Below are 71,597 nucleotides of genomic sequence, written 5' to 3' on the forward strand. Positions count from 1 at the left end.
CAATCTTTAATAAAGTAGTTTTACTTCAGTAAAATTTTTAAGTACAAACTCTCAATCGTTGTAGAATAGTTAATAAAATTGTAATTTATTTTGGTTTCTAATTATAGGATTTTAATTTTGATAGGTTTTTTAATTAGACATTTTATATAATATTCAATAGATAATCTTAACTAATGTATAATTTTAAATTATCTTAATTTAACTTCAATTGAACTTTTAGTTAATTAGATAATTACTAGTATATTTGTTATTCGGCAATTCTAATTTTGTTATGATTTTTAGTTAAATAATCGGTAGAATATTTGTAAAACTCGGGCTTAGAAATTTGGTCCGGAATAATTTTACAATTAATAAAATAATATATTAAAATAATTTAACATTTAAATTCTGTGAAATTTTTGAGAAAAATAGATTTAGGGATGAAAATTAAAATAATTTAAGAAAAATGAGAAAACTGTGAATAAAGGAGGTGCTTTTGAAAGAAAAATTCAAAACATGGGGTAAAATCATAAAAAGAAAAAATTTGATCACGTGAGACAGCCCTATTAGCAGCGACGACGAGTCAGAATTCTGGAACCTAAGCAACCTATCAGTAGAGATTCGAATTCTGGATTTATGCCCTCTTCTTTATCTTTCTTAAAGCTGGTAGAGTGGAATCAACCAATTGGGCTTCCTTTATTTTCTGAATCAGTTCGGGTTAAACAACTAGATTGGCAAAAAATGTGGCCCTTTTCAAATCCTGAAGTTGTATATGTTGCGTAGCCCTTATTACCCTGCATTCATAAATCATTATATGAGCCAACATACATGTACTTTTCTTACTGAGTGCGTTAGCTACGACATTGCCTTTACATGGGTGATACAATATCTTACAATCGTAGTCCTTGAAGAGTTCTATCCAATGTCTCTGACGCATGTTGAGATTCTTCTGGGTATATATATGCTTCAATCTCTTATGATCTGTATAAATCTCAAAAGTCTCTCCATACAAGTAGTGACACTAGGTCTTCAATGCATGGATAATAGCGGCAAGTTTCAAGTTGTAGTTGGGGTAATTTTTTTCATAATTTTTTAACTGTCTGGGCTCATAGACTATGACATTTCCATGCTATATCATAACACAGTCTAACCCTAAGTAGGAAGCGTCACTATACACTGTATATCCACCTATTCCACTCGGCAGAACTAAAACTGGCACGATAATTAATCTTTTTTAAATTCTGTAAAACTCCTTTCACAGTAATCATTTCACTCAAACTTGATGTTCTTCTTTGTAAACCGAGTCAAAGGGGTGAGTAGACTTGAAAACCCTTCCACAAACCTGCGGTAATAACCTGTCATCCCCAAAAAGTTATGAACCTCCTTAACTAAAGTTTTCTCCCAACTCATTACTGCCTCAGTCTTTTCAGGATTCACTGACACTCCCTCTTTTGATATTATGTTCCCTAGAAAGGTAGTCTGCTCAAGTCAAAACTCACACTTACTTAGTTTTGCATATAGTTTCTTTTTCCTAAGAATCTGTAAAACTTGAGTCAGATGCTGAGCATGTTCCTCTCTACTCTTTGAATAAATCAGGATATCATCAATAAACACTATGACGAACTGATCTAAAAACTGTCTACAAACTCTGTTCATCAAGTCTATAAAAATAACTGGTGTATTGGTTAACCTAAATGGCATGACTAGAAACTCATAGTGCCCGTAGCCAGTTCTGAAGTTTGTCTTGAGGATATCTTCTGCCCTAATTTTTACCTGATGATAATCTGAATGTAAGTCAATCTTGAAGAAAATCGAGCACAATGTAACTGATCGAAAAGATCATCGATCCTGTGAATGCGATACTTGTTTTTGATTGTGACCATATTAAACTCCTTGTAGTCAATACACAACCTTAGGAACTCAACCTATTTTCTTGTGAACCTCCAACACCCCAAGGATATATGTTGTGTCGGATGAAATTGTTATCCTATAATTTCTTGATTTATTTGCTCAGTTCTTCTATCTCAACACGACTCATACAATAAGAGGTAATTGAAATAGGATAGGTGTCCGGCTGAAAATTTATAGTAAATTCAACTTCATTATCCACCAGCAGTCCGAGAAGTTCATCAAGAAATTTGTTCAGGAATTTTTAGACCACATCAATTTCTTAAATGCAAATTTCTTTTTTAAGCTTGCCTAATGTAGAAAATAACAATTGAGTTAAAACATCACATAAATAATATAGTTACCATGCATGAATAATATCTAAAACTTTTATTAATTTGTGAAGGACTCTTCGTAAGAAAGATTGAGTACAAGTTTCTTATGAAAAAAATCTACGGTGGTATGATGCGTTACTAATCAATTTATCCCCAAAATTACATCAAAATCCTCCATATCTAGTGGTGTCAGGTATGCACTCATTTTCTTATCTGCTATTTTTACGATACAAAGTTTGTATATAACATTTTCTAATAGTATTCCATTATTAGGAGTAGACACAAACAGCATAGAATTTAGATTTTTAGGTAACACATTCAAATTTTTTATAAAAGTATGTGAAACAAAAAAATGTGAAGCACAAGTATCAATTAAAATATGTGCAATGTGATTACAGATAGTGTACTACCCTATATCATGTTCGAATTAGTTTCAACATCCTATTGAGTGAGGGTGTAGGCTCTCCCCTGGATCGGAGACCTGACCTGATTCTGATTTTGCGAGCACTCTCTCGCGTAGTACTTGGCACTTCCACATATGCGGCAGGTATTGTTGAGGCGATAATAGAGTCGGTCTCCATAATCATTGCCACAGTGTTGGCAAATCCTATCGCGTCCTGTTGCCGGGACAAAAAAATGAGCTTGAGTCGCAGATCTAGGTCTCTTGTTCTGCTTAATCGGTGTAATAGGTGTTGGCCTGCGGTGTGGAACCGAGGGTCTGGAATTGTCCACTGCTGAAGGAAATATGCAAAGGTTCCTCTCTATTAGTTGTGCCTTAGTCAAAATTGTTGAGTAGGTGCTGAGCTCGAATACATATAGTTGTTGTTTGATCTCATGACGGATGCCACAATCAAACTTCTTTACCTTTCTATATTCGTCCATCATACTCTCAAGAGAATATTAGTCGTTGTTGGTTGATCTCCATTGTTATTTCGTTAATATTAAATTATCTTAGGCTAAATTTTCAGACCCGAGTGTTATACTCGTGATTATTGCTTTGGTGTGTATGTGTGATGTGAGTAGAAACGTGATTCTTAGTGACAAAAATTAAGAAGAAAAGGAATAGGGTACAAACTCTTTAATAGATGTTCGACCACAATACTTATGCCTACCTCTTATTTCTCAAGATAACCAATTGAGATTTCACTATTTTCTCAAAAGTATTGCATCAACCTAGTTAATCATGGTTTTTAACTCATCAACCACTTGTGTTCTGTTGAACACTATAATCTGTTTATTAAGGTGTCAAGTTCACTTATTTCTCGTGTTTGTCCAAACATTATAATATTTTTATCAAAATGTTAAGTTCATCTATTACTCATGTTGTCTCTGAACATTACACATCCTCTATCAGAATGTTAAGCTCACTTATTACTCGTGTTCAACTATAAAATATAGTTTGACCTTAAAATATATTATTTTTGTTCTAAAACACGGACATTATAATATTTAAATGATAGTCAACTTTAAAAAATTTATTTTTCTGAACACTATTTTTCTAACATCACACTGTTTTGATTAATAATTTTAAAATATATTTTTTCCTAAAACTTGTAATGTTAAAAAAATATTAGGACTTGAAAATTAGTGTGATTCATATTGTAATATAAAGAAAACATACGACCAATCATAAATAATGTTAAAAATATATTTTTCTATGTGTTTTGGGTGGTGTTCTATTAGATCACTTCTCAACTTATATTAGTCACTTTATGTGATATTTTTTAAATACGTGAAGATAATTAATCAAATCACATAAGTTGATATATAAATAAATATTTTAATAAAATTATTTATTTTTAAAATTGATCCAACGCATAAATTTTATTTTAAAAATTAATTTTTCACAAAAGTAATCTCTTTAAAAATTTTATAATTCATCGTTAGCCTATTTCATAAGAAGCAATTTTAAGTTGCAAAACCCTATTAATGAATCATCTCTAACATTACCAATGGTTCACAGAGATGTAACTCTGTCACTTACAAATATTGGTATTATATATATATATATATATATATGAGATGTTATCTAATGTGAGGTTTATATAATTGGAAATAGATAAAATCTTTATAATTTGCACTGTCGTTGCAACCAATTATGCTTGTTTTATAATTCGGTCTTGGGCATTAATGTTGTGCGTGATAGGATTTTTGTATTAGTGGCTTTTGACATAAGACATACTTTTGATATTGAAGGACAAAAATTAATAATTATAAATAATTTATTCAATCCACCATTTTGTACTTTAATTGGATCACGAATCTTAAATAAATTGTAAGCTGACGGAAGTCCCTACTTCCAATACGTATTAATGGTACTTTACAGAGTAATTAATTAATTTTTTAAAGAAAAAAAAAAAAAAGGACGAAAGCAAGGGTTAAACTTTAATTAAACAAATTAAAAGTTTTAAGTTTATTGAATACTCTTGTTTGTAATCTTTTTATAAATAGTTATCTTTTTCCATCAATCGGGCAACACACCACTTCCCCATGCACGTCAGATATTCTTGGTCAAAAAAGAAACGCACCAACCAGCTGCTACATGGCATCACTGTATATTATTGCCATAATCTCTGTATTTGACGTAAATTATTATTATTGAATTGAATTGTATGGTCACCCAAAAGTAAAGGAGGTTCCACAAAATATGATATTCCTATGTATACATACATTTGCATTAAATTAAATTGAATTTGACCCAGTGGAATAAAAGCCGAGTACACCCAAATAAAGCACAGAGATCTTGAGCAATAATAAGAAAAATGGATATATATATATATATATATATAAATGCGAAGAATCATGAGAAAAAATAAAAATAAAAAAAAGAGGGAAAAGAGAAAAAAAAAAAAAAAAAAAAGATTGACATCGCCAGTAATCTTGCTGCTGCGTGCATCGTCTGAAATAAAATGTGGATACTGAAAAATCACATCTTAAGATTTTCCAAATTAACGGCCCAGATTACATCTTCAACTCCCTCGCTTCGCCTATATAAGGAACCCTAGAGAGGACCACAAGTCACAACCCAGACGTACGTTTAAATTATCATATTGCATACGAAGATGTTGATTGATACAAAATTATTTTATGTTTGCTTTTTCTTATACGTTTTTATAATTTTAATCTTTTTGACTGTGCAGTATTTGTATATACATACACATATATAGAGCGGGGCCCAATGGAGCTCTCTGAACTCCAGTCTTGAAAGGAGGTGATGGGGGAGACCATGGCTGCTAGTTCATGAATATCCATGGCTGCGCAGGATAAGCGATGTTGGCGGTGCGCAGGCTAAGGGTTTGCATGAGCCAGGAGACATGGTTCCTTTGATCTTTTTGGTATTGGAGTGAAGGGAGCTCTATGGCTTTCTTTTATATATCTACCATCTACCATCTACGTCCACACACACACATATATATATATATATATATATATAATACTCGCTCGTGTATGTTTGTATTTATGCATGCGTGAGTCCGTATATGTGTGTGTATATATATGTACATGTATGTATATATATGTACATATATCAAGTAATTTTGTATCTAGCTAATTGATGCCTTTTTTTTTGTTTGCAGAGGCAGTATTTTATATTGGTTTTTGGGCGCTCTCCTTTCCATGGCTACAAGTGTAGAATTAAATATTAGTTCATGATGCTTACTTATTTAATTTTTGTAATGTAAATTTATTGAGGAAATGGTAAAAACAGTAATAGCTAGTGTTATTTTCTTGTATTATATCTAAGATTGTTGATGGTTCACTGCATTTTTTAATATAAAACTAAACAAAGAGTTAAAAAAGATAGGCGGTTGGCATTGTGGATTGGGCCTGAATATGGGTGTTCATATGGGCCACTTATGCATTAAGACTAGAACAAATATATACATTCAAACATTTTAAATTAGGTAAAATCAAATTTATAAAGATTTTGATCATAATTTCATTCAATTTTATAAATTAGTTCAATCTAATTTTTTTTAAGTTTATACCAAGTTATGAACGCAAAACCTAATCAATTCAACTTAAGAGACAAAGACGAGTCTAAACTAAGATTTATTCTGTTAATTTTTTTCTTCACTTGGTTCAGTGGGCATACTAATTATTTTAAAAAATTCTTAATTTTATATTTTTTCTGATAAATTTATAATAATACATATGCATTAATCATATTAAAATAAAAATAATCTCTAAATGAAAAAATAAATAAATAATTTTGCAAATAAAATCAAATTGTCAAATTAGATGTTGTGGATAAAATATTTGAGTCTCTATTTTTAAATTAAATATATACTTAATTAATTTAAATAAAATTGATAACAGTGTATGTGCATACAAATGTATATTTATTTATGCATGACTTATAATATGTTATGTTAATTAATTTTAAATTAATTGAAGGAAAAAAAAAAAAAAAAACTTTTATTTAGGCTAACTAGTTAGAATATTTTGATTTACTAAATTTAAAAAGATCACCATCATTAATAGAAAATCATGAAAATAATTATATATATTAAACTACGATTTTGAAAACTTAATAATTTTCTTAAAAAGAAAAATCTGACCGTTTCGGTTGACCATCTTCTTTATTCAAAATCCGCCAACTTCAAAAGAATAAAAGAAAATCCGATATCATTAATTTCTTTAGTTTTTCCTTCATCTAAGGAATTCGCTTTTCTTATATATAAAAAAGTGAAATAAAGGAAAGTGCTTGTGCCCGCCATTGTCGGTTTCTGTTTCCAAAAACCAGCCCCTGATTTCCACTTTTGTCAGAATACCATCGCCTCTTTCTCTGCTAATCTTGTCTCGTTTGATGATAGAAAATCTTTCTTCACAGATTTGCTTTCACTGTTCCCCGTTAATGGTGTTCAGAAAAAAAAAATCAAATCTATATTATTTTCAAATATATGACAAGGGTAAATATAGCTCTCCTAGGGTTTACACTTTTCTTGCACCCTTCTATATAAACCACATTATGACCTCACTTTACTCTTCGCAGTCACAGCTTCAGTCTTTTCCCTTTGAAGGGAACCTTAAATTTAATGGCGTTACACCGCACATGCATATATATGTATTTCTGGTATATGTATCGGTACGTAGTGGGGAAAAGGAAATGATGAAGTGGAGCTCCTTTTGATCCAAAGCAAGGAAAAAAAAAAAAAACAAGGATGAACCCATCTGCTGATTCATGGATACCTTTGTGTTGTGCAGGATGGTTGGGCACGGCTCAAGGGTTTTGCATGACTCAGGAGATGTGCTTGCCTTGTCTTTTTCTTGTTTGGAGTGAAGGGAGCTCCCTTAATTTCTATACCTTTTTTTTTAAAAAAAAAATAATAATAATTCAGACGGCTGAAGACGGGAGCTCCCTTTGATCCAATACTTGGAAGGAGGGAGGTTGTAGTACATCTGATGGCTCATGGATACCTCTGAGTTGCGCAGATTGAATTTACTTTGGAGGAGCGTGCAGCTTAAGGGTTTGCATGATTCGAGAGATGTGCTTGCCTTCTCTTTTCCTTTCTTGGATTGAAGGGAGCTCCACATTAGTTACTCGAGTAAATCTTTATCTATAGAATGCTGGCGTATTAATGTCTATTTATCACTTGTAGATGAATATGTTGATTTCTGTTTTAAAAATATATGTGCACACACTCTTATCTAGGGTTACGCCTCTTTTCCCGTAAATCTGTAATGGTGTATTTTGCCAGGTTTTGGATAACTGCAGGGTCTCTTTTGCAGGACCCCATCATCTAGGGTTCTTGGAATTGCTAATTGTGTTGGCCTTCGGTGTCTTCTTAGTTGAGAACAAGTCGGTTGGAAGCCATGATCAAAAGGGGGCCTATGTATGAGAAATTATTCTTTATTTGTATTGGTTTTTAGGGTTTCGAAAGTCGGGACATGTTTTTCCCAGAGCATGTCGAGGTTCAGATTTAAATTGTATATATTTAAGAATCCGGATTGCCCAAAAATGAGCACAGACTAATTGTAGGAAGAACAATTATCATAAAGCAAGTAGAAATTATTCAAAGATTTTCTGCATGTCTTTCCCCCTTGTGAGAACCCTAACTAAGCTGACATTAAACGTCTTACAGATGGGCTTGGAGTTTTTGAAGGACCGTTAATAATATGGGGTCTTCCGAATAGGGAGAGGTGTTGATTTGGACAACCACCCATCTACACGTCGCGTTGAGAAAGAGCCCTTACTTCATTTTGAAAAATAAATTTGTTTTTATGTATGTAAAAGTATTTTCTTTTTAATTAGTGAAAAAAGTCAAATTGGGTGTTTTGTTTGTTCTAAATTAATTTAATACAAATTAATCACGATTAGAACTTTATTTGAACAAAACAAATTGCTCCAGCCTGCCGGCAACACGGTTCGGTCTCCCGTTTTTGACCCTGCCTTTGTGTTCGGCAAATTTGAAATTAATGGTGACTGCTTGCTGTGTTTGCATTAATCATGTCCATGTCCAAGAATAAGCATTACATTTTTTTTAAAAAAAAAAAAAAATTTACATAAAAATTCACATCTAAGACATGTGAAACTCAAACTATATTGGATGTTAATACGCTGAGTTTGGAATAAATACTTTCTCAAACTTGACATAAAAAAAATTTAAGTTATTTGAATTAAGGTGGATTACTCATATTAGCTCAAATTTAACTTAATATAATTTTTTTTTTTATTAAAGTAAGAGTTCGGTTTTGAATTAGTAAAAAAAAAAAGACAAATTTGGATTTGACCTTAATTAAATACCAATTAAATTTTGTATAAATAGTTATATATCATATTAATAAATATAATTATATTTATATCAAAATACACCATTACTATACTTATGAATATGTTTTAAATTTTTTATTAATATAAATATATTTATATAACATAACAAAATAACATAGTTGAATCTAAGTTAAATAACTTATAAATCTATCACTATGTACAAAAAAAAAAGTCAAATCTGCCTAGAGTTAACGTATTTGGGTTTGTTATTTATATGTGCATTGTAAAGGATCGGAACCATAAAGAAAATGAATTTATAATTTAAATAGAAAAGCGGATAATAAAATTAGGGTTTACATTTTTTACACAATAATTTAGAATGTCAAATAAAGTTATAAGAATAACCATTCTAAAAGACAAATGATAATTAAAAGAATAAAAAAAATAAAAAATAGTAAATAAATAAGTATCATAGGACAACCTTCACTAGTACTTAAAAAGAGTCCGGGTGGTGAATTACTCACAACCTTATTATTGATAAGGATCTGAATTTTGGTCTTCTTGATATAAAATACTTAATAAAAGAGTGAGTTACAGTAACTTAATAAGAATATCACACTAATCACAGATACGAAAAACTGAATATTGGTAAAAATACGAAAAATAATTAATGGAGCCTTTGATTCAATTAAATATATTTAACTTAAAAACGTTTGTTTGATACTTACAGTAAAGAATTTTTCAAAAAAAAAAAAACATATGGGGACCCATATTCATAACACTTTTCATTTTCACACATAAGAGAATAAAAAACGATAATTTTCTTTTCTTACTCGCTTACTGGTATTCTTGGGGGTCCATAAGGATGTCTCCTTATTCGTAAACGCAATATCTAATTTTAACAATTAACCGGTCGTCCTCATATCTTGTCCGATAATGGGCGTCAAACATTCAATCGCTTTGATAGCTCGTCTGATATGAGGGTGAACTATATCTCCCAAATCTTTTCGATAAGGGATTTCTCAGCCTCGTTCGACTGAGGTAACGTTCACGGTAGGGTTCCCTATGTACCGGGGCCGTCTGCCCTTTTCTTAGGTACCCAGTAAGTCTTTCACATAAATATTCTCATCAATAAAACAACCAACAAACGCATACATATATCTCATATTATATTTACAGATCAATCAAATGATATTTATACAGACGATATAGCTTACCATAACAAGAGATCGAGTAACAAATAATCGAATAAACCAGATAAATCAATAAAACTATAGAAACTATAAATTAAGAACATGTACAATATGATAACAAGTAAGTAGGATAGTACACGAAAATAATTTCAAAATTATATTTACCGTAACAAAAATAAACACAATATCATAACAAGCAAGTAGGAAATCAGAACAATTGTTAACTAACCAGTTCCAGCTCCACTAATGACTTGTAATTATTGTTAGGATTCCTAAATTTTTACAAAAATACAAAATTATATCTTTGTTAAGCCCCAATTTACCATAACGGAGAATATGGTGAGAGATCCTTACCCAGATTGGTGTTTTGAGACGTCGCGCTGTCTAACACGCTTCTTAACAAGTATTAGGTTTCTTGAATTTTTTTTGCAAAATCCAAAACGCTCGTCACGTGCCTAAAAATACTCAAAAAGTCTAAAATCTGTGTCCAAAACTCTTTCTGGCAAATTTTGGTGTTCTGACACGGCGGCAGCGCCATGTTTCGGCACCAGCTCCGCCACCCACGGCGGCAGTTTATCTCGATTTGGTTGGTTTTAGCCAATTTTAGCCGATTTTACACGCATCCCTATAGAAAAATACGTTAGAGGGCATCGGTTGGTCGAAAAATTACAAAAAAACTGAAACTATCAGTAGGGGAGTCACCGGGTGCGACAGCTCCACCAGTCTTCCTTCTCGGCTGAGACACCTTCTTCGGCTAACTTGTATAAAAAATAATGGTGAACACAATGATAAAAAAAGCGCGTGAAACGGAAAGTAAGAAGAGACTTATTAGAGGAATTTTTGGGTTTTGGTTGCGGCGGCTCTGTCGAATTTTGTCTATAGTTTCTAGCTCACCTGTTGTCCCTCTTACTCCGATTTGACCACAGGAATGCTTAAAATCCAATTCAGAACGGGTAGGGAAATTTTTTTACCTTTTTTTGGCAGTCAGTAGTGGCTCCGGTGCGATGCCGGTCGGTGATCGGCCTTCTTCCCTTACACCTAGTTCTTCTTCTCTAGTGGGGGCTAGCGGCTAAGGTTTGAGTTCCCATGTGACGCGAGATATTTATACCTATGCCGCGTCGATCTAGACCGTTTATCGCAATTGATCTCGTCTATCTAATTGTGCCTAAGGAGGAAATAAATCTGAGTCATTCACACGAGCGGGATCAATCCTGGGCCATCGGATTGCTGGGCACACGGATCGCTTGCGTGGCTTTCTGAGTGGCACCGGCGTCAGCGTGTTTTGACATGCAACGTACTCTGATTCGTCGGGGCTACTAATTAAACCGTCCCACGTGGCCAAATTTTATTTTTTTACACTTTGACCACCTATTTCTAATTTTTCTTTCAAAAATACCATATGAACTCAAATTTTCATATTTTTTTTCTAAAATTATTTTCAATCTCGTCCTTAATTCATTTTTTTCTCAAATATTCAATAAAATAAAAATATAATAAATTAAATAATTATTTTAATAAAATAATTTAATAAGAAAAAATTATCTTAGGTCATTTTTCGAGCTCGGGTATTACAACTCTCTTCTTCTTAAGAAAATTTGGTCCCTCAAATTGGTCAATCTCTCGTTCAATCGAATAGCTGGGTGTACTGGGCCCTGAAGCTTGATTTTAGTTCCCAAGAGGCCTCTTCCTGCGTATGGTTCTGCTATAAGACCTTGACGAAGATAATTTTTTAGTTGCTGAGTACTCTACTCTTCCGGTCTATAATGTCTACCGGTACCTTCTCATAGAATAAACCCTCCTGTAGTGAAAGGGGCTCATGGAATAGGTTGTGTGAGGGGTTCGGGTTGTACTTACGTAGCATGTATATGTGGAACACATTATGAGCCCTGAATAGCTATGGAGGTAGTGTCAGTCTATAGGCGGTTGTACCAATCCGGTCTAAGATATCAAATGGCCCAATAAACTGTTAATTTAATTTCCTCCTCATGTCATGCCTACTGATCTCCTTGAAAGGGGTGACTTTAATAAACACTTGATCACCTTTTTTAAATTCTAAATTCCTCATCTTGGTATTTGCATAACTTTTCTGTCTGTTCTGGGCTGTCTAGATGTTCTTCCTGATCTTAACTATCTTGGTTATAGTCTCCTTCGTAAGATCTGGGCTGAATAATTTTCTATCACTCACCTCTTCCCAACAGATCGGCGACCTATAGAGGCAGCTAAACGATGCCTCGTACAAACTCATACCGATACTTGTCTAGTAACTGTTATTATAAGCGAACTCTATCAAAGGTAGGTGATCATCTCAATGGCCTCCAAAGTTTAAAACACAAGCTCGTAACATATCCTCCAGTATGCGAATCGTCCTCTCTGATTGTCCATCGGTTTGAGGGTAGAAGACGGTACTAATGGACAATTTCGTTCCTAGGGCTTAGTGAAAACTAGACCAAAACCAAAAAGTGAACTTGAGGTCTCTGTTGGATACCATTGTCACTAGAACTTCATATAACCTAACTATCTTCTGGATATACATTTTTGTTAGTTTGTCCAAGAGGTCGGTCATCTTGATAGTCAAGAAGTGAGAAAACTTAGTGAACCGATCGATAATTATCTAAATAACATCACATCTTGAATGTGCTTTAGGTAACTCTATCACGAAATCCATTATAATATGTTCTTACTTCCACTTTAGGATCAGTAATGGCTGAAGTAACCCGCTTGATCGTTAATACTCTGCCTTAACCTGTAGACATACTAGACACTTGGAAACAAAGTCAGTTACCTCTCTTTTCATCCTGCTATACCAAAACTGAGGTTGCATACTTTAATACATTTTAGTACTTTCAGGATGTATGACGAACTTTAAGCTGTGAGTCTCTGTCATGATGTCCTTCTTTAGTTCACTGTCATCTGAAACACACACCTTATCTTAAAATTTAAGTAACCTATCGGTAGAGACTCAAAATTCTGGATTTACTCTCTATTTTGCATCCTTCTTGAGAGCTCCTTGGGTGGAATTGGTGGATTGAGCTTCTTTTATTTTTTGGATCAATTCGGGTTGAACAGTTTTGTGAGCCAAGCATGTAACTCTCTTCAAGTCCTGAAGTTGTATCTGTTGTGTGACCTCTATTACCCGACATTCAAAAACTATTAGGTGAGCTAATATACCTGCATTTTTTCTGCTGAGCTGTCGGTTACCACATTGTCCTTGCTCGAGTGATACAAAATATTGAAATGGTAGTCCTTAAAGAGCTCTATCCAACACCTCTGATGCATGTTGAGATCTTTTTAAGTTAATTTGTGCTTTAAGCTCTTATAGTCATTATAAATATCAAAAGTCTTCCTATAGAGGTAATGGTGTCAGGTCTTCAAAGTGTGGATAATAGCGGCAAGTTCTAAGTCGTGGGTGGAGTAGTTTTTCTCATAACTCTTCAACTACCTGGACCCGTAGGTTATAATCTTTTCATACTATATCATAACACAACCAAACCCCAGGTAGGAGACATCACTATAAACTGTATATCCATATGTCTTACTCGGTAAAGCCAACACAGGTGCAGTAGTTAATCGCTTCTTTAGTTCTGTAAAGCTCCTTTCACAGTTTTTATTCTATTCAAACTTAACGTTTTTCTTTGTAAGTCGAGTCAAAGGAGTAGTTAGGCTAGAAAATTCTTTCACAAACTTGCGGTAATAACCTGTCATTCCTAGAAAGTTAAAAATATTCTTAACCGAAGTCAATTTCTCCCAACTAAGCACTTGCTCAACTTTTTTGGGCTTCACTGGTACTCATCCCTTGATATGATGTACCCTACAAAGGTAGTATGCTCGAGTCATAACTCACACTTACTCAATTTTGTATACAACTTTTTCTTCATAAGAACCTGCAAAACTTGAGTCAGGTAGTGAGCGTGTTTCTCTCAGCTTTTTGAATAAATCAGGATATCATAGATAAACACAATGATGAACTGATTTAGAAATTTTCTGAAAACCTATTCAATAAGTCAATAAAAATGGTTCGTGCATTTGTTAGTTTAAATGACATGACCTAGAACTCGTAGTGTCAGTACCTGATTTTGAAGGTTGTCTTAGGAATTTCTATATTGAAGAAGACCTGGTCTTGCAATTGGTAAAAAATGTCATCAATCTTAGGGAGGGGGTACTTGTTCTTGATCGTGATCTTGTTCAATATCCTGTAGTCAAAATAGAATCTTAACGTCCTATCCTTTGTCCTTACAAATGTGACTTCAGCACCTTAAGGAGATACACTATGTCGGATGAACCCACTATCCTGTAATTCATTAATATATTTTCTCAACTCTTCCATCTCAATATGACTCATGCGGTAAGGGGCAACCGAGATAGACTGAGTGTCAGGGTAAAGATCTACGATGAACTCAACTTCTTTATCCACTGGTAGTCTGGATAGTTTATCAAAAAACACATTCGCGAAGTATCGGACTACCGATATCTCTTGAATGCAAATTGTTTTCTTAAGTTTGTCTAATATAGAAATGACAATCAAGTTAAAACACTATGTAATAATGAAATTTCTATGAGGGAATAATATCTGAACTTTTTATTAACTTGTAAATGACTCTTCATTAGGAGAGTTGAATACAAGTTTTTTGTGGAAATAATCTACGGTGGCGTGATACACCGCTAACCAGTTCATTCCTAAAATTGCACTAAAGTCCTCTGTGTCGATCTCTATTAGGTCCACACTCATTTTTCTATCTACTATGTCTATGATACAAGCTTTGTATATAATCTCCCCTAGTAGTGTCATACTCCCAATAATATACATAAACAACATAGAATCAAGTCTTCCAGGTAATACATTCAAGTTTGGTTGAAAAGCATGTGAGATAAATGAATGTGAAGTACCGGTATCAATTAAAATATGTACAAAGTGATTATAAATAGTGTACATACCTTGTATCACGTCTGAGTTTGCTTCAGCATCATATTGAGTGAGGTTGTAAGCTCTACACTAAATAAGATGTATGGTTTAGTTCTGATTTCGCGGGCACTCTCTCGTATAGTGTTGGACGCTCCCACATATGCGACATGTATTATTGAGACGATGGGAGGATCTATCATCATGATCCTTGCCACATTGCTGACAAATCCTACCGTGTCCTGTTATCGGAGCCTGAAGAGGACCTTGAGTCACCGGCTTAGGCCTCTTGTTCTGTTGAACCAGTGTAGTAGGTGTTGGTTTGCGATGTAAAACCGAAGGTGTAGGATTTCCCACTGCTAAAGGAAAGATGCAAAGGTTCCTCTTCACTTATTGTGTCTTAACTAGAATGACTAAATAGGTACTGAGCTCAAATATGTACAGTTATTATCTGATCTTAGAACAGAAGCCCCACTAGAACTTTTTTGCCTTATTGCCTTCATCCATCATGCTCTCAAGGGAATATTGGCCCAACTCTAGAAACCTTTGGGTATACTCGGACATAGTTATATCACCCTGAACTAGGTGTGCAAATTTCATTTCCTTCAAATGTCGGAGTTGCTCTATGAGGTACTCTGTATTGAAGACCATCAATAACTGTTCCCAAAGGACTAAAACGGGCAGGGTGACCTACTTGAACTGTCACTAGCAACCTACCTCTCTCACAAGCATGTAGGTAGCAAGTACAACTTTTTGTTCGAGAACCACCGCAAGAGTCGTGAATGCATTCTCTGTCTCAGACAACCAATATTCGGTATTTTCAAAAGACATAATGCCCCTGCAAAGGTAGATGAGTTTAGTATTTTGTACCTTTCAATATAGTCTGGGTTCATTATGGGTAGAACTGAGTCCCGTAGAAGAGGAATTGGATTATGCTGTGGAGGGACTGGGTGGCCCTGTAACGATGCCGGATGATACGGTGGAGGAGCAAGGTTCTACCAGGGTGGCTCCGGATCTTCCCGCTGTAACAGTAGCTTAAATTGTGGCAGTGAGAGAGGGTCAGACAGCTCTCTTTTTTTCTTTCAGGCCCGCTGGGCAGAGATGAGTTTCTCCAATATCTCAAAGAGTCGCTCAACATCCTCTTGAAGCGAACCATCCCCAGCTACTTGGTTTAATGGGGGCATTCCTCTCCTCATATCCTTGTACCTGCATTTCACAAGGAAGAGTTGAGCGATAGTTTATATTTAGTATTTTTAAGTCTTTGTATAGGGAATGGTTCCAAGGAACGCGACTCTGATACCAACTATAAAGGCTCATAACCTTAAAGAAAATGAATTTATAATTTAAATATGGAAGCAAATAATAGAGTTAGAGTTTACATTCCTTACATAATAATTTAGAATGTTCAATAGGGTTATGAGATATCCATTCTAAAAGAGAAACGGTAGTTAAAGAAATAATAAAAAAGAAGGAATAAATAAGCATAATAGGACAACCTTCACTAGCACTTGAAAGGAGTCCAGGTGGTGAACTACTCATAACCCTCTTGCTGATCGAGATCTGAATCTTGGTATTCTTGATCTGAAATGATTAATGAAATGGTGAACTACACTAGCTCAGTAAAAATATCACACTGATAACATATATAGAAAATAAAAGATGGGTAAAAATTAGAAAAACAACTAATGAAGCCCCTATTTCAATTAAATATATTTAACTTAAAAACGTTTATTTGATACTTATCGTAATGAGTTTTTCAAAAAACAACTTATGGGAACTCATATCCATATCACTTTTTATTTTTACGCATGAGAGAACAAAAGATGACAATTTTTCTTTCTTACTTGCTTACTGGTACCCCTGGGGATCCATAGAGATATTTCTCTATTTGTGAACCCAATATCTAATTTTAACAATTAATTGGTCGTCCATATACTCCGTTCGGTAACGGACGCTAAACATTCCATTGTATCGATACCCTATCCGGTATGAGGGTGAACCATATCTCTCAAATCTTTTTAGTAAAAAACTTTTTAGTCCCGTTCGATTGAAGTAACGTTCACGGTAGGGTTCCCTTTATACCAGACCCATCTACCTTTTCACTAGAAATCCTACCGTGAACGTTACTATAGTTGAATGAGGTTGGGAAGTCCTTTACCGAAAATGTTTGAGAAATATGGTTCACCCTCATACCGGACGGGGTATGGGGATGACCGGTTAATTATTAAAAGTAAATATTAGGTTCACAAATATGAGGACATCCCTATGAATCCCCAGGGGTATCAGTAAGTAAGTAAGAAAAAAAAAATTATCGTCTCTTGTTCTCTTATATGTGAAAATAAAAAGTGGTATAGATATGAGTCCCCATAGGTTATTTTTTGAAAAACTCATTACGGTAAGTATCAAACAAATGTTTTAAAGTTAAATGTATTTAATTGAAGTAAGGACTCTATTAGTTATTTTTCTAATTTATACCAATATTCAGTTTTCTATATCTGTGATTAGTATGATATTCTTATTGAACTAGTGTAACTCACTATTTTATTAAATATTTTAGATTAAGAACACCAAGATCCAGATCCCGATCAGCAAGAGGGTTATGAGTAGTTTACCACCCGGACTCCTTTCAAGTGCTAGTAAAAGTTGTCATACTATACTTATTTATTTGCTCTTTTTTATTATTTCTTTAACTATCGTTTGTTTTTTAGAATGGACATTCCCGTAGCCCTATTGAGCATTTTAAATTATTGTGTAAGGAATGTAAACTATAACTATAGTATTTGCTTCTGCATTTAAATTATAAATTAATTTACTTTAAGGTTCCGGACCTTTACATGCATATTACAAGTTAGTTAAAACTTTTTGGTAAATGGACTCATACTTTTACACAAGCACCCTAATTGGGTACTTTAAATACATGTATGTGTTCATCTTGAATAGCATGGACAAAAAAATTTATCCCAACTTAAATTTATCTACAACAATAAATCTAAAACTAAATTATGAAAAAAAAAAATAGATTACTTGATGGAAGGAAAATGGCAGAAGGAAAGGATATTGACCGAGAACTAGAGAAAAGAAAAAAACACGCAATCACATATGAATTGCTTATAAACCATCACACATGTAGACAAAATTGAGGGAGGTTTACATGAATGTGTAATGTATGGTTATGGTTATACTAGATGCACTCCCATGCTCCTTTTTTTTTTTTGTTTATATATTTCATTTAAGGTTATAGATTACCATTAATATCAATAAATAAAAAATTAAAATTTATTAATTTATTTAAATTAAAAAATGACTTGTTTTTGAGTTAGAACATATAAAAAGCTACTAGTTGCGTAATTTTAGGTTTTAAATCCTCATCCTCATTCTTTCCCAAGCTTTTGCATGGGAAAAATATTGATAGCTGTCTTATTTATTATTTATCAATACCCTTGATAGATGCACCTTGTTCATGTGGATTTAGATGTATAATGATCTTCAAAATATTGTATAAAGAAGTTTTTCAAATATGATTTTATGAACTTATTTTTTTTTAAATATAAATCAATATGTTTATTCAACTTCCATATACGGGTTGTTGAGTTTTATAGATGCACTCTTTATATATCACTAAATTTGATAGTAAAGTGAATAATGAGAATACCTCATTCATGATGCATTAGGAAATATATTACTATAAAGTCATATATTTTAGTAAGAAAAATACTACCATCACTTTTCAAGGGTTAATGAATGAAATGTTCAAAGATCAAGCTTAGAAGGAATATGTACCTTATAAATTGCAATCTAGTTAAACTATAGTGATTAACAAAATGTATGATACTTTTGATACTCCGTGAAAATATTAAGTGAAGCTAAATTAAAGAAATTGAACTAAAATTGAGTTAGAAGATTACAAAAAAAAAAAAAATGAAGAAACAGAAATCGAGCTTAATCCAATTTGCAACTGGATTAAATTTGTCCAAACCAAAAGACTTAATGTTTTAATTTTAAAATCTATTTTATTTTTTAATATTATTAAATACAACTATATATACACATTACATAGGTGTTTTAAAATCTGGAAATTAGAGCTATCATAAGTGTTGATAGAAGCTTGGTATTAAGTTGTTGCAAAAAAAATTTTATTTCGATTAAAAATTCATATATTCATCAATTGTCTGAGGTATAAATAATAATCATAATATAATATATTACAATCTCTAAATAATGATTTATCTATATTTTTATGAAGTATATTTGTAATTGGACATGAATAAGTAAATTTCTCGTGTTATTGTTTAAGAAATAATAATATTAGTTTTAAAGAATTAGAATGAATAAGGAAATTTGGATTAGTGGGAAAGAAAAAGTAATTCGGTTCTTACACCCAAATAAAGAAAGGCAGCTCCGTATCGCACACGTACCAACGTCAACATGGCATATAACTAATATAAACACGAGGCAGGCAACCAATTCCAATTCTCCAATTCAAACGCCACCACAGTTGACCCGACCCGGAAGAGTCCAATTCAGACAACGACGGAAAAAATTATTCATTAAAACGACGTAGTATTATATGAATACACAACAAACACCCCGCTCGAAGAAAAACAATGATTTCGACATGATTTTGGTAAGGTTTAGGCATAAATCCATTCTTTATCTTTAAAAAAATTTTACTTTTTTTCAAAAAAAAAAAAAATTAATTTTGTGCTCATCTCATTTTAATTGCTGTCACCACCAAAACTACCTTCTTCCGTCCTCCCTCGTTTTAGATAACGCCAGCTCATCGTTCTTAGGGTTTCTGTTTCCATTTTCCCTAATATCATTCCAGAAGAGAGAGCGAGAAATTAAAAGAGCTAAAACGGAGGGGGAAGTCGAGAGGGTTAGAATGAGGGACACCAATACGGATCTGTTCGACCCGAGGACGGAAATGGATTCCGATTATTCGAGGCGAGGTTCCGGCTCCGATGGCGATTTCGGCTTTGCTTTCAACGATAGTAACTTCTCAGATAGGCTTTTGCGGATCGAGATCATGGGCGGCTCCTCGGACAGCAGGTCCGATGGTGAGGGTTGCACGAGTATAGCCGATTGGGCCAGGCATCGCAAGAGGAGAAGAGAAGATATCAAGAAGGATAACGGTTTGCTTCTCCCTATATTTTCTTCTTCTTCTTCTTCTTCTTCTTCTTCTTTGTTTTTATTACGAGTGCTTCTTCTATTCATTTGTTTGATTGACAAGAAATCTGGGGATTATGAAGGAAACAAAACGTTTGAGCTCTTTTTTGTTGGCGTCGGGCCCTGTTCTTTCTATTAGCCCTTTCGAAGGAGATTTTACGGTTTCTTTTTCAATTGATGGGGGAAAGATTCTTCAAATTATCATTTTCCAAGATTGCAAGAATTTCTTTGGTTGAAGTTGGGGTCTTCTGCTTCTTTTATGCTGTTTCGCTGGGCAGGAAAATAAAGAAACAAAATTGCACTTTTCTGACATTTGGCCGAGGAAACGTTAGCTTAACTTACTGATTTCATGAGAATTATACAGATAAAATCATGTGATTGTCTTAGTCTCGTATATAAGAAGTTCTCAACGAACATAGATAATTTTTCTTGTGTTGGACATACGTTTTAATTTATGTTGTTGAAAGAGCTGCATATTATCAATTCTTCTTGTGCGATTCTTTTGCTTTCGAAGTTGCATATAAATTACCCCTAAGCTCTATCAGTAGGCTTACTAAGCGAAAAAAGGGTCATATTTTCATTTTCTATTGAATCTATTCTTTTGATTTCATTCCAAACTTGATGTACCTCATAGGTGAGTTCCGACATGTTCTGAGGCAGTATTGTGATTCAACATGTGGTACAAAGAAACTTAATCTTGCGAAGAATCTAAATCACATTGCACGGTGTTCAGGACTTGCACTATGCTTTGGCATTTTATATTTCGTTCTAAATTTAATAAGGAAAAAAGAAAAAGTTTGTCATGTAACCTGTTGTGCTATTATTCAGCTTCTTTGGCTACCATTTATTAGCTATATTTTAGTAAAACTTGATGGTATCCGAAAATAGATTATTCTCTACAGATATTTAATTTTAATTTCACATTTATGGAAAAAGGAATAAGGACTCGAGGGAACAATGTCAGTAACATACTCAACATGATGAAGAAGTCAGATTTGTAGGTTTTAGCTAACAACATTTGTTGTTAGTGCACACTATACTATCATTATTATGAGATTTGATTCTTCATTTTATGAGGCTATCAAGATGTTTGTCTTTTTCCCCATATTTCCAAATAACATTTTAATTTATGCTTGGACATTTTATGTTATGATTTAATGTGGAGAAAGAAGAATCTTGCTTTGTAATATGTTTCTCCATTTAGCCTGTTTGGCTAACACGTTATTAAGTAAGAAGTAAAATCTTGATAATATCATAAACTAGGGTCTTCTTTCTACAGATTCAATTTCATTTTTTGCATTTCTTGGAAAAGAAGGAGATGGGTATTTCAGGAACAATGTCATTTAAGGACTCAACAGAACTAGGAAGTCAAATCTGTTGGTTTTATTTGACAACTTAATCGATATCTTGTCATTAGCATGTGATATTTGATGTGCATTTTGTTAGGTTATTAATGAACATATATTCTCTTTGTCAGGACCTAGCATGTACTTGCTGTTTCATTTTATCAGTTTTTATTATAAGCTAATTGGATTCCTTTTTTCAGTTCTGGATCTCACTTTGTGTCCTGAGGAGCAGATTTTAAATGGTAACCAACCAGACATGGATGATTTTGCTGGCGGTGAAAATCAAGATGAGGAAGCAGTGGCAATGATTGAAGAGTCACCTTCAGGTAATGGAATTTTTTTGGAAGATCTTAGTTACGAAGGAATTCTATCTGGAATTTTTGTTCTGAAGTTTATGCTGAAAAGCGCATGCATTACTAGATCTTGTATAATTCCTTGTTTTTAGAGAAATAATACTGTCCAAAGAAAAACCAATAGCGAAGGTCCGGGCATATAGATTTTGTTTGACAGGATGAAGCAAATGATATAACGGCTATCTGGGAACTTACTTGCAATATTTGTAATTAATTTGGTGTCAAGGATCTGCACTATGGTTGCCTTTTTGTAGCACTGTACCTGATGCCATTGCTGCCCAGCCCAGCTAGCCGAATTCTGCTGTGAAGGACCTGGCAAAGTTTCTCTTTCTAGGGTCTGCAGTAAGGGCATAGCAGGAAAGAGGGCTGCAAACTAGCATTGGATAGATTTGTGACATTGACATACCCCACAAAAGACACAAAGACGTTTATGTAAGAAAGGTTATTGATAACTGATGGCCATATTCTATGAAGCTTTTCCCTTATTAAAAACTTCAATTATAGGAAACTGTTATATGCTTTCTCTGCTTTAGCCTTTTTGGGCCCTTAAGCATTTTGTCAGGATCAAATCATTGAAAGTGGATTTTAGGTTTTTTGGTGTCTATACTTGCAAATCCTTTTTTCTTTTTAAACATGTCTTACCCGGTATTCTTCTAGCTAATAATATGGAATTCATCAGTGCCCTTTGGAAGGTGAAAGCTCCCTGTGAAGTTAAAATATTTGTCTAGACTGTCCTTAAAACCAATAAATTGTTTGAAGCTTGTAGAACCAACTAAACTATCCTTCTTGCTAATAATATGGAATTAATCAGTGCCTTTTGGAAGGTTTTCGCCCCTTGTAAAGTTAAAATATTTGTCTAGACTGTCCTTGAAACCAATGATTTGTTTGAAGCTTGTAGGACTAACCATACTATCTCCTGGTGTTTGTGTTATCAGAATCTTGAGTCCCATTATCATTTGCTATTGTATTTGAGATGTAGTCTTGAGGCTTTGGGCTAGTCAGTTTGATATTATTGTGCCATGGTATCCCTGCCTTATCTCAAGTGCTTTATTTTTTCCTCCCTCCTTTGTGTTAGGAAGAAGAGTTGAATGCTCAGGAGAGGTTATTTTTTGCATGGCTGTGAACATTGTGGGAGAGAAATGCAAGATTTCTGAATCATCTTGTCCTTGCTCTTTGAATTCTGAGGGGTAGGATATTCTTTTTGCTCTCTTCGGCTTAAGGAACATGGGTTTTATATGGATAACTCTTAGTTGTCTTGCAAAAAGAGTTGTCCAGAATTCTTTTTGATTTTTTATCTTTTTTTTTCTAGTTTTTTTTCATAGGAGGATATTTATCTCGGTTTCTTCACTTGTCTCTTTAGTAGTATTTCTTTTTTCCTCCTAAAAGAGGTTTTTGAGTTGTATTTTCCCTTCATACTAGAGGAAAACAAGGGATGCTATACCTCTGAGACAAATTTAGATCTTATTTTCTGGTGCAAACATTTTTGTGAATAAATTGATGTTGCCACAATAGTCTGATGAATCTTTTTTCCGATAGACAGACGTGAATTCGTCCCCTTATCGTTGAGTTGAGTTTGTTGCAGATAAAAGCTGTTAGCATTTCATTCCATAGTTTAATCACAGAACTTATTTAATGAAGCACACTGTTGGTTAATGCCCTCTCCTAGACTATTGGGTTCGAAGTCAAGCTGTTATTCATTGGAAGGAAGTGCACCTGCAAATTGCTATTTTTAGTTTTATGAGCAATAGTTTTTTTGTCTTGAGTGCCACTCCATTCTCCATAACCGTTCATCTGAGCTTCCTTAGCACTCTTGCAGGTGATGAAGCTGCAAATAGCAATGAATCTAACTGGAGCATGGATTGTTCTACTGTTCAGAGAGTCAAAACATTACACATCAGTTCTCCTATTTTGGCTGCAAAAAGTCCATTTTTCTATAAAGTACCAGTTGCAAGACAATTACTCTTTGTTTACTGAAACCATCATTTTTTTTTATCTCCTCACATATTGTTGTTTTTCTTTTTTTGTAGCTCTTCTCAAATGGAATGAAGGAGTCCGAGCAACGACATGTAACCCTTAGAATCAATGCCTCTGGTATAGACAAACATCATAAGCTGTCTGCTTTAGTAACTTCTTATTTTAAAAAAAATTGCTTTAGTAACTTTTATCATTGACAAAAAAGAACTAATAATTAGATGCATGGTTCACTTTTGCACCCAAATGCACCAAATTTCCAATGTTGTTCATATGTCTTCTTATGAAGCTGAAACAAAATTCTTACTTCTGTAGTTGAGTAAACTTTTTATTTTGAATGCCCTAGATTTTGCCTTCTACTTCCTTTGCCCTTCAGTGATTCAGTGTGAAAACTTGGAGATTACAGCCTTAGTACCCTGACAGTTCTATCATATTTTTGTTTGTTTGTTTGCAGAGGAAGCTGCTCTGATGGAGCTTCTGAATTTTATGTATAGCAATACCTTGTCCGTCACAACAGCTCCTGCTTTGCTTGATGTGCTGATGGCTGCTGACAAATTTGAGGTTGCTTCATGCATGAGACATTGCAGTCGGCTTCTACGGAATATGGACATGACACCTGAGTCTGCACTGCTTTATCTAGATCTTCCCTCAAGTGTCTTAATGGCTGAAGCCGTCCAGCCATTGACAGATGCTGCAAAGCAGTTTCTTGCATCCCGGTATAAAGACATGAGCAAGTAAGTCCCATTTCACTAGTATGATGTTTCTTGATTGGCATGCGGAATTTACATTTCTTCTTGTTATGTAATAAGTGGATTGGTTTCTCCTCTATATAAACTTCTTGTTGGGTAAACATGTTTACTTATCTGGATTAGAAATTTCTTCCAATCTCTTCAATACATGCATCTAGCATTCACCTCAGTTCAAAAACTGAATGCTTTCCTTCGGTGTCTTTTCCTTTTCTTCGATTCAGAACTGGAACATTGTTATCCAAATAATAAGGTAACATAAGCACCAATCTTAATTGGGAACTGAATGGGCAAATATCGTGGCCTAGAGAGCGCAATTGATCTGGATCTGTAACTTTTAATTTGACATAAATGAATGTTATGTGCATTATACATGGAAAATTTATTTTTGTGCTATTCTTGCTTTTGGACAGGTTTCAAGAAGAGGTAATGGCCTTGCCACTAGCTGGAATTGAGGCGATATTGTCCAGTGATGATCTCCAAATAGCATCAGAGGATGCTGTATACGACTTTGTGGTAAAGTGGTCTAGGGCCCAGTATCCAAGACTAGAGGATCGGCGGGAGGTCTTGGGTTCACGCCTTGCACGGTTTATTCGCTTCCCTTATATGACCTGTCGGAAGCTAAAGAAGGTTTTAACCTGTAATGATTTCGATCATGAAGTAGCATCCAAGCTGGTACTGGAGGCTCTTTTTTTCAAGGCTGAGGCCCCACACCGTCAACGGAGTCTAGCTGCAGAAGAGTCAGCCTCATTGAACCGTCGTTTTGTGGAGCGAGCTTACAAGTATCGGCCCGTTAAAGTGGTCGAATTTGAAGTTCCCCGGCCACAGTGTGTCGTCTACCTGGATTTGAAGCGGGAGGAGTGTGCAAACTTATTCCCCTCCGGAAGAGTATACTCCCAGGCATTCCACTTGGGCGGACAAGGGTTTTTCTTGTCAGCACACTGCAACATGGATCAACAGAGCTCATTTCATTGTTTTGGATTGTTCCTGGGGATGCAGGAGAAAGGATCAGTGAGTTTTGCTGTGGACTATGAATTTGCAGCGAGATCAAAGCCGACTGAGGAGTTTGTTAGCAAATACAAAGGTAACTACACATTCACCGGGGGCAAGGCAGTTGGCTATCGAAACTTATTTGCCATACCATGGACTTCTTTCATGGCAGATGACTGTCTTTACTTCATAAATGGTATCCTTCATCTCAGAGCTGAGCTCACCATCAGGCACTAACTATTTCTATGCCGGGAGCTTTTTATGGCCCCTTTAGAAACACTAACCTTCTTTCCTTTTTCAAAAAATGAAAAAATGCGTATTGACATGAACCAACTCAGTTTCTGAGTACCCAGGAACCGTGCACAGAATGGTTTGATTTAGAGGTTAAATGAACGGGGATATTCTCAACAGTTGCCATGGTTCTTGGGGGAATGAATGGGTGGAAATGTAAATGGGGTTGGATAATGATTTTACCTGTGACTGTTTTAGTTTAAGAATGCAGTTTTAAGAACCTTATATATTTGTTGATGTCTTGATTTTCTTGTAGCTATGTGCTTGTGTTGTCTGGTTCCGTGCAAGTAATCCTCGTTGCAGTGTCTGCTTTGCGTGGCTGACCGTTTTGATTGGGCATTACAAAACGAAAACTTCCAAACATATTTGACATGCCGCTCGAAGTAATACTTGAAAAATGCTGAAACGATGGCACTGCATTTTATGAACTTATTTTTTGTTTTGGTATAATTGCACTGCAATTTATATTCTTAGTTTAAAAATATTATAGAAAAGGACAGTGGAGAAAAAGATTGTTTGGAAAAATAAAAACGAAGTTATGAACATAGATCTACCTTCTAATTTATCTTATAACAAAATATTGTTGTGATCAAAACAGTGCTATAAATAAAGATAAAACTACAAGGAACCAAAACTGATAACAAAATTAAGTCAGAAAAGAATAGAGAAATCTAAAAGCGGTAAAACTTATTTGAAAGAAAATATTTTTATGGAGAAATCATTCTTGGGGTGGAGGAGGGACAGGAGCTTGAATCTTGATCCATGTCTATGATTGATAGACGACGTAGTTTTTGTTCATTAATTCCTGAGTATACTAACAGATTTTCTTTGTATAGTAATTAATGGTTCTTAAGAAATGAGGATACAAATATTAGATGTTTTTGTTTTGTTCATGCGAATGATTTGGATTTTACATGTGTATGTGTGTCCAAACATACGAATGTTTTCTTGTAAGACCAAGATTATATTTGTGTGGAATGTATTAAAGTGTCCTTCAATATTAATTTTAGCAAATAGAATTCAAAGCGCCATGAAGGTTTTAGATTTTGCTGAGGTCATGAATAAAGTTTTATATATATTTACACACATATATATGCACGTGTATGTCGACATCGTGGTTGACCTGTGATCATGGTTGAGAGATAAAAGATGAACTATGATTTCAGAGTTTCCGTGAAACATCACATTACTGCATAAAAAAATTTCACATCTTTTACTCCCTTTTTAAAATGTTTTAGTTCCTCATTTTTACCTCACACAATAAAAAGCAAGTTCTTGATTCATAAGCATAAATGATAAAAAATAAAAAAAGTTTCCACTTTTAATTTAAAGAGTTTTTTTCAGTTGTATCACTCGCATTCGACATGAATTAAATTTAATTAACATTATATATAATATAGAATAAAGCTAGACTCCAGTCACAATCACAACGGCATTGCCCCTCAAGCCATACATATAAAACTCAGACAAATTATTTTACAAAGATAAATACAGGAAATGCAGATTTGTCCCATTCAGCATTACAGGAGGAAGATGATGTCTCGCTTACAGAAGAACAAGATAGAATGATCACAATACAGATCAAAGTTCAACCATTACAATAGCATTAAATCTACTCAGTTCCTGCAATTTTCTTCTTCAATGTTTCAATATCTGAAGCTAGTTCTTTTCGGCTTGACTGAGGAAATAAGATAACACATCATTAGCATCTTGAGAGAATACGCGTAAGCAACAGTACTCCTTAGTAACACCACATGACAACCATTTGCTTTAGTTTTTAATCATACGAACTATTTCTCGGACTTGAATCCAGAAAAGGATGTAAATGCTATTTTTAGAAGAAATTTAGAAATTTTATGGAATATATATGCAAATCTCTGCTTAGTTTAAATATGGGATTCTATTCGAGTAACAAAAAGACTGGTCAAATATATGCGGGATTTACAAATAAATCCCATCAGATTTCTGGGTTTGTTTCAGACATAGTTAAAACATGTTTCAGATGGTTAGTAACTCTTCTATCATTTTAAACCAACTGTTTGTAGTACGTGCCGATCTTTATAAAATGCCATAGCCATTCATGGTGATCATAAAAATGACTCTCAACTCAAATTGACTGAGGAAGCTTTCAGGAAGGTTGGACTCTAGTAAGCTCCCAGTATATGAAAATATATTAGGTGAAAGAAACCTCCTTATTTTTTCGGGGAAAGCAGACTGTTGACAAGTCTTTCAACAATGGAGGAGATTCAGACCCTCGACATAAAGAGGCATACTTCGAATAAGTTAATTTCAAAAACCACAGTAACTTTAAACCGTATGTTATATCCTTTCAGAAAAGACATCATATGTTATGAAAATTAATGTTGTAGTTTCCTAATTTTACCTTGAAGAGAAGGTATCTATAGACAAACCATCCTGTGTATCCGAGCCCCACCAACTCCATAATCTTTGGCAGCTGGTAACAACAAAAGCACTCAGAAATTAAGACTAGCTAGCCGATATCTTTGTAACTTTAATCAAATGCTGCTAATTAAGAGAGAAGCCAAGTTCAGGTCACCTACCAAAGGAACAGAGTTGATGGCACTAACAATAATTGATGATAGCCATACTGCAACTATTGCCCCTCCTCCATACAAAAGCACAGTAGATTTGTTTTCAAGTGCATCCCACTGGCAGCAGTAACAGAATGCAATTATTTTAAACCGAGGAAAACCAACAGGGAAGTATAATGAAGGAAATTAAACCATAGTATTCTTTCTTATTAGCATTATGATATAACTTTGATTATCACCTTTTCCTTCAAGTCAGTGAAGAGTTCTCCAGCATCAACAGAAGATGTCTCTTCTGAAGAGGCTCTGGTGTGGAGCAGAGGACGCCTCCGGGACTCTGCTTCAAGAAAAGCAAAAAAAAAAAAAAAGGTCAGATAGAAAAGAGAGAAAAAAGAAAAAGATAAAAAGATACAGTTCAGTTTTAAGATATTCAAGTAAAATGTATGAAAAGAATCAAAGTTTTGGGTCAACCATGTCCAAGAAAGTAACCCTTAAAAAGAGATGATTAAAGCAAGGGCTGGGAGGTGGGGAAGAGTGTTCTTAACTACTGCAAAAAGGATAAATTTATCTGTCAGGTGGCACCAAACCAAAGCTTTAGCTGTACCATACACATGCATACTTGACTCAATCAATTTCACATTGTATTCACATTTATGGTTTATTTGAAAAGCCGCACCTAAATCAGAAAAGCGTATATATTTATCATGTGTGGATGTGGAGAGATACTTGAAGCTTCAAGCCATCTCTTCCCCATTGTCAGGTCCCAGATGGAAACTTAAGCAATTGCCAATTCCATGTTATCAGAGAGCTGGGTGAGGAAAGATATGAGAGAGGATTGGTTAATTCTCTTTCCAAAATTACTTTGGCCACTAATAATGCACCATCATCAGCAGCATTCAGGTCCTTTGACGTTCCTGTTGCCTTTGAGAATTATTAATTGGAACACCACGAGACATTTTTCAAGCAGAAACCACATGTTAAAGTCATCCAATTTAATCCTTGTCTATTTTCTCTCTCTTTCTTTTCTTCTTTTTGATTCATTACTGCCTTTATTTTAGTCAATCAGAAAAAGGAAGAAGAAGAAAAGTAGACTCCCTTTCAATCATCAAGACTCCGGCTTCAAGTAATGCTTTTGATGTAACCGACTAAAATCACATGTACGCAGCTAGATAATTGCTTTATAGTAAGTTTATTCCTACTCTCACAAAACCATAATCAAATGCTAAAAACTTTTAAGCTCATTTGTAATTTTCCCCTGTAGCATTCACTGAATAAACAGAACAAGAAAGGACATTATCAATAAAACAAGAATTTAAGGACAAACAAGTTCTACAGAAGCCAAAAACTGAAATGCAGAACTACCCACAAGACAGATACAACTGAGCCAAAAGATTCCCAACAAAAAATGCATTAGAATAACACATACAGTCTCTTGGGTATTTGGTGAAATCCGAGCTTGTGGTAGGTTTTTCATGTAAAGTACCTGAAACTTGCTTAACGGAAGAGCCAAAAGAGCAAGCGGAGAAGCGAGGAGGAGGCAAGTAGGGCACAGCAGAGCAGCGTGCGGTTGGGAGACGTGGTATCATAACGGTGGTGGCCGCCATAGAAGACGATGTTGCCGCTGCAGCTGCCATTGGTTCGAGATTGAGTAGGCTAAAGTCCTATCCCTTTTTTCTCTTATTTTGACTTGTTAACTTACAATTTTTTTTTTTATTTTTTGAAAATTCCTTTTATTTTAATTTTTTAAAAAGAAAAACTTTTCTTAAGTGTGTTGTTTTGGTTTGTTTATCATCCTTGCTGATATTTTTTTTGGGGAGCTTATTCTTTGATTGACACGTGTACAAGTGGTGAAATCTGATTGGGCAATTCCCTATCTATGAAATCCACGTTAGAGGCCTCCCTTTCATCCTCAAACATCGTTAATACACTTTTTCAGTTCTTCAGACAAGGAGTTGGGGATCCTGTGCGGTCGAACTTATCGTATCTGCCATGGATCTTTCCCTCCTCTCTGGTTCTGGTTCTGGTTCTGGTTCTTGTTGGGCCCAACCGAACTGGGCTTAGACAATCTCCTAGGCCCTGCTTTAAATGCTGAATAAAACAGTAGAGCTTCTTCAAATAAAACTAAAATTATTTTTGTAGGATTTCTGTTAATCTATATATATATAGAAAATTTTCAACTTTAACATTAATTTTTTATGCATTATTTTCTATTTTTTATTTCTTAAGTAGAAATTAAATTTATTTCTAAAAAAAAAAAAATTAAGGTGACATGAGTAACTAAAACATAAACAAATTGTATTTTAATTAAAAATAGTAATTAACTAGAAAATTGAACTTTCTTAACCCTACAAAATAAATGCTTTTCTCCTTATGAAATTTCTCTAGAACTCTCAGTATTCTTCTCCATCTCTGGGAATGAGTCATTAATGCATGCCATTTGTTTTTGTTTGAACTCCCAAATGCCCTTCAGAGAACTCGAAAATCCTCCAAAATTCCTTCATCTTTGGGTCTTGAATCCTCAAGGTTTCTCCTTTTTTTTTTTTTTTTTAATTAAAGAAGTTGGGAAGGCAAAGTTAATTTCATTTGAATTAAATAAATAAATAAAAAGGGTTTGAATGAATGAAATTCGGAGTGTATTGGATTGAGAATAGGCATGACTAATTTTGGAATTGTCCAGTTCTTTTCTCCTCTCTTACGGGGCCTCCCTGGCACCGTTCGTCCCAAACCAAGTCTCTCTTTCTCTCTCTCAAGCACACACAACTAACCCTACTGACTAGGAATCAAAAAAGGCAATACCAGATTTGATAATTGCAGAGTTGAAATATATTTACATATATATATATATATATATTATATGCCAAACAGCATTAAACAACTCATCACCGGACCCTTTCTTTTTGGGTGGCAGTGACTACCATCTATCTCCCTTTTAATCATACAATACACCAACTGGACGCTCCCATCATCCCCAGTTACCCTCTCCACTTTCCCTCTCTTCTCCCAACTCTCTTCCACGGAGATGCCCACCAACCCGTATGATCTAATCTTCGAAAAATTCAAAGCTTTTCATTTCATTATTCGAAGCACATCGTCTTCTATTTAAATTTGTTGAGGTGTTTCTGGTGTACCTTCTCTCATTTTCCATGCATTCTTGATTTGGTTTCAATACCCAGATGGGCTTTCGCTTTAAATACTGATCGGATTGCATTTTGGAGGAGCATTTTCATGAAGATGCGTATGTGATTGGTTTCTTTTTGGAAATAATTCGACATGGGAAAGACGTACTCCGTTCTAGGTCATTATTGATGGCGTCTAAAAGAGGCCGCTGCATTGTATCTATGATCGAGAAAAGCAGCAAGAGGCTTCTTCTAAGGCAGTCTTGATGGCTTGTAGTTACCCAAGTTGGCAGATTTCCATCTGTTTGATCTTTTGGTCACTGTTATCCTCTATGTTTATTCACTTCACAGATAGCTATCCCGACCCCAAATCTTTAGATGCTTTAATTCGTACTTACGCGAATAAAAGAGGCTCCAAGGATCGCACAGGTTCTGTCCACAAAGTTTCCTTACCGGTTAACTTCTCGGGCATGGAAGTCTCTGTTGTAAGGCTAAGAACCAGTACTTTTTGGGAAAGAGGAGCGAATTTCAGTCCATTTGCAATCCCACCAAGGATTATCACAAGGCCGTTCGCCAAGAGAATAGCTATAGTATTTGAAAACTTGGGTAATTGGTCTTCATCTTATTACCAAGTTCCTGGCCATTCCTTGGTGTCTCCTGTTATTGGGTTTCATGTTTATGATGCATCAAATTCAACTTCTTTAGGCGCCAAGAATCTCAACTTCAGCTTCATGATTCATCCCGTTTTGATATCTTTCCCTCACCGAGATCAAAATCTGGCTTCGGCACCCAAATGTGTGAGATTTGGTGATGGTAGCTCGGTTAAATTCAGCAACATGACTAGGCTAAATCAATGTTCGACGCATAGCCAAGGCCATTTTGCTGTTGTTGTGGTTGATCAGAGTCTGCAGCCAGCCAAGAACAGGGCAGAGAAGCTTTTGAAGTGGTGGGTGCTTGGTTTTGTGATTGGTTTTGTTGTGTTGGGCTTGTTAATTTCAATTGGAGTTGTTGTTTTTAAGATAGTAAGAATGAGGAAGATTAGAGATATGGAGAGGGAATCTGAGAAAAGTGTTGCAGTTGAAACAATTTGGATCAATACAAATAAAATGCCGGCTGCATCAATGACAAGAACTCAGCCTGCTTTAGAACACAGTTATGTTCCTTGAGTATATTACATGTTTTATTTCATCTGTAGAGCTTCTCAAGATCATTTTTTTTTATATAAGCCAAGAATTTTACACTGAAACGTTAGCAAATTTCTGGTTATGATTATATGTTCTAGTTCTAATCATTGTCACATTCTGATTGAGAAAACTAATGCACGTGAACTTGTTTTTCACTATACGTCACCATTTCCATATTGGCATTTTTGGTAGAGACTTAAGATTTTTACTCTATATTTGGTTAGATTTCCCATTTAGGATAGATGGGCAAGAGCTACACCAGATGAGAGCTAAGGTAAAAGAAAGTACAAGGTTGGTAGAAGAGAATATGCGTGTGTGTGTGTGTGGGTGCATTTGCAGTAGCTAAGTTTCTTTTCTAACTAATCACTTAGCAGAATGAGTCAGTGACTCCAAGTATTTAATCTCCATTTTGGTTGTTGAAACTCATTATTTTATACTGAGAAAACCAAGTGGTAGTTGACTCCTACCTTTTCAGGCATCACACATGAGGAAATGATTTTCTTTCCTTTTAGTTAAGAGAATAATTGGCCTGCAGCCTACTTGTATTATTATATCTTGATTTGGTTTACCTGTATATTATATTTATATGCTTTAGTATTTGTAAAGTCTATAGGCACTACATTTGAAAGTGAATTCTCACCAAGATGCCCAAAATACATACACATATATATAGCTATATTCTCTTACTTATTTCTAAAACACAATTTGTTTAACATTATTGATTTTGACAGCATTTAGGAGCATACTGAAAATACAGACACTACGACTTTATCATTGTTGATTTGTTTGGTTTACAAAACACAATACTAACAATCTACTATCCAGTATTAGGCAGAATTATAAATATGATAGAATCCACCGCAAAAACACTGCCTTAGATTCTTTTAAAAAGGAGTCGGTAGGGCCAGAGTGTGGTGATGGAAATGGAATATATATGCATATATATATATATATATATATAATAGTCAAAAGTGATGTTGAACACCGAACTCCATTGCAGATGGTGATGAATATTTCATATAAACATAAGGGCAGCTGTTGACCTGTCCACTTTGAAAGCATACCAATGATTTTATTTAGGATATAAAATGATTCCAACCTGTAATGGGTTACAGAAAGTGAAATGAAATGAAATAATCTAGAGATTTCAGTGTAATGGTTGGAGATGACAGAGATGGTGAAGAGGAAAGGGAGGGTGAAAATAAGAGGATGTAAGAATGGCCTGTGTGAGAAGTTTATTGGCTGCATCAGTCGCATGTATCCCATCCCAGCTCACATAATTCTCTGGGTCGCTACAAGCTGATGCCGTCACGGTGGTGCCATTAACCACCTTCGTATTGCCACAGAAAACTCTTGGGTCAAAATTATAGGCTCCACCACCGTACCCACAGCAAGCTTTGGGACCATACTTGAGGCCTTTCAACCAAACGAATAAAAATTTGGAGTCAATTTTGATTTAGTGCAAATTTCGTTAGATATTATGTTGTACTAAAAAAAAATTGGGGAAAAAAGTGTGAGTTACCATGTAGTTTTGGATGCCTAAAGAGTTGTAGTAAGGTAGAATGAATGTCTACATAGACGAGGGAAGCATTGGGAAGATTTGGTCTAGTTTGATCAAGTGAATGTTTCAACATGTTGTTGTAATCAAACACGGCGTCGTTGTAAGAGATGAGGCATCCGAATTTGTCAATATCGGATCTGTCGTGATCCAATTCAACCAATAATGCCGGGTAACAACCAACTGGTGCAAGATTTAGTATTAAAAATGTTCGCCCTCCAATCTCGTATAGTTCCTGACCAATTAAATAAAAAAATAATAATAATAATAATGGGTTCGTTGACTTTTGGCCCAGATGAATGATTTGGGCCTAATGGGCTGAAATTATAAGAGCTAATATTATTACCTTGACGGTGTCTGCAATTTGGGATACAACTTGAGGGAGATACTGCTTGACCCCGTGAATCCCAATGGATTTCAAGTTGGAAGTAAAATCATTCTGCCCAATGTAAACTTTGTAGAGTGATTTCCCAAATATGTCCGGCGACGGCAGGTTCCTAATCCTTTTTCCTTTATTAAAATTTTTAATTAACAAATATTAAATATATTTAGAATTAATTAATAATAATGATAAATTAACAAATACCATTATTGTTTTCTTCGACTTTACGCTTGAAGTCCTTCATTTGGTTGAGCTGGATTGCAAGAGAAAATGGACTGATCCCGGTTACGAACAGTGACGTGTTTGGCAAAAGAACAGTGGAAGCTAGTGTGGCGTAGTTGGCTCCGTGTCGATAATCCGATCCGATTGATTGCAGATACGGACTCAAATATGGTATTCCCAGAGCTTCAGCTGCCACAAGTTATATCAATTCTCTATTAATTTCATTCTAATGTGTTTTTAACTACCATTTCTTCGTGCACAGAAGATTCAAACTCCAGTTTAGGGTTAGTCCTAAAAGTTTTTCGGATTTCTCTCGGTAAATTTACAGATTCTTTTCACCTCGTGGGTATTTTCTGTGGGTAAAGATAAGAGAGATATGATTGCAGAGATTTTATGGAGTCCAGCCTGGAAGAAGATTGGACAAGAATATGGCTGAATAGTATTTGATGCCATCTTTATATCTTCATCCAAAATCATCGCATCACCTCCGTTATCCAAATTTTACCGAGGGTTTTTACTGTTTTCTTTTCTCTTTTTTTCTTTTTTAATTAAAAAAAAAAATTGTGTTATTGGAAGTGAACAATATTTATTAATTTTATATTTTTTAATAATAAATCTAATTTTTTAAAATAAAAATTTATTATTAATTCATTTAATAATTTTATAAATTATTTTTAGTAAAATTTAATTTTAAAAATATTTTATATTATCATATTAGAAGCACTAGCCAGACAAACAGACATAATTATCCACCAATTCTCCTTTCCCCAAGGTTCACTAAACCTTTTCAAGTATCAGTAAAGAGTATCTTTTTTTTTTTTTTTAACCTATTACAACCGACATTATTTTTACCATTTTACCCATCTTTCTTACAATTTAACGTGCTTGCTTTAATCATATCCCATAACAACTAATAACCACATGGTTTACACCAAAAGTATCCAATATATATATATATATATATATGTGTTTGTGTTTGTGTTAGGAGAAGAAAGATTGAGGGGAAGAAAAACGAATACCCAAAAAGTCGACAATAAGCCTGCCATCAGAAGCACGACCAACCGGCTTCTTGAAATATGTGAGACCCCAAGGCCGTGACTGTGCCGGAAATGCTGCCCAGAAGCCGCCGGTGTCGGAATTTGAGTCGCCGAAGTTGAAGATCCCCTCAAACTCACATTTCTTTGTCTTACTATTTACACTCCCCAAAATTGCTATCCACACCACAAACACTCTCCATGAAACTCTCCTTATCATCTTCACCTCTTTTTTACACGTAACTTATCAACCGCTTCTCTATATAATCTTATTATCATCGCACCACAAATTCAATCATTGCTAGCTCGGCTAATTGGGCCTGATGATTATGACCACCTTACAAACTCTTATCATTCCCAAACCCAACCCACCCAGTTACCATGGGCTTTTGCTTTTTAAAACGTATTTATTATCACCCATCAAGCACAAACACTACTTGAAACAAGTGCTTAAATAAATATTACATTATATTATATAATGGATGGGCCGATTGATAAAACCCAAACCTATCCACCTTAGTTTTTTTTTTTTATTTTTTAAATAACGAGCTGGGCTTGCAGGTTTGACCAAGTCGGTGGACAAGTGTAAGGTCAGCTTTTTTCTAATTTCTAAATTCGTATAGAATTTAGTCAAACATATAATTGAGCCAATTACAAGTTTTAAATCAATAAATTTATATGATATAAAATTTATTTAATAAAACTAAGTTGTTAGGGCTTTTTTTTTTTTATATATATATCATTTAACCAAACTTTTCATTTTCGAATTTTCAATTTCTAATACCGAATAAAGTTAGATACGGATTTTTATTATTTAAAAAAAATGTTTCTGAACAAAAAGGGTTTAATGGGGTGTTTGGTTTCCTAGTGTGAACGGGGACTTCCAGAAATCTAGAGGTAAGTTTCAAAATTAGCGGCTGCCGGGGTTATTTCCGTTAATACGCAGGTCGATCGAGGGTAATTATGTAAAAAAGGACGGATTCCTAACTTGACAAATACATGGGGAAAGAAAATACATAAAATCGGATCTAATCTCAATATTTCCCTTCCAGTCCACGTCAACCGGGCCCACTTACGTTGCGTAGTAAAGCCATGTGCCTGCAGGACACGTCACCATGTCGGGAACCCCCCACGATTATAAAAAAAAAAAAATAGACTTTACCGCACACCACGTCAGATCCACTCAATCATAGTCACATATATTTTCCTGACGCTACCGCCAAAAGCGTACCACCGTGGATCGCGCAAACCAATCGACGGTCCAGATTTATCTGCGTGGCTCGACTGATGCTGACGTCACAACCCACTCTGCCCTCACATGCGCGCTTTTAGTATCAGTGGACTTTGAGTAGTCCCTCGTGTTTTGTCTTACCATTCTCAACCGTAAAGTTGGATAGGTTTCTGCGATCCACTGGATCTGCTCTCTCATCATTCGTCATTCTACTGGAAAAATTACAATTATCTTTTTCTTTTCCAATATTAATTTAACATTTTTACAGATCCATTTATTCCATGGATTTTTTTAATCAAATTTTTTAATTCTAATATAATATTTTATTTTTGTTTAATTTAAATATAATATATTCTTTCAACTTATTATAAATAAATAAATGAAACAAACAAAAATAAGTTAACGAAAATGCATAATTCAGCCCTGCCAGTTTAACTGAGTGAGTCTTTTGATCAGCTGGATATATTCGTGATTTTTTTAAAGAGAAAGTAACATTAATTTTTTTAAAAAATTTATTGATTGAAGATTTTCAGGATTCATACTAAATAAATGAATATATTAACTCCATATTTTATAATGAAAATTTGTTTCTAATTTTGAATATTTTTAATAAAATAATATATATATATATATATAATTAAATGTACTTTCTTTTTTTATCAATTATTAAAAGTACGTAGTAGAAAATAATGGAAAGCAAAAATATAAATATAAAATATATGATTGTAAAATAAGTAAATGAATTGTAGGTTCAATTTAAATTGAATATTTTGTGATTTTTTTATTAATAGGCATAAATATAAAATATATTATTGTAAAATTAGCATGTAAAGTTAATTAAGTAGTTATTTATTAAATGTGTAAACTATTATGAATTTATACATATCTAAAGTGAATTTTAAAAAATTAAATAGAAATAAAATAATACTTGACCCAGTAAAAAATATTAATAACTTTATATATATGTATAATTAAAATTTAATTATAATTCACATATATATGTATATTAATGCATATATCATTAGATCAACCAATTTAATTAATAATGTCTTTAATTCTATAATTATAGGTTTTTATTTTCACTTATTATATAAATGAAATCATAGAAATTCATCTTATTAACAATAAAACTTATTTAAAATTAAAATTGTATTTTCGTTCGAGTTTGTATTTTATTTATATTTTATTCTCACTAAAATTGTAACGGCCGATACTTAAAAAAAAATAAATTATAAATTAAATGCGGAAGCGTAATAATAAAGTTAGAGTTTACATTTCTTACACAATAATTTAAAATACCTAATAGGGTTACGAGAATGACTATTCTAAAAAAATAAATAAAAAATTAAAGAAATAAATAGAAAGTAAACAACTGACATCCTATTCGCAACCATCTTGTGGATTGCGATTTGAATCTTGGTTCTTTTGATCTGAAATGATTAATGAAAGAATTAACTACACTAATTCAATAAGAATGTCACATTATTCACCGATACAGAAATGAAGGTTGATAAAAATCATAAAAACAACTAATGGAGCTCTTAATTTAGGTAAATTCATTTATCATAAATAAAATTATTTATTACATATTTACCGTAGCGAGATTTCGAAAACCGACCTATAAAGGTAATAACACAAATAACATCATAATCTCATTTTCAATTAATCAGAACAACAACTTTTTCTTTTTATTTGACTACTAGTATCATCGGGGATCCATAGGGATGTCTCCACTATACGTAAATCCTTATTCAACATTGTCAACTAACCGATCGTCCCTATACCCCGTCTGGTATGAGTGCCAAAAATATCATCCCTCAATATTCCATCTGGTATGAGGGTGAAACGAGCCATCCCAATACCTCGTCTGGTATGAGCACTAAAATACCAATCCTCGATACCCCGTCCGGTATGAGGCAACATTCACGGTAGGAATTTTTATGTACCCGGTTTGTCCCATCTCCCAAGGTATCCAGTAAGGCTATCACTCATTCATTCACTTAATTAAATAATTTTTCGTTTACATTTAATTTTCAATTTCACAATTTAACTGTAAATCACACAAAACAAGTAATACATGCATAAAGGATAAACCCTTATTCAACATTGTCAACTAACTGGCCGTCCCCATACCCCGTATGGTATGAGTGCCAAAAATATCATCCCTTAATACTCGATTCGGTATGAAGGTGAAACGAGCCGTTCTCATACCCCATCCGGTATGAGCGCTAAAATACTAATTCTCGATACCTTGTCCGGTATGAGGCAACATTCACGGTAAGATTTTTTATGTACCCGATCCGTCCACCATCTCCCAAGATATCCAGTAAGACTATCATTCATTCATTCACTTAATTAAGCAATTTTTCGTTTATATTTAATTTTCAGTTTAATAATTTAACTGTAAATCACACAAAATAAGTAATACATGCATAAAGGATGAACCTTTATTCAACATTGTCAATTAACCGGCCGTCCCCATATTCCATCTAGTATGAGTGCCAAAAATATCATCTTTCAATACTCCATCCGGTATGAGGGTGAACGAGTCGTCCCCATACCCCGTCTGGTATAAGGGTGAAATGAGTCGTCCCTATACCCCGTCCGGTATGAGCGTTGAAATACCAATCATCGATACCCCGTCCGGTATGAGGCAACATTCACAGTATGATTTTTTATGTACCCGGTCCGTCCACCATCTCTCAAGATATCTAGTAAGGCTATCATTTATTCATTCACTTAATTAAGCAATTTTTCGTTTATATTTAATTTTCAGTTTCACAATTTAACTGTAAATCACACAAAACAAGTAACACATGCGTAAAGGATGAATCCTTATTCAACATTGTCAACTAACAGGCCGTCCCCATACCCCGTTTGGTATGAGTACCAAAAATATCATCTCTCAATACTTCATCCGGTATGAGGGTGAAACGAGCCGTCTCCATACCCCATCCGGTATGAGCGCTAAAATACCAATTCTCGATATCCCGTTCGGTATGAGGCAACATTCACGGTAGAATTTTTTATGTACCCGGTCCGTCCACCATCTCCTAAAATATCCAGTAAGGCTATCATTCATTCATTCACTTAATTAAGCAATTTTTCGTTTACATTTAATTTTCAGTTTCACAATTTAACTGTAAATCACACAAAACAAGTAATACATGCATAAAGGAAACACAATTAAATTATCTTACTAACTCCAATGTATTATTATACATTCAAAATTGTAAAATCAATCAATCAGTTAAAATAAGATAAATAGTAAAAAATAACCGGTTTCGACTCCATTAATAACCTGTAATTAATTATCAAAAATTTTTAAATTATGCAAAATACAGTATTATCTATAATTAAAATTTAATTGCATAACAGAGAATAAGGTGAGGAATTCTTACCCGAATCGGTGTCCGAAACATTAAACTTTCAGCTACGCCTACTAGCAGTCTCTGAATTTTTTGAATTTTTCTTCGAAAATTAAAACACACTTCAAATACCTAGAAATAGCCTAAAAAATCAAAAATCGGTGTTAAAAATCTTTTATAGCCAATTTTGAAATTCCGGTACAGTGGCACCGCCCTGCTCCGGCAATGACACCGCTGCCCATGATGGCAGTTTACCTCGGACTGGCCGTTTTCGGCTAGTTTTAGCCGATTTCGACCAGTTTATACTCATCACTATATAAAATACGGTAAGAGATCTCGGTTGGCTGAAAAAAGTCAAAAAATAAAAACTCATGGCGGTAGGATTTTTCGGTGCGGCGACTCCGCCGGCTCACCTTCGCGGTTGCCCATTTTTCTTTGTTCAACCTATAGAAAACAAAATAATGAATACAATGGTAGAAAAATTGCACGAAAGAAATCGGAAAGGAACTCATCGGAGGTGATTTTTTTATTTTTTTTTGCAGCAGTATTGCCGGGCTTTACTTGCGGTTTCTAGCTCATCCACCAGTCCTTTTGCTCCAATTTGACCATGAAGGTATTCAAAATAAAATTTCAAGCGAATAAAAATTTTTTAACCTTTTTTTGGCAGTCGGAGGTGGTTTCGGTGCGATGGCAGGCGATGGTCGGCTCCCTTATCCAACGACTGGTTCTTCTTCTACGGCGGGGAGGGCTGGTAGTTAGGGTTAGGGTTCAGTGTGAAATGAGATCTCATCTCCCTTTAGTCTGAACTGTTCATTGCATTTGATCTCGATCATTCGATCGCATTTAAAGAAAAAATGAATCTGAACCGTTCATCACGATTTGATCTAGATCGAACAATCGCATTTAAAGAGAGAACAAATTTGGAATGTTCATCGCGTTTAATCGTGACCGTCCAATTGCGCCTGATGATGGAACATATCCAGACTATCTACGCGTGCGGGAACAAATCTGAACCGTCTGATCGCGGGTATGCAGATTGCCAACGTGACCTCCCGTGTGACACCGAGTAAGCGTGACTTGTCATGTGGCGTGCTTCAGTTCGTCGAGGCTACTGACTAGGTGGTCATATGTAGTGCATTTTTTTAAAATTATTTTTTGACCCCCAGTTTCTAATTTTTTTTTCGAAAACACCTCCCGAACCCAAATTTTCATTTTTTTTCCCAAAATTATTTTTAATTTCATCATCCACCTATTTTTTTTTCAAATTTTACATTAAATAAAAATTTATAAAATTAAAATTTATATTCTTGTATATTAATTTTAAATTTTAAAATTAATCCCGAGCCAAATTTCGGACTCGAGTATTATAACTCTCCCCTTAAGAGAAATTTGGTCTCTTAAATTTTTTTCTTTCTCACTGAATCAAACAGTTGGGGATACTGGGCTATAAAGTCTGATTCCAGCTCCCATGTGGCCTCTCTGTGTGTGTGATTCTGTCATAGGACCTTAACAAAGGGAATCTCCCAGTTGCGGAGTACTCTGCTCTTTCGGTTCACAATATCCATCGATACCTCCTTATATGACAGATCCGCATGAAGTGAAAGGGGTTCATGGGCCAAGATGTGAGAGGGGTCTGGGTTGTACTTGCGTAGCATGGACATATGAAATACATTATGGACCATGGATAGTTCTGGAGGTAGTACTAGTCTGTAGGTGGCGGTGCCAATTCTGTCTAAGATTTCAAATGGCTTAATAAACCAGAGATTTAGTTTTTTTCTTTTGGCAAACCTACTAATTCTCTTAAAAGGAGTGACCTTAAAAAATACCCTATCACCTTTCTCAAATTCCAAATTCCTCCTCCCAGTATCCGTATAACTCTTCTGCCTGCTCTGAGTCGTCTGGATATTTTTCTTGATCTTAACTATTTTGATTGTAGTTTCCTCCACAATATCTTGATCGAACAATTTTCTATCACCCACCTCTTCCCAACAGATTGGTGATCTGCATGAGCATCCATACAACGTCTCGTACAGAGCCGTGCCAATACTTGCTTGGTAGCTATTATTGTAGGCGAACTCTATTAGAGTTAAATAATCTTCCCAATGACCTCCGAAGTCAAGAACACAAGCTCGGATCATATTCTCTAGTGTGTGGATCATTCTTTCTGATTGTCAATTGGTCTGAGGGTGGAATGTAATACTAAGGGACAATTTCGTTCTCATGAACCGAGAAGTGAACCTGGGGTTCTTGTCGGACACTACTATCACTTGTACTCCATGTAACCTGACTATCTCCCAACTATATATTCTTATTAGTTTGTTCAATGGGTCAGTCATCTTGATGGCCAAGAAGTGGGAATACTTGGTGAGTCGGTCAATAATTATCCAAATAGTATCATGTCCTAAGCGTGCCCTAGGAAATCCTATCATGAAATCTATTGTGATATGTTCCCATTTCTACTCCGAAATTGGTAATGGCTGAAATATCATGCTTAGGTGTTGATGCTCTACCTTGACTTGCTAACATACCAAATACTTGAAAATAAAATCGGTCACATCTCTTTCATCCCGTTTCACCAAAATCAGGGTCGCATACTTTGAGATATCTTAGTGCTTATGGGATGCATGACAAACTTTGAGCTATGGGTATCGATCATAATGTTCCTTTTCAGCTCACTATCACATGGAACACACACCCTATCCTGAAATCTAAACAACCCATCGGCAGAGACTCAAAATTCTGAATTTACTCCCTATTATGCATCTTTTTTGAGGGCTTCTAAGTTGGAATCGACGGAGTAGACATTTTTTATTCTCTGGATCAACTCAGATTGAACAGTCAGGTGGACTAAGCATGTAACTCTCTTCAGGTCCTAGATTCGTACTTGTTGTGCGACCCCTATTGCCCTGCATTCTAAAACTGTTAAGTGAGCTAATATATCTGTAATTTTTTTTGCTGAATGCTTCAGCTATCACATTGCTCTTACCTGAGTGATACAAGATGTTGTAATCGTAGTTCTTGAGGAGTTCTATCTATCTTCTCTGATGGATGTTGAGATCCTTTTAAATGAATATATGTTTCAAGCTCTTATGGTCGGTATAGAACTAAAAGGTCTCCCCATATAAGTAATGGCACCAAGTCTTCAAGGCGTGGATAATCGCGGCAAGTTCTAAGTCATGGGTGGGGTAGTTTTTCTTATGACTCTTCAACTGTCTGGACCTATATTATATGACATTCCCATGCTGCATCAGAACACAACCCAACTCCAGGTAGGAGGCATCACTATAAACTGTATATCCCTCTGTCCCACTCGGCAAGGCCAACACAGGTGCAGTAGTCAACCGCTTTTTTAGTTTTTAAAAACTCATTTCATAGTCCTCATTCAACTTAAACTTGACATTCTTCTTTGTGAGTCGAGTTAAAGGAACAATTAGGCTAGAAAATCCTTCTATGAATCTGCGGTAATAACCTGCCATCCCCATAAAGCTATGATAATTTTTCCTAGCCGAACACTGCCTCAACTTTTTTGGGATTTACTTACACTCTATTCCTTGATATGATGTGCCCTAAGAGGGTAGTCTACTCGAGCCAAAACCCATCCTTACTTAGCTTTGCATACAACTTCTTTTCTCTGAAAACCTGCAAAACCTTAGTCAGATGGTGAGTGTGTTCCTCTCTGCTTTTTGAATAGACCAGGATATCATTGATAAATATAATGATGAACTAATCCATGAATTATTTGAAAACCTTGTTCATCAAATTCATGAAGATGTTTGGTGCATTGGTTAGTCCAAATGGCATGACCAGGAACTCATAGTGTCCGTACCTGGTTCAAAAAGCTGTTTTGGGAATGTCTTCTGCCTTGATCTTTACCTGATTGTAACTTGAACACAGGTCTATTTTGGAGAAGACCTGGGCATCCTACAACTGATCAAAAAGGTCATCGATCTTGGGGAGGGGGTACTTGTTCTTGATTGTGACCTTGTTCAGTCATCTATAGATAATACATAACCTTAATGTCTCATCTTCGTTCCTTAAAAATGTGACTTCAGCACCCCAATGGGATATACTATGTCGGATGAATCCACTATCCTACAATTTCTTGATCTATTTTCTCAATTCTTCTATCTCCACATGACTCATACAGTAAGAAAAAAACTAAGATAGGCTGCGTGCTAGGTTGAAGGTTTATAGTGAACTCAACTTCCCTATCTACCGGTAGTTTAGAAGGTTCATCAAGAAATACATTCAGAAAGTCTCGGACTACTAAGATCTCTTGGATGCAAATTTCTTTCTTAGGTTTGTCTAGTTAGAAAAAATAACCAAGTTAAAGTGTTATGTAATAAAGAAATTACTATGAAGGAATAATATTCAAAACTTTTATTGGCTTGTAAATGATTCTTCGTTAGGAGGCTTAAATTCAATTTTTCTCGTGAGAACAATCCACGATGGCGTGATACATCGCTAACCAGTTTATCCTTGAAAATATATCAGGGTCTCCCATGTCAGTCTCTATCAAGTCCATCATGGGTGAAACCGAGTCCCGTGAAAGAGGGGTCAGATGTTGCTGGGGAGGGACTGGGTGGCCCTGCAATGGTATCAGATGATATGGTGGGGACTCCGAATTGTATTGTGACCGTGTTAAATAATACGACAGAGGAGTAGAGTTGCATCGAGGTGGCATTAAGTCCTCTCGTTGTAGGGGTGGCTCATATTGTGAAAATGGGGGAGGGTCAGACAGTTCTCTCATCTCTTCCTTAGCTTACTAGACATAGATAAGTCTTTCTAAAATCTCGAAGAGCCGATTGATATCCTCTCGAAGCGACCTGTCTCGGGCTGCCCTGTTCAACAAAATACCTCATCTCCTTGTATCTTTGTACTTATTTTTCACAAGGAAGAGTTAGATGATAGTTTGTATTTGGTGTTTTTAAGTTTTTATGTAAGGAATAGTTCTGAGAAACGCGGCTCTGATACCAACTGTAACGACCCGGAATTTAAAAAAAAAATTTGTAAATTGAATGCGGAAGTAAAATAGTAAAGTTAGGGTTTATATTCCTTATACAATAATTTAGAATACCCAATAGGATTACGAGAATGACTCTTTTAAAAGAATAAATAGAAAATCAAAAAAATAAATGGAAAGTAAACAACTGGGCATCCTATTCGCAACTCTATTGTGGATCAGGATCTGGATTTTGGTCCTTTTGATATGAAATAGTTAATGAAATAGTGAGCTACACTAGCCCAGTAAGAATGTAACACTACTCACCAATACAGAAATGAAGGTTGGTAAAAATTATAAAAAAACTAATAGAGCTCTTAATTTAGATAAATTCATTTATCATAAATAAAGTTATTTATTACATACTTACCGTAGCGAGATTTACAAAACCGACCTATAGAGGCAATAACACAAACAACATCATAATCTCAATTTCAATTAGGTAGAATGACAACTTTTCCTTTTTATCTACCTACTAGTATCCATGAGGGTCTATAGGAATATCCCCACTATGCGTGAACTCTTATTCAACATTATCAATTAGCCGGTCGTCCTCATATCCCGTCTGGTATGAGTAATAAAAATACCATATCTCAATATCCCGTCTGGTATGATGATGAAATAGGTCGTCCCCATATCCCGTCTGGTATGAGTGCCAAAATACCAATCATCGATACCCTGTTTGGTATGAGACAACGTTCATGGTAGGGTTCCCTATGTACCCAGTCCGTCCAACATCTCCCAAGATATCCAGTAAAGCTACAATTCATTTATTCACTTAATCAAGCAATTTTTCGTTTATATTTAATTTCCAGTTTCACAATTTAACTGTAAATCACACAAAACAAGTAATACATGCGTCAAGAAAATACAACTGAATCATCTTACCAACTCTAGTGTATTATTATACATTCAAAACTGTAAAATCAATCAATCAGTTAAAACATGACAAACAATAATAAATAACCGGTTTCGGCTCCATTAGTAACCTGTAATTAATTATCAAAGTTTTTAAATTACGCAAAATACCATATTATTTATAATTAAACTTCAGTTCTATAACAGAGAATAAGATGAGGGATTCTTAGCATAATCGGCGTCCGAAATACTAAACTTTCAACTGCGTCTACTGGCGGTCTCCAGGTATCCTGAATTTTCCTTCAGAGATTAGAACACGCGTTAAGTATATAGAAATACCCAAAAAAATCTAAAATCGATGTTAAAAACTTTTTTCGGCCAATTTCAAAATTCTAACACGGCAGCACCACTGTGCTTCAGCGACGACACCGCCGACCGTGGCGGTGGTTTGCTTAGGACTACCAATTTTTGGCCAATTTTGGCCGATTTCAGTCGGTTTATACTCATCCCTACAAGAAAACACGTTAAGGGGTCTCGATTTGCCGAAAAAGTAAAAAAATAAAAACTCACAAGCGGCAGAATTTTTAGTGCGGCGGCTCCGCTGGCTCATCTTTGCGGTTAGGTATTTTTCTTCGGTCAACATGTAGAAAACAAAATGGTGAAAAAATTGCACAAAACGAGAATCGAGAAGGGGCTCATCGGAGGTAATTTTTAGTTTTTCCTGTGACGACGCTACTGGATTTTTCCTGCAGTTTTCAGCTCATCTGCTAGTTCTTTTGCTCTAATTTGGTCATATGGGTGTTCAAAATCAAATTTTGAGCGAATGAGAAAATTTTTACCTTTTTTGGCGGTCGAAGGTGGCTCCGGCATGGCAATTGGCGACTATCGGCTCTCTTCTCGACCGTTCGACCGCGTTTAAAGAAAAAATAGATTTGGACCGTACGATCACATTTTAAAAGAGAACGAATTTAGATTGTTCATCGCATTTAATCGCGACCGTCCGATCGTGCTTGAAGAGGGAACGGATCTGGACTGTCCATGCGTGCAGGAACAAATCCAGGTCGTCCGATCGCAAGCATGCATATTGCCAGCGTGACCTCCTGCGTGGCACCGAGTCAGCATGTCTTGCCGGCGTGCTCCGATTCGTCGGGACTACTGACTTGGGCGGTCCTACGTGGTGCATTTTTTAAAATTATGTTTTGACCCCAAATTTTCTATTTTTCTTTCAAAAACAACTCATGAACTCAAATTTTCGCCCATTTTTTATAAAATTATTTTCAATTTTATCATCTACCTATTTTTTTCAAAATTTTATATTAAATAAAAATTTATAAAATTAAAATTTATATTACTATATATTAATTTTAATTTTTAAAATTAATTTCGAACCAAATTTCGGGACCGAATAAAAAGAATTTTTATAAATCCGAATTTTAAACTAAATTCAACCTTGTAATTTATTTTTTATTATATACATACCAAATTATTAAATTTCTGGACTATTTTCTTGTAATATTTTTTTTTACTTTGAATTATTAGCTTTTGGGTTCTTTTACGTATATTTTTAAAATATATACATGCAAATTTCTAAAAGATTAACAGTTTAGAAAAACATTGTAACGGCCCCAGAAATTTAAATGAAATGTATGTATTAAAAATATCAAATGCGGAAGCGTAATAAAATTTTTGATTAACATCCCTTACACAATAACCAAAACGTACTCAAAACATGAAAGAACAAACTAACTAAAAGAAATACTTGAAATAAGAACTATAAATATAACTATGAACTCTTTAGGCGTTCCCTTCGTCGTCTTCCTGCGGAACGGACTCGGGAACAACGTCTTCTTGATCTGAAATGGTTAAATAAGGAATGAGGTACACCAGCCCAGTAAAGATATCACACTATCTCACCGCCACGGAAGTAAAGGTGGGTAGAAAATAAAAATGACCAATGGAGCATAATTTATAACAAACTCGTTTATTAACATAAAAACCTTTACTGTTCACTTACCTCGGTGAGATCCATGAAAACAACATATGAAAGCAATAACATTATCATCATCATGAAATCATATAGAGTTTATAACATAACACTTACCACGCCTTTGTATTTCAATCATTAAACAACATATTTTCCTCTTTTACCAGCCTACTAGTATCCATGGGGATCCATAAGGGTCCCCGCTACACGTGAATCATTAACATTAATAACCTGATTCCAGGGCCGTCCCCATACCCCGTCCGGTATGGGCACCAAAACCATAAACCTCCATACCCCGTCCGGTATGAGGGTGAAACGGGCCGTCCCCATACCCCGTCCGGTATGGGCGTCAAAACACATAAGGTCTCCATACCCCTCCGGTATGAGAGACCACATTTCCGATAGGGTTCCCTACGGACCGGGTTCGTCCACCATCTCCCAAGATATCTAGTCAGGCTGTCCACATTATCCATTTATCAATTCACATAACCCTTTTGCCTTTTTCCTTGACCTCAATCATCCAATCACACACAACATGTAAACCAGTAATGGACACCAAACAAGACAATACAGTATCGGGTTCACCATAATACAAACCATAATAAAAGAAACCATGATTCATGCATACGAGACCATAACATAATTACATCAAATATCATACTGCATTTACTACTGAAAATTAGATCAAACAACAACAGACCAACACTGTACCAGACTCGGGCTCCATTGGCAACCTTAATTAATTATACATCTATAAAGTCACAAAGTACAGTTTAATTATTTATTTAGCTTTAATACCATGATAGGAAATAGGGTGAGAGATCCTTACTTGTTTCGGGGTCTGAAATCGACTCTACAGTGCACCTACAGGCTGTCCCTAATTTCCCTGAATTTTTTCCAAAAAATTGAAACGCACTACCGGTACCTGCACGTGTCCCAAAAAATCCCAAATCAGACCTAGGGCCCCTTTCAGCCAATATCGGAATTTCGGCACAGCGGCTCCGCCGTGCTCCTGCGACGGCTCCGCTGCTTGCGGCGGTGACCTACCTCGGGTTGGCCGTCGCCGGAGCACGGCGGAGCTGCTGTGCCGGAATTACGATATTGGCCGAAAGGGGCCCTGGGTCTAATTTGAGATTTTTTTGGAAACGTGCAGGTACCAGTAGTGCGTTTCAGTTCCCCGGGAAAAATTCAGAGAAAATTAGGGACAGCCTGTAAGCGCACTGTAGAGCCGTATTCGGACCCCGAAACAAGTAAGGACCCCTCACCCTATTTCCTATCACGGTATTAAAGTTCAATAAATGATAAAACGGTAATTCATGAATCAATAGATGTGTGAAATTGTTTAAGGTTGCTAATGGAGCCCGAGTCTGGTGTGTTTGTCGGTCAGCTGTTGTTTGTCCTATTTTACAGTTTTAAATGCAGTATGAGGTCTGATGTTTTCATTTCATAGTTTCGTGTGCATATATTACTATTTTATTGATTATGGGTTGAATGACTGAGAACTCGATGTTGTATGTTGTCTTGTTTGGCATAAATTACTGGTTTGCTTGTTTGTGTGTGAATTGATGATGCTGACTGAGGAAAATGGGAATGAAAGGTTAGGTAAATTGATAATTGTATAATGTGATCAGCCTGACTAGATATCCTGGGAGATGGTGGACAGACCGGGTCCGTAGGGTACCCTACCGGGATTGTGGTCTCTCATACCGGACGGGGTATGGAGACCTTATATGTTTTGGCGCCCATACCGGACGGGGTATGGGGACGGCCCGTTTCACCCTCATACCGGACGGGGTATTGAGATTTATAGTTTTGGCGCCCATACCGGATGGGGTATGGGGACGGCTCTGGAATTTGATTACAAGTGTTAAGGGTTCACGGGTAGCGGGACCCCTATGGATCCCCATGGATACTAGTAGGCTGGTAAATGAGGAAAAATATGTTGTGTAATGATTGAATTGCAAAAGGTGTGATAAGCATTATGTTATACAGTTCATATGATTTCATGATGATGATAATGTTATTGCTTTCGTATGTTGTTTTATGAATTTCACCGAGGTAAGTGGATAGTAAAGGATTTTATTATTGATAAAAGAATTTGTTGTAAATTATGCTCCATTGGTCTTTTTGTGTTTTCTATCCACCTTTACCTCTGTGACGGTGAGATAGTGTGATGTCTTTACTAGGCTGGTGTAGCTCATTCCTTATTTAATTATTTCAGATCAGGAATACATTGTTCCCGAGCCCGTTCCACAGGAAGACGGCGAAGGGGATGCCTAAAGACTCCGTAGTTATATTTATAGCTTTTATTTTCGAGTTTCTCTTTTAGTTAGTTTGTTCTTTTATACTTTGAGCACGTTTTTGGTTTTAATGTAAGGGATGTTAATCAAAATTTTTATTACGCTTCCGCATTTGACCTTTTTAATATCCATATTTAATTTTAAAATTCTGGGGTTGTTACACGCACAATTATTCGCATCCATTCTATCAAAAACATTAGTGTATACATTACCTCCTTATAAAAATACTGAAATTCAACATAGTTCATTGCCATATTTAAGTTTTTGTGCTCCATTGTTTTTCATTCAATCATGAATCATAAAATAATCATGTATTAATAAAATAAATGTTGTTCTTAGATAATCTTATAATTACGTTCAAGTACAAACTTCTCTATATCTTCGTACATAAACATTTATGATTTTACCTTAATTTTCTTTAATTAATTTGGAGGATTGGGCACATATTATACATAAGACTCAACCAGATACTTGAATGATCATGAAAGAGGCATCCTATGTACTTGTTATGTGTTTAAATCAACATTTGAAGGAGGATAACATTTTTTAGGGACTGATTTTTTTTTTTTCCAAAAGTAACTACATGTTATTGTGCTATGTGTTTCTCAATAGTAATGAATATATAGATACAATTTATAACATCATAAACATATGAGAAATCTTTATTTTTTTAAGAAATATTTGGTAAATCTAATTTGAAAAATAAATTAATTCATTATAAATGACAAGTATAATTCACTTCATTTTCAAGTAGATTACAATAAATAATAAACTTATAAATGATTCATGAGCTTGTAAATTTTTTTAATAATTAGTGGATTTTTTTAGAAATGCATTTACAGCATAATGAAACTTTTGTCCATTTATTCATATTGGAAATATATATTTTTTATTTAAGTTTCTTAATGTTTTAAAATATCATATTCTACTTTAAAATTTTACAACTTTTAGTAAAATTTAAAATGTATTACTCTAATTCTATTTAAAATTTATTTAGAATCAAATTTTTATATTTAATCAATGACAAACAGTAAGATAAAAGTTTACAAATGCATTATTTTGTGAAATTCATCTGTCCAAAAGTTCTTAACATTCATAGCAGAATATATAAGTAAAAAAATAGTATTTTCTTTATATTGTATATAGAGCTTGGAGTGGATGTTAGAGAGATTTATTTTGTTAGGTTTTTTTTTTTTTTAAAAAAAAGATATTTCATTAATAAGATTTTTTCTTCGCACTTAATATAATTACTTTGTAAAGACCCAGAATTTAAAAGGAAATAAAGTCATAAATTGAATGCGGAATCGAAATAATAGAGTTAGGATTTACATTTGTTACACAATAGTTTAGAATACTCAATAGGGTTACGAGAATGTTCTTTCTAAAAGACCAAATGAAAATCAAAGAAATAAACGAAAAGTAAACAACTGAGTATTCTAGGACAACCTTTACTAGCTTTTGAAGGGAGTCCAGGTGATGAAGTATTCACAACCCTCTTGTTGATCGGGATCTGAATCTTAATCTTCTTGATCTAAAATAGTTAATCAAAGGGTGAGCTATACTATCCTAGTAAGAATATCACACTACTTACCAATACAAAAACTGAAGATTGGTAAAAATTATAAAAACAACAAATGAACCTCTTGATTTAAGTAAATTCATTTATCATAAAGAAAACTATTTATTGCATATATTTACCATTGTGAAATTTTCAAAATCGACCTATAGAGATAATAACCCAATCTCATATTCAAGTGAGTAAGAATAATAACTTTCCCTTTTTATTTCCCTACTGGTATCCTTGGTGGCCCATAGGGATGTCCCACTACGCGTGAGCTAATATTCAACATTGTCAACTAACTAGTTGTCCCCATACCTCGTCCGATATGAGCGCAAAAAATATCATCCCTCAATACTCTGTCCGGTATGAGGGTGAATCAGGTCATCCTCATACCCCGTCCGGTATGAGCGCGACAAATATCAATCATCGATACTCAATCCAGTATGAAGCAACATTCACAGTAGGGTTCTCTATGTACCTAGTCCGTCCACCATCTCCCAAAATATCCAATAAAGCTACCATTCATTAACTCACATGACCAATCAATTTTCTATTTGCATATTAATTATCAATTTCATAAATTAACTATAAATCATGCAAGACAAGCAATATATATATTAAGGAAGCACAATTGAATCAATTAACCATTCCAGTATATAATCATATATTTAAAGCTGTAAATTCAACCATCAGTAAACAGGACAACAAATAAATGACTAATCAGTTTTCGCCTCCATTGGTAACCTGTAATTATTTTCAAAATTTTTTAAATTATACAAAATACTATATTACCGATTATTAAGCTTCAATTCCATAACATAGAATAATGTGAGGGATTCTTACTTGAATCAATGACCGAAATACCAAGCTTTCTACTGCACCTACTGGTGGTCCCTGCAGTGGTAGTTTACCTTGGCCTAGCCGTTTTTGGCGAGTTTTTACCGGTTTTGGCCGATTTTATATCCATCCCTGCGAGAAAATACATTAGGGGGCCTCAGTTGGCCGAAAAATGTCAAAAAATAAAAACCTACCGGTGGCAAAATTTTTTGGTGCGTCGGCTCCACCGGCTCACCTTCGTGGCTGGACAATTTTCTTCGATCAACCTGTAAAAAACAGAATAGTGAACATAATGGTAAAAAAATTGTACGAAATAGGAAATGGAAAACAAGAAAGGGCTTATCGGAGGCAATTTTGGATTTTGCCCGCGGCGACGCCATTGAGCTTTCCCCGCAATTTTCAACTCATTCGCTATTCCTTTTGCTTCGATTTGGCAATGGAGTGCTCAGAATTAAATTTCAAGCAGATAAGAGAATTTTTATATTTTTTGACGGTCGGAGATGGCTTCGACGTTGCGATGGGCGATGGTCGGCTCCCTTCTTCCACATCTGTTTCTTCTTCTCCAGCGGGAGGTTTATCGCATTTGATCTCGACCGTCTGATCGCGTTTAAAGAAATAAATCTAGATCGTTCATCGCGATTTGATCTCGACCGTACTATCATGTTTAAGGAGAGAATGAATTTGGATCTTTCATCACGTTTAATTACGGCCGTCCGATCGTGCCTGAGGAGAGAACGAATACGGACCGTCCACGCGTGTGGGAACGCATCTGGGCCATCCGATCGCGGGAACACAGATTGCCAACATGGCATCCCACGTGGCATTGAGTCAGCATGCCTTGCCACATGGCGCGCTCTGGTTCATTTGGGTTGCTGATTGGGCGGTCTTACGTGGCGTAATTTTTTTAATTGTGTTTTAACCCTCGATTTCTAATTTCTCTTTTAAAAACACCATCTGAACCTAGATTTTCACCATTTTTTCTAAAATTATTTTCAATTTCATCATCAATCTGTCAAAAACAGAACTGTGAACATAATGGTAGAAAAATCGCACGAAATGAAAAATCGGAAGGGGCTCATTGGAAGCGGTTTTGGATTTTGCCGGCGCTGCTCGTAGTTTTTGTCTTATCCACCATTTCTTTTGCTCTAATTTGGCCATAGAGGTGCTCGAAATTAAATTTCAAGCGGATAAGAGAATTTTTACTTTTTTTGGCGGTCAGAGGTGACTCTGGCACGGTGGCGGGCAGTAGTCGACTCCCTTTTTCAGCGAATGATTCTTCTTTTCGGGCGGGAAGCTGGTGGCTAGGGTTTGGATTCAGTGTAATACGAGATATTTATACCTGTATCACTTAAATCTAAACTGTTCATCGTATTTGATCTCGACTGTTCGATCACGCTTAAAGAAAAAATAAATTTGAATCGTTCATCGTGATTTAATTTTGACCGTACGATTGTATTTAAAAAGGGAATAAATCTAGAATATTCATCGCGTTTAATCGCAACCGTCCGATTACACCTGATGAGAGAACGAATTTAGACTGTTCACGCGCGCGGGAACGCATTTGGTTCGTTCGATCCCGGGAACGCGGATTGCCAGTGTGGCCTCCCGCGTGGCATCGAGTCAGCGTGCCTTGCCATATGGCGCGCTTCGGTTTGTCGGGACTGCTGATTGGGCGGTCCTACATGACACAATTTTTTTTAATTATATTTTGACCCATAATTTCTTATTTTTCTTTCAAAAACACCATACGAACCCAAATTTTCACTTATTTTCTCCAAAATTATTTTCAATTTCATTCTCAACCTATTTTTTTCTCTAATTTCACATTAAATAAAATTTATTAATTTCAAAATATATACATTTTTTAAAATTTAACCGAACCAAATTCTAGGCTCGGGTATTACACACTTAGTTGAAAAAATCTACATGACAAATATAATTTTATAAATTGAAAATCAACCAGAGATTATCAAAAATCAAATTATATATATCACATCAATAATATGATTAAAGTTTAGATTAAATCCAAATGGAATATTATTCTGCTATACTTTTGTCATTCAAAAGATGTATCACTCAGTTCAAAAAATAATATATTTTTTAAAATAATAATTTTTTAAATTTTTTTATTAACGTGGAATAGATACTGTTAATATAATTACTATTTAAATGATACCATTAATTTGATATTAATATCAAAATTTCATGTTCAGCTTCAGAATTGTAGTTGTTGTTTCTTCTTTGTAGTACCTTAATCCTTTATTCTATAAATAAAGTTTGAGAAGCAAAGCTTCACATTAATTAATTTGCAATACTTTATTGTAATGGCCCCGAAAATTAAAAAAAAAATGTATATATATTTATTCTAAGTGCGGAAGCGAAATAAAATAGATTATGATTAACATCTCTTACACAATAACTAAAACGAATTAAAGTATGAAAGAATGAACTAACTAAAAGGAAATACTATGAATGAATGCTGTAAGGAAAACTAATAAATTCTTGGGCTTCTACTCGCCGTGTTCCTGTAAAACGAGCTCGGGAACCAAGTCCTCTTGATCTGAAATGGTTAAGTAAGGAATGAGTTACACTAGCCCAGTAAAGACATCACACTATCTCACTGTCACAGAAGAAAAGGTTAATAGAAAACGAAAACGACTAATGAAGCATAATTTATAACAAACTCATTTATCAATAATAAAACTCTTTACTGTCTACCTACCTCGATGAGATTCTTGAAAACAATTTATGAAAACAATTACATCATAAATATCATAAGATCACGCACACTTTGCAACATAACACATATCATACTTTTGTATTTCAACCATCAGGCAATAATTTTCCTCTTTTATCAGCCTACTAGTATCCATAGGGATCCATAGGGTGTCCCCGCTACACGTGAACTATTCACATTAATAACTTAATTCCAGGGCCATCCCCATACCCCGTCCGGTATGGGTACCAAAACCATAAACCTCAATACCCCGTTCGGTATGAGGGTGAAACAGGCTGTCCCCGTATCCCGTCCAGTATGGGCACCAAAACACATAAAATCTCTATACCTCGTCCGATATGAGAGACCACGTTCCCGGTAGGGTTCCCTATGAACCTGGTTCGTCCACCATCTCTCAGGATATCTAGTGAGACTGTCGACATTATCCATTATCAATTCACATACATTTTTACTATTTTTCTTAATCTCAATTATCCAATCAAACACAAATACGAAAACCAGTAATGGACACAAAACAAGGCAACACAACATTAGGTTCACAATAATTCAAAGCATAATAAATGAAACCGTGATTCATGCATATGAAACCATATGATAAACACATCAGACACCATACTGCATTCAAAACTGTAAAATAAATCAAACAACACCTGACTGAAAATATATCAGATTCGGCCTCCATCAGCAACCTCAATCAATTATACATATCTATTAATTCATAAAATACCGTTTTATTATTTTTTAGGCTTTAATGCTGTGATAGGAAATATGGTGAGAGATCTTTACTTGTTTTCAGAATCTGAAATCGGGTTCTCACTGCGCCTACGGGTAGTCCCTAGATTCCCTGAATTTTTTTCCGAAAACTGAAACACACTTCCGGTACCTGTACATGTCCCCAAAAAATTCCAAATCAGACCTAGGGCCCTTTCGGCCAATTTCGAAATTCCGGCACGGCAGCTCCGCCGTGCTCCGGCGTTGCTGCTGTCGCCCACGGCGGCGATCCGCCTCGAGTTGGCCATTTTCAGCTGAATTCGGCCAAACCTGCATTGGTTCCTGTGATAAAACACCCCTAGAGCCCTCGATGGGCTAAAAAATTCTAGAAAATCGAGACTTACCGGTGGTGAAGCTCTAGGGTAGGGCGGCTCCTCCGGCGCGAGTTGCAATTCGGTGTTTTGCTCCGGTCAACCTGTAGAGAAAAAGACGGTGGTCACAGTGGTATAAAAATTACATCGAACTGGAAACGAGTTGGGCCTCATCGGAGGCAAAAATTGAGGAAACCCGCGGTGGTGCCGATGGACTTCGATGGTGTTTTTCAGCCTATCGACTGGTGGTTTGGCTCTGATTTGGCCATAGGGAGGTTCGACATGGAAAAACGAGCCAAGGAGAGAAATTTTACCTCGTTTGGCGACCGGAAAGTCCACAGGTGCGGCAGCGAGTGGCGGCGGCCGGTTCCTCCGGTGGCTGGGTCGTCTTCTCCGGCGAGGGTTCTAGCGGCTAGGGTTTGGGGTTAGGTATGAATGCGATTATTTATAACCCTCCCCTTTTAATCTAAGCCGTCCATCATGATTTAATCTGGGCTGTCCGATCGCGATTAAATTAGAAATAAATCTGAACCGTCCATCGTAATCCGATCTGGGCCGTTTGTGTGTGATCAAATGTGGACTGTCCACACACATGAGATCTGGGCTGTCCAAGCGCGCCTTTGATCTGGGCCGTCCGTGCGCGTGGAAACGGATTTGCGCCGTTCGATCGCGCGCACACGGATCGCTAATGTGTCTTCATCCCGCGTGGCTTCCCGCGTCAGCGTCCCTGCCACGCGGTGTGTCCTGGTTGGCCGGAGCTGCTGACGTGACACTATTTTTTTAAATTACGTTTTGACCCCTAGTTTTTGATTTTCTTTTCAAAAATACCAACAGAATCTAAATTTTCACCATTTTTTCCAAAATCAATTTCAATTAAATCCAAAAAATAATTTTACCTCATTTTATTATTATTATTATTTTTATTTCTTTTAAATTAAATTAAATTAAAACCTTATAAATTAAAAATTAAAATAGAATAAAAATTAAACAAAAATTCTAATAAAAAATAAAAAAAATAAAAATAAACAATAAAATAATAAAGGAAAATTTTGGGTGTTACATTCATATTGTAAGAAACTACTTCACATATTCTACCATAATATTACTTACATGGTAAAATTGCTTGTTATTCTTATATGAAGATCACAAATTTGAATTCACACAGTGTAAAGACTCGGAACTAGAAAGAAAATAAATTCATAAATTTAATACGAAAATGTATAATAACATTAGGGTTTACAGTCCTTACACATAAATTTGAATGCCCAATAGGGTTACAGAAATGTTCTTTTCACAGCGGTTTATACAAAAAATGAAATAAACATATGAAAATAGTAAATAAATATTGTAAGGAGGTTAATCTCCTCTGGCTCTTGATAGGATCTAGGAGTACTCACAGCCCTCCTATTGATTAGGATCTGGATCTTGATATTCTTGATCTGAAATGGTTAATAGAGGTGATCTACACTAGCCCAATAAAAATATCAAACTACTCACCGATACAGAAACTGAAGGTTGGTAAAAAAAATATAAAATGATTAATGGAGCTCTTAATTTAAGTACATTTATCATAAGAAAAATTATTTATTGAATACTTACTATTATGAGATTTTCAAAATCAACCTATAAAGATAATAACACAAATAACACTATAATTTCTTATACAAGTGATTAAGAACAATAATTTTTCTTTTTATCTACTTACTAGTACCTCTGGGGGTCCATAGGGATGTCCCCCTACATGTGAACATAATATTTAAACTTGTTAATTATTCTGCCGTTCCCATATCACATCTAGTATGAGTGCTAAAAATGTCATCCCTTGATATCCGATATGAGGGTGAACTGGGTCGTCCTCATACCTTGTTCGGTATGAGCGCCAAAAATACCATCTCTTGATACCTCGTCTGGTATGAGGTGACGTTCACAATAAGGTTCCCTATGTATTCGGTCCGTCCACCATATCACAGGATTTTCAGTAAGACAACCATTTATTAATTCAAATCATCAAGCAATTTTCCATTTGTATATTAATTTCACGTTTCACAATCAACTGTAAATTACACAGAACAAGAGATATATGTATTAAGGAAACACAATCGAATCATTTAACTATTTCAATATATTATCATGTATTTAAACCTGTACAAGTAAATAATCAGTTAAACAGTACAAATAAATAACTAATCTATTTCGACTCTATTAGTGACTTGTAATTATTCCTAAAGTTTTCTAAATTTCACAGAATATTATATTATTGATTTTTTAAACTTCAATTCCATAACAAGGAATATGGTGAATGATTTTTACCTAAATCAGTGTCTAAAATATCATTCTTTCCACCGCACTTCCTGGCGGTCCCAGAATTTTTTAAATTTTCTTGCAGAGATTAAACACGCTCAATGTACCTAAAAATTATCTCCAAAATCTAAAATCGGTGTTAAAAATCCCTTTCGGTCAATTTTAGAATTTTGGCACGCCACCGCTGCCGTTGCCCGTGGTGACAATTTGCCTTGACCTGACTATTTTTGACTGTTTTAGGCTGATTTCGGCCGACTTTACACGTATCCCTGCGAAAAACACATTAGAAAACCTTGGTTGATAAAAAAAAATCAAAAAATTAAAACATAACGGTGGTAGGATTTTCAGGTACAACAGGTCCTTTGCGGCTGGGATTCTTCATTCGGTCAACCTGTAAAAAATATAATGGTAGAAAAATCATACAAAACGGGAACTGGAAAGGGGCTCATTGGAGGAGGTTGCAGGTTTTGGGCTGCAGCGGTTCTGCCAGGCTTTGCCTGCGATTTTCAGCTCACTCCTGTTCGTTTTGCTCCGATATGGCAACATGGGTGCTTAGAATCGAATTCTGAGCGGCTAGGAGAATTTTTACATGTTTTAGCAGTCAGAGGTGGCTCTGGTGTGACGACGATTGGTGGTCAGCTTCTTTTTTCGGCGTCTGGTCCTTTTTAGTCGCCCGACGAGGGGGGTGGGGTGGGGAGGGGGGGGGGGGGGGGAGGGGTTGGCGGCTGAGGTTGGGTTCTGTGTGATGGAAAATATTTATACCCATTCTGTGTTAATCTGAATCCTTCATCGTGATTGATCTCGTCCGTCCTATCGTGCCTAAGGAGGAAACGAATCTGGATCGTTTGCAACAAATGTTGTCAATAATCTTGCAAAAACACAGTTAAAATGTTATGCAGAAATATTCAATTAAAGGGAACTAAAGTTAAATACTAATTATAAGATCATATTAATATTTCTATACTTCATGATTCAAGTAAATATTAGAGGAGTACTTATCACTTAAAAATGCAAACTAACTATATCAATTCGACATGTTAATAAAATATAACTTCTATGTTAACATTTTATATCGGCAGAGTGTATATAATAATGAGATTGTGATTGCTTATTATGAATAGTTATGCATCTTTTTTTATTATTTAAAAAAAGTATCAAGCTTTAATCATAATTACCATCTTAAAACGAGTTCATTAATACAATTTTACTCAGGTCAAAGTACAAATAGAGAAAGTTTGACCACGTAAAATCGCCCAGTCAATAGTCTCAACGAACCAGTGCGCGCCATGTGGCCAGACATGCTTATGTCGGCGCCACGCAGGAGGCCACGTTGGCTATCCGCGTGCCCCGCAATTGGATGGCTCAAGATCGATCACGTGCGTGTGAACGACCTAGATCTGTTTTCACTTTAGGTGTGATCAGACGGTTGAGATTAATCACGATGAACGATCGAGATCAAACCTGATAGACGACCCAGTTCAATGCGGAATGGTTATAAATACTTTGCATCTCACGAAAACCTAAACTTTAGCCGCCGGAGAATAAAATCCATATTCTAGATAAGGAGGCCGACCACCGACCGCCAAAAAAAGATAAAATTTTCCCCTACCTACTTAAAATTCAATTCTGAGTACCTCTGTGGCCAAATCAAAGTAAGAGGAACGGCGGGTGAGTCGAAAATAGCAGGTAAAGCCTTGCGGAGCCGCCACAGGTAAAATCCTAAAACCCCTCCGATGAGCTCATTCCCAATTTTTATTTTACGTAATTTTTCGATCATTGTACTCACCGTTATTTTCTGTGCAGGGCAGGTGAAGAAAGAGCCTCAACTGTAAAGGAGGATCGACGGAGTCGTCGCACCTAGAGGTTTTCCCACAGGTAGGTTCGGTTTTCTTTGAGATTTTTCGGCCAACTGGGCCCATAACTGCAGGAATATGGCCGAAATCGCTCAAAACTGGCAAAATCAGCCAACAATCGGTTATGCTGAAACGAACCGCCCCCATGGGCAGTGGAGCTGGCGTTGGAGCACTGTGGCACCGCCGTGCCGGAACTCCAAAAATTGACTGGAATGAGTTTTAGACATTGATTTTAGATTTTTGGGGTATTTCTAGGTGTGTAATGAGTGTTTTGAATTCCATATAAAAATTCAGGGAATCCGGTACCCATTAAGAGACGTAGTAGAGAGTTCGACATCTCGAAACATTGATCTAGGTAGGGATCCCTCACCCTATTATTCGTTACGGTAAATTGAGGTTTAACGATGTATAATTTCAGGTTTTGTAAATATTTAAAAAATCCTAAAAATAATTATAAGTCACTAGTGAAGGTGGAACCAGTTAGTTTACAATTGTCTTGATTTCCTATTTATTTTTCTATACTATCCTACTTGCTTGATTTTTGTATAGTACATGTTCTTAATTTATAGTTTCAATAATTTTATCGATTTATCTGGTTATTTTGGTTATATTCAGTTAGTATTATTGTAGTTTAATTGATATGTGAATGTGATATGAGATATTGGTATGCGTTGTTGGTTATTTATTGATGAAAATTTGTATGTGAAAGACTTACTGGATATCTAGAAAAAAGGTGGACAAACCCAATACATAGGAAACCCTACCATGAACGTTACCCTAGTCAGACAGAGCTGGAAAGTCCCTTACCGGGAAAGTTTTGGAGATATGATTCACCCTCATATCGGACGGAGTATCGAGGCGATGGAGTGTTTGGCTCCTATTACCGGACTGGGTATGGGAATGGCCGTTTAATTGTTAAATTTGGTTATTGGGTTCATGAGTAAATGAGGCACCCCCATAGACCCCCAGGGGTACCGGTAAATAGGTAAGTAAGGAAAATTATTATTTTTTGTTCTCTTATGTATGAAAGTAAAGAGTGATATGGATATGAGTCTTCATAAGTTATTTTGGAAAACTCGTTACGGTAAGTTTAGAATAAGCGGTCTTATTTATATTAAATGAATTTACTCAAATTAAGTGCTTCATTAGTTATTTTATAATTTTTACTAATATTCAATTTTTCGTATATATAATTAGCGTAATACTCTTAATGGGTTAGTGTAACTTACAATTTTATTAACTATTTCATATCAAGAGGATCAAGATCCAGATCTCGATCAGTATGAGAGTTGTGAGTAGTTCATTATTTAGACTCTCTTCAAGTGCTAGTGAAAGTTGTCATAAAATATTTAGTTACTCGCTTTTCGTTTCATATTTTTAATTTTCGTTTATCTTTTATGAGAAAAATTCTCGTACTCCTATTATCCATTCTAAATTATTATGTAAAAAATATAAATTTTAATTTTATTAATCGCTTCCGTATTAACTTTATAAATTTATTTCCTTTATAGTTAGGAATTCCTACATTTGTTGTACCCATCTAATATTTAATTGTAACTCAAATTATTGGTAAAAAATTCTTATTAATTTTAAATTTTGTTGTAAGAAATTTTACATACTATTAAAGCATGCGTGGCTCTTGTGAAAATTACCATTATAAACCCATGAGAAATTCTCTGCTCTCACTCAAGGAAGATAATAATATCAATTAGATTTTTTAGAAATAAAATTGTCACAAATGTATGGTTTCTATTAATAGGTCAAAAAGTCATAATCACGTGTGAGAATAAATAATTGTGATATTAAGATTAATTAAGTAAGGAATTATTGAATCAGAACAGTAATTTGCCAAATCATCGTCAAAAAGTTAAAAACATTTTTTTAAAAAAAGAAAAAAGAATGACATGAAAATATCAATGAATCCTTAAATGTAAATCCTGAGACGTGGCTTAGAGAGTTAAAGACCCCATTTAGGTCGTCAATGACTGGCCAGTCGTGGACTCCAAACGACCTATTCATTGTGGTTAAATCTTATTTTCAAATTATGTATATTTTTTTATATTATAATTAAAATAATCAAACAATCCAACGAAACAGACCACGTAAGCCACATGACGGGTGGAATAGGTTGGACCCTATCCAGTGACGCGTAGATCGACACAGAAACCAACACGTGTACGGTACAGGTGACGTTGGAATAAATAAATATGGCAGCGCGAATATCGATGGGCCAGCTCAACAACCACCCAGCCTCCGTATATACGCTGTATACGTACATCTCTTCTGTATACGACACGTGTTTGATGACGTGGATGTTGCCTTGGCGCTCCCCCCTTTCTCCCTTCTTCTCCCCCTTCTCCACCCCCCCCCTCTCCTCTCTCCCTCTCTCTCTGCGGAAAACCGGACTTTTTCCCTCTGCTTTTTTTGTTCTCTTGTTTGTTTAAGAGAGAGAAAGTGGAGAGAGATGGATAGAAAGAAAATGCATGGAGCCAGGACTTCTTTCCCTTCTTAATTTACTTCTTTCTTTTTAATTTCTCTTTCTTTTTTTTTTTTTATATCCCGTCTCCTTGTTGAACGTCGTTTAAGCATCGAATCCTGCGACGAATTTGTTCTTATTGGCTTGTTTTTTGAAGGTGACGAGAAGGGGAGTTGAGATTCCTGAGTTCAAGGTATGTTAATTTTGAATGCAAAAATTTCTTCTTCCTTGGTTTTGTTTCACAGTGTTGATTTAGTTTATTTTGTTTTTCAAGTCTCCAAATGTACAAGGTTTTGTTTGGTTGCTTGGAAAATGGTGGTAAGTACAAGAGGAAAGAAATTTGTTCTAGTATTGGCCTGGACAAGATGTCTGGTCATACGAATTTCGACCGTTAGGTGTTGTCTGGCTGGTGAGAAATGTGGGAAACTGAAAGAAATTGAATGTTGAACGATTAAGCTTTTTTTTATAATTATTTTTAACCTGAGAACTCCGTAACTCAACTCAGCGTGGTTTTGGTTGGAGCAGAACTAGAGGAGATGAGACTTACAATTCGGAATTATAGTTCTTTCCTCTTTCTTTTGTCTAAAATAGATTCCCTCCGTTTTCTCGGCATCCAAACAGACGATACTTAGCTGGATCTCGTTGATATTGCCTTTCTGGTGACCTTCGATTTTCTTGTCAAAAATATTTCTTCAAATCTGTAGAAGTGTCTCCTTCAGAGAGGGAAAGTTAAATTAGATGACGAAATTGGAGGATGAAAATTGGGACTGTAGCAACTAATCTAAACGCTTAGTTTGTGGATAAGTTCTTGTCTATTGTTTGAACGTTTCTGCGAAATTTATAACTTTCATCATGTTCAAAAAGTTCTGCAGGTGTCTCAAATTCTAGTTTCGAGGGTATATTCGTCCTTTTGCCCCTATATTATCCTTGTGGTACTGGCTTGGACATCGTCCTTGACTTGTATGCATCCCTTCGTTGTAATCGGTGATGATGACGATAAGACATTTTCACCCTCATCCGCCCTTAAAATTTCCGACTTCAGATCCCTGGATCTCTAGTATCCATCCTCTGGCTCTTTTGGAGTACTGTCTTTTTAACCGAGGACAGGCAATCTGGTGGTGTATGAACTAGTCCACCATCATATGCTAGCTTCCATAGTCTTACACCCCTGTTTTCTCGTCAATATATATGTTGTGGGTTAATTTTTGCCTAATAAATATATGAATCGTCTGTTCAGTAACCGGTCTATTATGCAGATAAATATTCTCAATTAGTTAAAAAATATGTTAACCCCACTTTGCATGGGAAGGGATTTTCTCTTGTGACTTCTATTTTTTGTTTTGTTGAAATTTGGAAAAGAAAAGAATACGGCCTCTAATCCATCCTTGTTTCTGGTGGGCTATGGTAAAATTGATATGTATAGAACTGTAGTGTTTCTGTTATTTTAAAAGAGGGAGCAAGAATAAAAAATACTCTTGTTTATGCTTTATATTTTAGCTGTGAAAGCAAGGATTAAAAACATCCATAATTTTAGTGATGTAATCTATGGAGAACTGCAAAATTCTAATGGTAATTACTGGAACGTTATTATTAGTTGTGAATTCTGTACGCTAGTTAATGAGTTACAGTTCTTCTTTTCATTTTGTGCGGAAGGAAGTATTTGTAGGGTGCTTTTAAGCATTTTTTTGCTGCCAATAACAGTCTTGTTCTCTTAACTTACGATAACTTAATTCTACCTTTCAGTTTTCGTTCTTAGAGAAAAATTAAGGTATTGTTCTGGTTATTTCTTAATTGTATAATTTTTTGCCTTTTGGTTAGACAAAATTTTGATGACTCTGGTAGCCAAAGCATATTTTTACATAAATGTGCAGGATTTGGAAATTCTAACTTTTTGACCCATTTTTCCCCTTTTTGTGGCTTGTAGTTTTAATATTTTGATCCATGAAGAAACTTAATATCTCTTTCAGGCATATCATGCGGAAATTTAATTTCACTTTCTAATTTTGATTATTTAGCTCTTTTTTTTGCTGCTTCTCACGTTTTTCTCGCCACTTGCAGCTTTACAATCCCGTCCTTTGTTCCACTGATTGTATTTCTTAACATCAACCAGAAAACGTGAAGTATCATTCGTATTCTCTAAATCAGCTGACAGCTTTTACTTTGGTGCTTGAACATGGGGAACAGTGAAGAGGGAAAATCCTCGAAGTCTGATAAATCTTCATCACCAGCACCAGCGGTAAGCAAGAAACTATTAGTGTTCCCCTGCTGGAAATAGAATTAGAGATATCTTGTCTGTTTGTGATTGGAAGAAAAATGCTTTTCCTTCATTACCGTTTGTTGATAATTCAAGTTAGTACATTTGGCAATTGTTTATTTTTCTGTATTTGGCCTTGGAGTTGAACTTTGTTTTTCTTAGCTGAGCATTCATCAATCCTTTTGCATTGACAGGATCAGACCAATATCCATGTTTATCCTGATTGGGCAGCCATGCAGGTTATCTACTTTGGGCATCTGTTCAGACCAATATACTTTGCTAAAACATATTTCGTTTGTTTGATGGTTAAATCCATTCTCGTTGTTTAAGAATTTGGTAATAATGATTTAAGCTTTTTGTTTCATCTCCAGGCATATTACAGCCCCAGAGTCCCAATTCCACCATATTACAATTCAGCTATGCCATCTGGTCATCCTCCGCACCCCTATATGTGGGGCCCACAGGTATTTCTCGAAGCTTTTATTATGTGCACTGACTTGGATGGATTTGGTGTATACTTCGTCAGGTTGTATGTTAACTAATTAATTATTACAGCCTATGATGCCACCTTATGGGGCGCCTTATGCAGCAATATATTCACATGGAGGAGTTTATGCACATCCTGCAGTTTCTCTGGTGAGCTGATATTCATACTATTTCATAGTTATGATCTATCCTTGTGGGAATAATTGTTGGAATTCCACTTTTATTTGCAACTGGTAAGATAATTAGTTGTTTTCTAGTGTCCAAAAATTGAAGTTCAGTGGAATGTTGTAACCCTACCAACCTCTCAAAAAATGAGTAGATGATACCAGGCAATATTGGAATACTGATTCCGAAATATCCTTGTCGGATATCCATTCCAAGCTTGTTTTTGTATGGTGAAGATACTTTCTCCATTACTTTGTGAATACTAATTCTAATATATTATTAAGAGGGGCGGGGTTTTAACTATCAAACCACACAAATTTCTGATGTATTAATCAAAACCTTCCTTTTCAGGGATCACACTCGCAAGGCCATGGGGTTCCATTATCACCTGCTGTAAGTGAAACTTCTAGATTTTGAAAGAACATGACTAAGGATATATTATTTTGGAAATGTAACTCTCTTTAATAGACAGAAGATACACATTGATTTTGGACATGATGCTATTGCAATAATGCAGACTGCAACCCCTTTGAGCATAGAGACACCAACAAAATCATCAGGAATCACGGATCGCAGTCTAATGAAGAAGTTGAAAGGATTTGATGGGTTAGCAATGTCAATAGGCAATGGCAACACAGACAGTGCTGAGGGTGCAGGTGAACATGGGTTGTCCAAGAGGTTTGTTGAATTTGCCTTTGCATTTTCTTGGTCATGCATCAACTCAGATGGTTTACTATTTTCTGTTGGGTCTTTTCTTATTTGCAACTTTGTTTGCTTTGTGAATAGTATTGATACCGAAGGCTCCAGTGATGGAAGTGATGGGAGTACATCAGGGGTAAGGACTTATCTCTTCCCACCAGCATTTGTTTCCACATCTTTTTTCTTAAAGATATTATGCTACATAATTCTGCTTATCTTTTGCAGGTGGATCAAACCAAAAGGAAAAGACGTCATGAGGGAACACCAACTGCTGGTATGACATTGATTTTCACCAGGCTTAATATTGATTAATGAAAGTATTACCTGGGATCAATCTCTCTGTAGCATATGTTATCACTTTATATTTTATGCTTATCAGATGACCATTGTGCCTGTTAATGAATAATTGCTTGGCCTGTCATCTTGTATCGATGCTGACACCATATTCTACATGCGAATTGATAGGGACAGTTGTCTGAGATGTTTAATGACTCATTAGTTCCTTTAATTGGATACGGATTGATTAATATGCTTTTTTCACCCTAGAGTGATAAATTTTGGCACGCAGATAGATAACATCAACTTGATATCAAATTATATTGCAGAAACCAGTTTGTTACTTTTTAAAGCAGCTCACAGTTTATTATTCTTGGAGGCAAAAGAGGAAAAAGAAGTTGTTCCTGTCAATTAGGATTTTGGTGAAGAAATGGTTTGGTTGTTGTTTCTGCATGTTTAAAAAATCAAGCCTTTTTTGTCTGATCTTAATTATTTTTGGACCATGCTCTCTTTTTAAATCCTTACTTCGCTTTGATACTGCTTATTGATTGTCTTTTAGGCCCTAATTTCTTAGGGAAATGTAATGGAGATGGATCATGTTGGATGTCAAATGCATGAATCCTTTCACATCATTGATGTGATTGTAACAACTTATTCCCAGTGGTTTAGAAATAATTGGATGAAGGACATTATAGGATGCAGATTCTGTCATTTTTTGGGTTCGTAGTTTGCTAAATTTTATTTCAACTGGTGTAGGGGGGAAAAATCAGGGACAGTCAGGCTCGGTTCCTGCTGGGGATCCAGCTTCTAATAAAGTATTGGGCACAGCTGGTGGTCCTGCTAACATCATAGGAAATGCTTCTGGAACTGTACTGTCTCCTGGAATGGGCACAGCATTGATGCTTCAGAACTCATCAAACATGAATGTTAAGTCTAGTCCTTCTAGTGTTTCACAGCCTGGGGCCATGGTGCCTCCTGAAGCCTGGTTACAGGTAATCGTATGCTGATATCATTTAACGTCTCTGAAATCCATTTTCTTTTTTCATTTCCCCTTTCAAGATTCTTCAATTTGTCGAAGGTTTGATGATATGATTTTCTTGTAACAAATTAATGCTTGAATTATAGCTAATGTCATCTTTTCTATCACCTACTTAAAATATAACTTGGTAAAGTGCAATTTTTTTATTAGAATGAACGGGAGCTGAAACGGGAGAGGAGGAAGCAATCCAACCGAGAATCTGCTAGAAGGTCAAGGCTGAGGAAGCAGGTGAAAATTTTGTAGAAAGTGCAATAGTGCAATGCTTGCTAGCTTTTTTTTTCAAGACCATCTTGGAGTATGTGGAAGGCTAGCATATGAAGTTGATATTTTGTTTTCTCTCATGTAGGCCGAGACCGAAGAACTCGCACGTAAAGTTGAATGCCTGACAGCTGAGAATGTAGGACTAAAATCCGAAATAGGTCAATTAACAGACAAGTCAGATAAACTAAGGCGAGAAAATGTAGCCTTAATGGTATGTGCATGATCACCTTCTGGAATTTCTTTTATTTTCTTAAGAGGCATTGATTTCTTTCTTTTTCCCTGTTCCTGAGTAAAGAGTTTGTTAATTTTTTTTATTTATTCAATAAATTTTGTGGCAACTTATTAAATGGGTGGTTGGCATACAGGAGAAACTGAAAAATGCACAACTAGTGCGGACAGAGGAGATGGGTCTGAATAACGTGGATGACAAGCGTGCCGCGCCTGTTAATACTGAGAACCTGCTTTCTAGAGTTAACAATTCAGGTTCACACGATAGAAGCACTGAGCAAGAGGGCGAGGTGTATGAGAAAAAATCAAACTCTGGCGCTAAGTTACATCAACTCTTGGGTGCTAGTCCCAGGGCTGATGCTGTTGCTGCCGGCTGACCACAGAGCTCAGTTGACCACAATGAATGCTGGGTGTTAGTTTATCAGGTGAAGATCAAGTAACTTTGGCATAATACATAGGTTGAAAGGTTTACTGCTAACAATTTAGCCAGAGGGGTTGTAAGAGCAGAATGGGTGTTTGTTATCCATCTCTCTAATTTTACTTGTAATTTAGCTCCCTGATGGCAGAACTGATGTGTTTTTTGATAAAATCAGAGTGCTAGGGTGACCCCTTGAAAGGTATTGTACATTGAAGAGAGAAATACGGAGCCTGCTTAGGGAACTTATTGGAAACATGTAATTTGTTGTTTTAAGTTTTATTTGTAATTGTGATGTGGGAGTTGGTGTGATTTACGGATGAGAAATGTAGTGATTTGGGTTTAATGTTTTTTAATCAAATCTAAGAGGGTAGATTTAAAGAAATTAATTGTTAGTGGAGAATAATATTAAGAATTGATTAAATTCGTTCTTCTGAGGTCCACCAAGTCAAAAGGCCTCGCTAAGCATCATTAAACATTGTATAAAATGGACGTAAGTTGTGGTCTACCGGAAATAAATATGAAAGTAAAAGAAGCAGCATTAGCATGTGTAGGAAGAAAGTTGATGAAGCCGAGGGGACCGGGATGCCACCCGCATGCTTCGCGCCTCCACGTGATTTCCATTTTAATAATATTTTAACTTTTTCTTTAAACACGTAAAATTATTATTATTATTTTGTAAAAAAAGAAACACGTCTCTGATCTTCTTAAAATGTTTCTTTTCTTAACTACTTCCATGTTTTATTTAAATGGTGGGATTTTGAATTTAATCACAAACGTGTAAATTTTTTATTTTATGAATATATTATAAGATAATAATAATTAGTTCATAATATTTAATTTAATATAATTAAAATTTTATTTTATTGAAATATTGAAGGAATTAAGTTAGTTAATTTTTTAAAAAAATTATTATATTTTTAAATAAAAAAAAAGTATTGTATTTTGATTGTTGGATAGTAATAACGGATTAAAATTTGAGATAATATTTTTTACATCAAGAAAAACGTCAACTCTAAGCCTAACACGTGGAAATTTATTAAGTAGAATTTATTTTCTCTTATATAATATTTCTTTTAAGGCATGATTAGAATACTTGTTTTAGCTATAAAATTAAATGTCTTATTATCATTCGTGAAACAATAACTATGAGTGTAACGACCCCAGAAATTAAAAGGATATGTATATATATTTATTTTAAGTGCGGAATCGAAATAAAATAGATTATGATTAACATCCCTTACGCAATAACCAAAACGAATTAAAGTATGAAAGAATAAATTAACTTAAAGGAAATACTATGAATGAATGCTGTAAGGAAAACTAATAAATTCTTTGGCTTCTACTCGCCGTCTTCCTGCAGAACGGGCTCAGGAACCAAGTCCTCCTGATCTGAAATGGTTAAGTAAGGAATGAGCTACACTACCCCAGTAAAGACATCACACTATCTCACTGTCACAGAAGTAAAGGTTGGTAGAAAACGAAAACGACCAATAGAACATAATTTATAACAAACTCATTTATCAATAATAAAACCCTTTACTGTCAATCTACTTCGGTGAGATTCATAAAAACAATTTATGAAAACAATTACATCAGAAATATCATAAGATCACGCACACTCTGCAACATAACACATATCATGCTTTTGTATTTCAATCATCAGGCAACAATTTTCCTCATTTATCAGCCTACCAGTATCCATGGGGATCCATAGGGGGTCTCCGCTACACGTGAACCATTCACATTAATAACTTAATTCAAGGGCCGTCCCCATACCCCGTCCGGTATGAGGGTGAAACGGGCCGTCCCCATACCTCGTCCGGTATGGGCGCCAAAACACATAAAGTCTAGTCTCCATATCCCGTCCGATATGAGAGACCACGTTCCCGGTAGGGTTCCTTATGGACTCGGTCCATCTACCATCTTCCAGGATATCTAGTGAGGCTGTCGACATTATCCATTATCAATTCACATACCTTTTTACCATTTTTCTTAATCTTAATTATCCAATCAAATAGAAACACGTAAACCAGTAATGGACACTAAACAAGACAACACAACATCGAGTTCACAATAATTCAAAGCGTAATAAATGAAACTGTGATTCATGCATATGAAACCATAGGATAAACACATCAGACACCATACTGCATTCAAAACTGTAAAATAAATCAAACAATACCTGAACGAAAATATATCAAATTTGGGCTCCATTAGCAACCTCAATCAATTATACATATCTATTAATTCATAAAATACCGTTTTATCAT

At 35.3% G+C, this 71,597-nt stretch overlaps 5 protein-coding genes and 1 long non-coding RNA gene across 10 annotated transcripts; 4 read left to right on the plus strand and 2 right to left on the minus strand.

Annotated features, from left to right (window-relative positions):
- Window positions 1-6,918: 6,918 nt before the first annotated feature.
- LOC148253721 (uncharacterized) lies at window positions 6,919-8,478 on the plus strand. The gene is made up of 2 exons (XR_015819308.1): window positions 6,919-8,035; window positions 8,285-8,478. It is a non-coding gene; the product is annotated as an uncharacterized LOC148253721 (long non-coding RNA).
- An 11,250-nt stretch (window positions 8,479-19,728) lies between these two features.
- Window positions 19,729-26,103, plus strand: LOC110807101 (BTB/POZ domain-containing protein POB1-like). The gene is made up of 6 exons (XM_022032124.2): window positions 19,729-20,135; window positions 21,716-21,841; window positions 23,685-23,806; window positions 23,896-23,959; window positions 24,294-24,573; window positions 24,999-26,103. The coding sequence occupies exons 1-6, from the start codon at window positions 19,886-19,888 to the stop codon at window positions 25,810-25,812; spliced, it is 1,656 nt and encodes a 551-aa protein (XP_021887816.2). The 5' UTR covers window positions 19,729-19,885; the 3' UTR covers window positions 25,813-26,103.
- Window positions 26,104-27,287: 1,184 nt separating this feature from the next.
- On the minus strand, window positions 27,288-30,145 carry LOC110807103 (CURVATURE THYLAKOID 1A-like protein). Of its 3 annotated transcripts, none has more exons than XM_088220579.1 (5): window positions 29,842-30,145; window positions 28,658-28,755; window positions 28,428-28,535; window positions 28,250-28,321; window positions 27,288-27,544 (listed from the first exon to the last, which is right to left on the minus strand). In XM_088220579.1, the coding sequence occupies exons 1-5, from the start codon at window positions 30,047-30,049 to the stop codon at window positions 27,479-27,481; spliced, it is 552 nt and encodes a 183-aa protein (XP_088076705.1). In that variant the 5' UTR covers window positions 30,050-30,145; the 3' UTR covers window positions 27,288-27,478. The 3 variants fall into 3 exon arrangements, with proteins under 3 accessions (XP_088076705.1, XP_021887819.1, XP_021887820.1); XM_022032127.2 differs by having other exon boundaries at window positions 29,899-30,141; XM_022032128.2 differs by having other exon boundaries at window positions 28,658-28,752; window positions 29,899-30,136.
- Window positions 30,146-30,693: 548 nt separating this feature from the next.
- On the plus strand, window positions 30,694-32,870 carry LOC110807102 (transmembrane protein, putative (DUF1191)). Its single transcript, XM_088220578.1, has one exon. It carries the CDS (start codon window positions 31,798-31,800, stop codon window positions 32,695-32,697), a length of 900 nt encoding a protein of 299 aa, XP_088076704.1. The 5' UTR covers window positions 30,694-31,797; the 3' UTR covers window positions 32,698-32,870.
- An 896-nt stretch (window positions 32,871-33,766) lies between these two features.
- Window positions 33,767-36,350, minus strand: LOC110807071 (GDSL-like Lipase/Acylhydrolase superfamily protein). Its single transcript, XM_022032084.2, has 5 exons — window positions 35,897-36,350; window positions 34,860-35,066; window positions 34,620-34,783; window positions 34,238-34,508; window positions 33,767-34,131 (listed from the first exon to the last, which is right to left on the minus strand). Exons 1-5 carry the CDS (start codon window positions 36,129-36,131, stop codon window positions 33,863-33,865), a joined length of 1,146 nt encoding a protein of 381 aa, XP_021887776.1. The 5' UTR covers window positions 36,132-36,350; the 3' UTR covers window positions 33,767-33,862.
- Window positions 36,351-63,390: 27,040 nt separating this feature from the next.
- On the plus strand, window positions 63,391-69,670 carry LOC110806879 (G-box-binding factor 3-like). Of its 3 annotated transcripts, none has more exons than XM_088219787.1 (13): window positions 63,391-63,694; window positions 65,560-65,737; window positions 65,950-65,994; window positions 66,127-66,219; window positions 66,311-66,391; window positions 66,758-66,799; window positions 66,924-67,084; window positions 67,193-67,241; window positions 67,331-67,379; window positions 68,138-68,373; window positions 68,571-68,648; window positions 68,767-68,892; window positions 69,047-69,670. In XM_088219787.1, the coding sequence occupies exons 2-13, from the start codon at window positions 65,675-65,677 to the stop codon at window positions 69,284-69,286; spliced, it is 1,263 nt and encodes a 420-aa protein (XP_088075913.1). In that variant the 5' UTR covers window positions 63,391-63,694; window positions 65,560-65,674; the 3' UTR covers window positions 69,287-69,670. The 3 variants fall into 3 exon arrangements, with proteins under 3 accessions (XP_088075913.1, XP_088075915.1, XP_088075914.1); XM_088219788.1 differs by lacking the exon at window positions 63,391-63,694 and adding an exon at window positions 64,219-64,621; XM_088219789.1 differs by lacking the exon at window positions 65,950-65,994.
- The last annotated feature ends 1,927 nt before the right edge of the window (window positions 69,671-71,597 follow it).

This window comes from Carica papaya, chromosome 5 (assembly GCF_054855325.1).
Source record: "Carica papaya isolate Zhongbai chromosome 5, ASM5485532v1, whole genome shotgun sequence".
Classification (NCBI taxonomy): Eukaryota; Viridiplantae; Streptophyta; class Magnoliopsida; order Brassicales; family Caricaceae; genus Carica; species Carica papaya.

What these genes read in the sequence shown, in the direction of transcription:
- LOC110807101 (XM_022032124.2), top strand. Translation starts at nt 19,886, where the DNA reads ATGAGGGACACCAATACGGATCTGTTCGACCCGAGGACGGAAATGGAT. An exon ending in GATTGAAGAGTCACCTTCAG is followed by an intron (nt 21,842 to 23,684) that starts GTAATGGAATTT and finishes GCACTCTTGCAG; the next exon opens with GTGATGAAGCTGCAAATAGC. An exon ending in CGGTATAAAGACATGAGCAA is followed by an intron (nt 24,574 to 24,998) that starts GTAAGTCCCATT and finishes GCTTTTGGACAG; the next exon opens with GTTTCAAGAAGAGGTAATGG.
- LOC110807103 (XM_088220579.1), bottom strand. Translation starts at nt 30,049, where the DNA reads ATGGCAGCTGCAGCGGCAACATCGTCTTCTATGGCGGCCACCACCGTT. An exon ending in CACCAAATACCCAAGAGACT is followed by an intron (nt 28,756 to 29,841) that starts GTATGTGTTATT and finishes CTTTTCTTGAAG; the next exon opens with CAGAGTCCCGGAGGCGTCCT. An exon ending in TCACTGACTTGAAGGAAAAG is followed by an intron (nt 28,536 to 28,657) that starts GTGATAATCAAA and finishes TACTGCTGCCAG; the next exon opens with TGGGATGCACTTGAAAACAA.
- LOC110807102 (XM_088220578.1), top strand. Translation starts at nt 31,798, where the DNA reads ATGGCTTGTAGTTACCCAAGTTGGCAGATTTCCATCTGTTTGATCTTT.
- LOC110807071 (XM_022032084.2), bottom strand. Translation starts at nt 36,131, where the DNA reads ATGATAAGGAGAGTTTCATGGAGAGTGTTTGTGGTGTGGATAGCAATT. An exon ending in AGTCGAAGAAAACAATAATG is followed by an intron (nt 34,784 to 34,859) that starts GTATTTGTTAAT and finishes ATTTTAATAAAG; the next exon opens with GAAAAAGGATTAGGAACCTG. An exon ending in AAATTGCAGACACCGTCAAG is followed by an intron (nt 34,509 to 34,619) that starts GTAATAATATTA and finishes TTAATTGGTCAG; the next exon opens with GAACTATACGAGATTGGAGG.
- LOC110806879 (XM_088219787.1), top strand. Translation starts at nt 65,675, where the DNA reads ATGGGGAACAGTGAAGAGGGAAAATCCTCGAAGTCTGATAAATCTTCA. An exon ending in CCTATATGTGGGGCCCACAG is followed by an intron (nt 66,220 to 66,310) that starts GTATTTCTCGAA and finishes TAATTATTACAG; the next exon opens with CCTATGATGCCACCTTATGG. An exon ending in CACATCCTGCAGTTTCTCTG is followed by an intron (nt 66,392 to 66,757) that starts GTGAGCTGATAT and finishes CTTCCTTTTCAG; the next exon opens with GGATCACACTCGCAAGGCCA.